At 42.8% G+C, this 72089-nt stretch overlaps 3 protein-coding genes across 3 annotated transcripts in view; 1 reads left to right on the top strand and 2 right to left on the bottom strand.

Moving 5' to 3' along the window:
• The window catches only part of LOC142198306 (cytochrome P450 2K1-like), a 13136-nt gene extending 4509 nt beyond the window's left edge, over positions 1 to 8627 (bottom strand). The window contains exons 1-6 of the mRNA XM_075269276.1: positions 8445 to 8627; positions 6991 to 7153; positions 5142 to 5291; positions 4410 to 4570; positions 2355 to 2531; positions 122 to 263 (exon numbers count right to left, since the gene is read on the bottom strand). Of these exons, the coding sequence (XP_075125377.1) occupies positions 122 to 263; positions 2355 to 2531; positions 4410 to 4570; positions 5142 to 5291; positions 6991 to 7153; positions 8445 to 8615 (964 nt within the window). The 5' untranslated portion in view covers positions 8616 to 8627. The remainder of the gene's footprint in view (positions 1 to 121; positions 264 to 2354; positions 2532 to 4409; positions 4571 to 5141; positions 5292 to 6990; positions 7154 to 8444) is intronic.
• A 10761-nt stretch (positions 8628 to 19388) lies between these two features.
• Positions 19389 to 44221, bottom strand: LOC142198305 (cytochrome P450 2K1-like). The gene is made up of 9 exons (XM_075269275.1): positions 44036 to 44221; positions 42053 to 42215; positions 28317 to 28466; positions 26292 to 26452; positions 24450 to 24626; positions 22331 to 22472; positions 21662 to 21846; positions 20672 to 20813; positions 19389 to 19567 (listed from the first exon to the last, which is right to left on the bottom strand). The coding sequence occupies exons 1-9, from the start codon at positions 44207 to 44209 to the stop codon at positions 19389 to 19391; spliced, it is 1473 nt and encodes a 490-aa protein (XP_075125376.1). The 5' UTR covers positions 44210 to 44221.
• Positions 44222 to 63646: 19425 nt separating this feature from the next.
• Positions 63647 to 72089, top strand: part of LOC142198292 (cytochrome P450 2K1-like) — a 17489-nt gene continuing 9046 nt past the window's right edge. Inside the window, exons 1-4 of the mRNA XM_075269263.1 lie at positions 63647 to 63762; positions 65298 to 65491; positions 67023 to 67185; positions 70177 to 70326. Coding sequence (XP_075125364.1) covers positions 65318 to 65491; positions 67023 to 67185; positions 70177 to 70326 — 487 coding nt within the window. The 5' untranslated portion in view covers positions 63647 to 63762; positions 65298 to 65317. The remainder of the gene's footprint in view (positions 63763 to 65297; positions 65492 to 67022; positions 67186 to 70176; positions 70327 to 72089) is intronic.

Here is a 72089-nt window from a genome sequence, read left to right as displayed (position 1 = left end):
GTACTAGTGTCTGTGGTGATAACTTGGACCCCAAATTCAGCACAAGTCCATCTGGCTTCATGGCTAGCTCTGGTAAGGTGTTTCGTTACCTGACTGGCTTTATAATTATAAATGGTCTCACTTTGTATTTTGGGGTATTTTATCATTAGCAGAAGACTCCATCTCAATGTGGTTGATAAGGTCACCATTCCAGCAACGCACATCTCTCCCATAAGCACCATCAGGTTCTCATTGTGGTAATACTGAGTGGATTCCTGTTTTTCCTATGAAAGATAGAAGTTATGTATAAATACATATACATATTCCTAATACACCCAGTAGGTCATCTTGATATGTAGTATACAGACTACAGTCACTTTCTTGCTGAATGTTGGTCCATTCCTCCCTTTGACTTAATTTTATATGTAATAGACATGGGATTCTATATTAGAGGAAAAAACTTGTGTTATGTTAATGTTATGTAGTGGGGGCGAAAAAGCAACACACATCAAAGACTCTATATGCAGTATAAACTACTTAATTCCATGGTGCTGTACATTATTATATTAATTCTATGGTGCTGTACATTATTATATTAATTCCATGGCGCTTCACATTTGGGGGTTTACATACAATACACAAAACATACAGGTAGATATAATACTAACAATGACCGACTGGCACAATGGGATAGAGGGTCCTGCCCGCAAGGGCTTACCGTCTATGAGGGAAGAGGGATAGAGACAGAAGGGTGAGGGTAGAGACTGTTCAGATTGCGGTGCGGTGATAGTGTTATTGGGGGTTGTAGACCTTCTTGAATAGGTGAGTCTTTAGGCCTTCTTGAAGCCTGTGATTGTGGGGGTCAGTCTTATGTGTCGTGGTAAGGAGTTCCAGAGTATGGGGGATGCACGGGAGAAATCTTGGAGACGGTTGTGTGAGGAGCAGATGAGAGCAGAGCGGAGTAGGAGGTCTTTGAAGGATCTGAGGTTACGTGTGGGCAGGTAGCGGGAGATTAGGTCAGAGATATATGGAGGGGACAGGTTGTGGATGGCTTTGTATGACAGCATTAGTACTTTGAACTCTATTCGCTGGGCCACGGGTAGCCAGTGAACTAGATGGCTAAGGGGAGCGGCCGGTGAAGAATGGGGGGAGAGGTCTATTAAGCGGACAGCACAGTTTAAGGTGGACTGGGAGGGGCAAGAGTATTCACTGGGAGGCCATGGAGAAGGGTGTTACAGTAAACTAAGCAGGAGATTATGAGGGCATGGATGAGCGTCTTTGTAGTTTCAGGGGTGAGGAAAAAGTGGATTTGATTGATTTGTTTGAGTTGGAGGCGGCAGGAGGTGTTGAGGGTTTGGAAGTGCAGCTTGAAAGATAGGTCAGAGTCCAAGGTTATCCCATGGGAGCAGACCCAAGGTTTCTTAAATATAGGTGTGATGGTAGCATGTTTGAAGGTGGAAGGAAAGAATCCTTTGGTTAGGGATAGGTTGAAGAGATGAGTTAGGGCAGGAGTAAAGACTTCAGTGAGTTTGGGAATGAGATGAGACTGGATCAGGTCCACATACAGGAGTTGATGTGGGATTTAGACATTTAGATGGAGCACTTTTCATTGGTGATGGTGGAGAAACAAGTTAAAGATGAAGAGCATCAAACAGTTGGGAAGAGGCAAAGTCGTCAGCTGTGATAAGTGATGTCAGAGGGGGCACAGGAAGATCTAGAAGGGATTTGAAGGTAGTAAATAGCTGTTTGGGGTTGCAGGATAGGGCAGATAGGAAGTGGTGAAATAGACCTGCTTAGCAGGAGTGAGTGCATTCTTGAAGGAGAGAATTGCCTGTTTATATCAGGTGAAGAACTCCTGGGAGTGTTTGAGGGGATCAGCCATGTTTCTGTCATCCCGAGAAATGAAAATTCCCAAGAATGAAGACGTCATGGATGTAGTCAAGTTTATTGTGTATAGAACAAGTGTTCCAAAGTGCACCAGAGAGGATCGGGGGTGGTGCCCTTGGGGGCAGGAACAAGGAAGATCGGCGTAAGATTTAGGGGGTTTAGTGTGCTGATGCCAGTAGGGTGGTAAGATCCGACAGTTGGGATGTTCTGAGGTGCTCCAGGATTGTTCTCCAGAAGTAAGGAGAAACAGGGAGAGGTATAGCAGGTGTAAATAGGAGAGAGTGTAATGAGGTTCACCCATCTCTACTCTGTGGTTGATGCCAGTTGCGCTTTCTTGTACAACAGTATTCACCATGTGAGCACCGATACATCGCCAGCTACTCATTGGTGTTTTCGTGCTATTTTGAGTTTCATGGAGACATTACAAGTTATTATGTTCTGTATTTTAAGTGTTTCGCTAATAACAAGCAATGCAACTTTAATCGTACCTCTTGTTGCTTAGCTATGAAGGCATCAATAATGTTTCTCTGATCATGTACATCCACTGCTTTCTTATATTCTGTGAATGACGCTCTGATAAAGTTTTGACACTCTCTAAGGTTTTCAAAAAATTTTCTGTGAGGTCCTGGGAACAGATCCATTAAGGTTGGAAAACTGATGTACAACTAAGGGGAAAAAAAAAATAAAATAAATATATGTATTGATAGTTTTAAAAATTGCAAAAAAATTCTAAAAATAAAATGCAAATATTCATGCAATACATCTTTCCTCCAGAACATAAAAGAATCAATTGTGCATACTTTTTCCCAGAGCTGGTTGCCCTACCCTGCCCTAACCTTCCTATTTGCTTGATGTCTGCAAGAAATATCGGTAATTTCTGAGATTAATGAAAAATGAAAACAAATGTAATCCATAGCTTCAATAACTAACAATAGCTATAAAGTATAATTAGTGCAAGAATTATGAATAGGGTTGAGCCGATCTTGAGATTTCAAAATCGGATTTCCGATCATTTTCCGGCCCATCCCGATTCTGATTGCGATTGTGAAATTTGCTGGATCGTCAATCGGGATCCGATCATTTCCGATCCCGATCGCTCAACCTTAATTATGAACAGCAGGCCAAATTTTAAACTGTATAGGTGCAGGGTCAGCTTGGCCCACTGGGATACTGGTGAATCCCCCGGTTGGCCCCGTGCCCACTACTTCTTTTATTAGGCAGTGGAGGTCTGGTAATAGCCCCTATTCACTTACCTCTCCTGCTCCTGGCCACCGCACATTATGTCATAGCAGGCCCAGGGTCCAGGCTGAAGCAGGAAGAGGAGAGGCCGCGAGCAGGAGAGGGGTGAGGTAAGTGATGCAGCAAGGTTCTCTCCAGTTTTAACAACCAGATCACAAAACCAGTGGTGTCACCAACCCAGTTCTGCTACTAGTAGAGCAAGAAGCCACTGGCTTCCTGCTCTACCACTCACAGCCTTGTAGGCCACGGGCCCTATTGAGTATGTGGCCTACAAGCTAACCTCACCTGCTATATAACTATGTATGTAGTGGTTGCCATTTTAGTTCATCAAAGACAAATCCCAAATTGTTTGGTTTAATTAAAAAATAAACAATTTGGAATATTTGGGTTAAATTTGGTTTCTTTGTGAAAAGATTCCCCCATCTCTAGTAGCAAAATTTGTCCTAAAACTATACATTGGTACAAGGACGTATACTCACCACTCCTGCTAGTACTGATGGAAGCACCTAATGGTTATCAGTGGGGCCGGGTAACCAGTTAGCCACCACTCTTGATTAAAGTCATCAATATCATTCAGGATAACAGTGGCTGTCCAGGGTCAGAAAGTTTTAACAGCAGAACTACCCCCTTTTGTAAGCCCTTGAGGCCATCAATTGTGTAACTCCATGTAACCCCTTTAATTCTTACATATAGAAAATAGAGATGAGCGAACAGTAAAATGTTCGATATTCGATATTCGTTTCGAGTAGCCCCTCATTTTCGACTACTCGAATCGATTATCGAATCCTATTATAGTCTATGGGGGGAAAATGCTCGTTTCAGGGGTAGGCAACGTTCGATCAAATTACACTTACCAAGTCCACGAGTGAGGGTTAGGCTGGATTCTCCGAGAAGTCTTCTCCGTGCAGCGCCCCCGAGGCATCTTCTGGCTCTGAATTCACTCTGCCAGGCATCGGGCCTGGGCAGAGCCGACTGCGCATGCCCGCACTACAAGACAAAGTAGTGCGGGCATGCATAGTGGGCTCTGCCCAGGCCCAATGCCTGGCAGAGTGAATGAAGAGCCGGAAGATGCTGCGGGGAAGCTGCACGGAGAAGACTTCTAAAGGTAGGAGAAGAACCAGCGTTGATTGGCCGACTGTATAGCATTCGGCCAATCAATGCTGGTTCTGCATCGAACTTTTCCATTCGAATAGCGAGTGGTACTCGATCAAGTACGAGTATTTCGAATACTGTAATATTCGATCGAACGCCTACTCGATCGAATACTACTCGCTCATCTCTAATAGAAAACAATTCTGACTTACCCTAGCCCATGGGCTTCCTTGGAGTCTTATGTTCTCCTTCAATAAACCGATAAGCCTCAGAATGGTCGGTTCTTCATAGTCATATCTTTTACTAAGCAGCATGGCCATAATTATATTGAGCGCAGCAGAATTTATACTGGTAAGGACATCAAAGGGCTTTCCTAAAAGAAAAAAATAAACAAAAATCGGTATGATTATGATTTATGGTAAAACACAGGTGCAAAGAGGTATCTGAGAACAAATTATTTTACAAAATTCGTAATGTAAAGTAAGAAACTGGAGAAGATCCAGCAATGAGAATCCATTTGGCCAGTTAAAACTTGGCTTTTATTACTAGATGTACAAAATCATACACCATATGCTGGATACCCTATATCGGAATGCAGCATGTAAGGTATCCAGCATATGGTGGATACCCCATATGGGTATGCAGCATATAGGGTACCCAGCATATGGTAGATACCCCATATGGGTATGCAGCATATAGGGTACCCAGCATATGGTGGATACCCCATATGGGTATGCAGCATATAGGGTACCTAGTATATGATGGATACCCTATATGGGTTAAATATCCAACCTGTGATATAGCACATACGATGATATTAATAGTATTACTCAACCTTTTACAATCCAAGTACCCCCTCGTGTCAAAAAGTTCCAAATATGGGCTATGCACATGACCATTATCATGCCAAAAAAAGTACAATGCAGAGACATCCCACCACTCACCTTTATAGGATTTGAACTTCTGTACTAAGCACTCGGCCTCCTCGATGATCTTGTTTTCTAAGGTTTTCTGCCCCATTCCATAATCTCGTAGTGCAGAGAGTGTAAATCTCTTCATCACTTTCCAGTTCTCTCCATTGGAAAACACAACACCTAGGGAGTAGAAGTATTACGTGTTATACAGAAATACATTGTAGGCTCTAGATTTCTGATCATGCGCTATATGTGATGAGATGCACATTATATTACCAAAAGCATAGGGATTTTTTTCTTCTTATTATTCTTCTTATGGTAGAGTTGGAAGGGACCTCAAGGGCCATCGGGTCCAACCCCCTGCGAGTGCAGGTTTTCCTAAATCATCCCAGCTATATGTTTATCCAGATTCCGCTTGAAGATTTCCATTGATGGAGCGCCCACCACCTCCCGTGGCAGCCTATTCCACTCTCTCACTACCCTCACTGTCAGAAAGTTTTTCCTAATGTCTAATCTGTATCTCTTTCCCTTTAGTTTCATCCCATTGCTTCTTGTACTTCCTTGTGCTAATGAGAATAGGGTAGATCCCTCTGCACTGTGACTACCTTTCAGATATTTGTAGACTGCTATTAAATCTCCCCTCAGCCTTCTCTTCTGCAAACTAAAAAATCCCAATTCTTTTAGCCGCTATTTTGGGTAAGCTTTGGGTAAGATTTGTCACGCAAATATTTGCAAGGTTTGACTTGTTTTGGTCTGAACTTCAGGCAAGCGACATGATGAGGTCACAACCATGTGATCGCTGAGACCCAATCACAGGTCTCAATGCTCCTCGCTGGTTGGTGACCTCATTCAGAAGGTCAGAAGAAGCGTTGGATACTATGACAGAGCCCAGGAGAGTTGAGTAAGACTGTTATGTTTACTCACCTCCCCTGTGCCTCCATCTATTATACTCTGGTGTCTGAAGAAACCCCAGAGTGTAATAGTGGTTTGTGGGAGGCAAACACAATGAAGACATCACGCAGTGGTTACATGATTCATTGACATGTCTACGTGTAGCCCAAGCTTTAAGCTGGTCATATGCATTAGATTTTAGACTGTTGAAGTGGCGGATTTTAGACTGCCTGCTGTTGGATGGTCGTACATAAACCTAAGAAAGTTTGCCCTATACAGTCAACCATCAATTAAAGTTGCCATTTTGGATTTTTTTTTGCCAACTGTGATCTGATGTGTATGGGTTAGACTGACAGACCTGTGGGAGATTTTTGTATTGTGAATATGTGTTTGTCCTGCTAAAACTGCCATCAGATGTCCATCAATTGCGGTTTTCAACACTTCATTAGCATTGAATGGTCCCTTCTGAAATCTGTTAATTTTCCAAGTGTCTGGGATCGTCAAACAATCATTGAAAGGTTTGTGGTTAGGGTTGAGCGATAGATCGGTTCCAGTTCGGTGATCGAGCAAATTTCACAATCGCTATCGGGATCAGAAATCGGATTTTGAAATCTCAAGATCGGCTCAACCCCAAAAGTGACTTTTCCCATAGAGAAGCATTGACTAGGGTTGAGCGATTGGGATGGGAAAAGATCGGATCCCAATCGGCGATCAAGCAAATTTCACGATCGGGATTGGCTGGAAAATGATCAGAAATCGTATTTTAAAATCAATCCTGAAATCTCAAGATCAGCTCAACCCTATTTGTGTTTTTTTCATGTGTTTGGGACAGTTGGATGTACGAGCAACCAGTAACCAGCTGTACTCTTTGCTCCCAGGTCCTCCAATACCAAAATGATGGTTTTAAACTTGTAACTGCCCTCGTGAATACCCCCCTGATGTAACTCCCCAAATATTTTCTGTTACAAGATGAATGTACAGTACTTACCATATTTCTTCATAAACTTAAAGAACAAAGGGTTTTGGGGTCTGTCGGAGAAAACCTCTGCATGGTTCATCAGGGCATCTTTGATGGTGTCGTAACCACATAAGATAACTATTTTGGTCATACCCATCTGGACACTGAAGATGGAACCGTACTCCTTATAGAGCTGTGAACCCCAAAATAGCAGAATCAATTTGAATTTCATTGTTTTAAACTTTATCCAGAATTACTACATTTTAATTGTAATACATTATATTTCTATAGCACCAATATATTCCGCAGCGCTGTACAATATGTGGGGTTCAAGTACAGAAAGAAAGATACATTACAAAGAAATAGTCACTTCACACAATGATACTGAGGTTCCTGCTCTCAAGAGCTTACAATCTATGAGGTAGAGGGGGTGACACAAGAGGTAGCAGGGGCGGCATTGCTTATACAGGGGTCAGACAATTTTGTAATAGAGGTGACTGTCATTACACAAACATAAAACTGTATGAGCCGTCACCAGTCGTGTCCTGTAACATGTGGATGGAGCTTGGACATATAAAGTTATCCTCATATGGCGTCATATCATGTGGGGTAATGTGGGAGTGGGGACAGAGGAGGGTTAAATTTTGGGGATTCTAGTTATAGTACGGAAGGGTTTACATTAGGACATGTGATAGGCTTGTCTGATAAGATGTGTCTTTAGTTTGCGCTTGAAGCTGTAGAAATTGGGAGTTAATCTGATTGTCCGGGGTAGAGCATTCCAGAGAAGTGGTGCAGCTCGGGAGAAGTCTTGTATACGAGCGTGGGAGGGTCTGGTAATAGAGGATATAAGTGTTAGGTCATTGAGTGAGCGGAGAGCACGGGTTGGGCGGTAGACAGAGATGAGGGAGGAAATATAGGGAGGTGCGGCATTATGGAGAGCTTTGTGGAGGAGGGGGGTAAGTTTATATTTTATTCTATAATGAATAGGCAGCCAGTGTAGTGACTGGCACAGACCGGAGGCATCGCTGTAGCGTCTAGCCTGATAGATGAGCCTGGTCGCTGCATTCAGAATGGATTGTAGAGGAGAGAGTTTAGTGAGGGGAAGACCGATAAGTAAGGAGTTACAGTAGTCAAGGCGAGAATGAATCAGAGAGACAATAAGTGTCTTTAGTGTATCTCTGGTAAGGAAAGGGCGTATTCTGGAGATTTTTTTGAGGTGGAAATGAACATGTTAGTTATTTGATTTGGGGGATGAACCCATCATTGTGCACAATGTCATGCAAACAGGCTAGTGGGCTTATGTCTTGTTCAAAATCTATACTAAGAACCTCATGTTCATGTTTGATGATTTGGCTGAAAATCATAGATCAATGTATAATACTTAGAAGTGTGGATCATGTATTTTTTTTTTCCTGAGATGTTGTAGTATTAGTAGAAGACTATGTGATTCTCTGAAGACATGAGGCTTTTGATATTTCCATTACCTGATAAAATGTTTTATGGGGTTTTGACAAGTCCAACTTCAGGATATTTCCCAGGATTGGTAAAGGCTTTGGCCCAGGGGGGAAATTTTTATATTTCCCTGGTTGTTGTCTGAAAACATTGACCAAGAAGAAGACGACAATGATGGACAGGAGCACTGTGACCAGCTCCATGGAGGACGTGAGCTCTGTATAACATAGGGGAGAAGACAAAACATAAGTGACCTCCTTTATACAAAAATGTATACATTGAAAGGGTATTTCTAATTTCACAACCATTTAGTTAACACTTTAATGCATCTAAATTGTTTTGAATCAGTTTCTTCCCATCCTCCCAACAGGAAATAAGGTTTGGGGTAAAATTACTTTCCATGAACTTGTCAGGAGATACGTTAAATTGTGTTCCCTCCCTGGGGACAATGAGATTTGATGTTTTAGTTATATTTCGTTAGGATTAGGCATAAAAGATAAAATGTATGAATCTCCGTTCATGGGATAATTTTAAGACTCCTCCCAATTTGTACAGGAAATAACTATTTGCGACACATTTGCATAAACTAAACTTTTTGAGATTTTTTCTGTTCTCCGGCTTTATAGTACAACATGACAATAGAGCATTAGATAGTGTGTAGAACAAGCACCGATATGCCAGTAGAGAAAGAAGTAGAGGAAAAAAAAAAACATTAGATACTTTAGACAATATAGAATTTTCTTATTTACACATGATTTTTGACAACCTGAAAATTACATTAATATTAGAGATGAGCGAGGAGTTAAATACTCGATATTCGTTTCGAGTAGCCCCTCAATATTCGATTACTCGAATCGAATATTGAATCCTATTATACTCTATGGGGGAAAAATGCTCGTTTCAGGGGTAGGCAACGTTCGATCAAATTGAACTTACCAATGGCCGCTTACAGTCAAAGCAGCCAATTTCTTGTAGCACGGGGATGCGCAGTCGGCTCTGCCCAGGCCCAATGCCTGGCAGAGTGAATTCAGAGCCGGAAGATGCCGCGGGGAAGCTGCGCGGAGAAGATCTCTAAAGCTAGGAGAAGAACCACCGTTGATTGGCCGACTGTATAGCATTCGGCCAATCAGCGCTGGTTCTGCATCGAATTTTTCCATTCGAATAGTGAGTAGTATTCGATCGAGTACGAGTATTTCGAATACCGTAGTATTCGATCAAATACCTAATACCAAATACTACTCGCTCTTCTCTAGTTAATATCCATTTTTGAAACCCAATCTGTTTCCAATCTGTTTTGCTTCCGACAAACAGATATTTTTCATTGTTATGTGAAAAATACCTAAACAGGAGACATGAAGATTACAATGTTTCACCTGAGATCCAGGAAGTTAGAAGCCATATTGATATTTCCATATGTTTAGGAATACGACACAAGAAACTGTATGATTCCCAATTCATGGAACAATCATAAGCCCCATCCTACCATGCCTAGGAAATGCCTACTTGGGGCACATTTGTAAAAAAAAATCTCTACTTCACCATATTTATCAAGTTATATATGTTATTAGGACCAGATAGCAATGAAACATCACATTATGTGTAGAGAAAGTTCTAATATTCAGATAAAAAACTGAAGAACAGTAGATAAAACCTGGAAAATACATAGGTACATGTATTTTTTTTAAATTCAACTCAATGTATCATGGACCTATTTTCAACTGTGGTACCTTGGACAATAGAAACTTGAGAAAACAAGATCAAGGCCATATAATCAAAATCAGCTGAGGAAAACCCTAAAATGCTGTAGTAAAGACCACCTTCATCTAGGTATAGAACCCTATTACTGCACCTCTTGGCCAAGTTTCTCTTGGGCTTTGTTAATGTCTCAGGACTAGAGATGAGCGAGTGGTACTCGATTGAGTAGGTATTCGATCGAATACTACGGTATTCTAAATACTCGTAATCGATCGAGTGCCACTCGCTATTCGAATGTATTAGTTCAATGCAGAACCAGCATTGATTGGCCGAATGCTATACAGTCGGCCAATCAACTCTGGTTCTTCTCCTACCTTTAGAAGTCTTCTCCGTGCAGCTTCCCCGCGGCGTCTTCCGGCTCTCAATTCACTCTGCCAGGCATCGGGCCTGGGCAGAGCCGACTGCGCATGTCCACTTGTAGTGCGGGCATGCACAGTCGGCTCTGCCCAGGCCCGATGCCTGGCAGAGTGAATTCAGAGCCGGAAGATGCCGCGGGGACGCTGCATGGAGAAGACTTCTCGGAGGATCCAGCCCGATCCTCACTCGTGGACTTGGTAAGTATAATTTGATCGAACGTTGCCTAGCCCTGAAACAAGCATTTTCCCCCATAGACTATAATAGGGTTTGATATTCGATTCGAGTAGTCGAATATTGAGGAGCTACTAAAAATGAATATCGAACCTCGAACATTTTACTGCTCGCTCATCTCTACTCCCTATTCCTTCTGTTTTTCTGGTGCAGGCGCACACTACACACTAACATCAGCGCATGTTTCAGAGAAGGAGCCTAAGATCATTGATTTCTACTCGGGACTAGTCCACTAATAAGCCAGTCAAACCCCTAAAGAGGGTCTTCTTATATGGCAGGAGTATTTGGCCCTACCACTTCCCGAGGAGATAATTCATTTGACGTCACTGAACCCATATTGTTGGACCTCAGCAGTATTATCACGTTCTACGAAAAAAATGAAGTCAATTCTTACTTGAGGTTCCTTAGCTTGTCGAGTATGCAACACGAATCTCTTCTCTTCGCTCCTCTTCTAACCCAAGTTTATCTTCAACCTACAAAGAGTTCTGCTCCGCCTCATAATTAATTCTTATGTATACTAGAGAATATATGCCAATGACTCGAGGCAATATTTCAGTCTGTGATATATTGTATCACCACGTGGTGGATGTGCGTGTTTTAGGGAAGAATGTTGTATTTTACACCTTGTATTTTACTGACTACATGGATTTTTTGGGGGGTTATCTTTGATGCAATACAAAAACACACAGCCAATAGTCAGTCGGAGAGTTGCCTTTTGTAGATCTCAGGAATAGAAATGGGCGAATGGATTTGTACTGAGCCAGGTTAGATCAGATTATTCCAAATTGTTTGGTTTCTAACAAATATAGAATAACTAGCTGGTACCCGCGACTTCGTCTGCGGTGATTGTAGCAGTGGGTATATACAGGCATGGGTAAGGTTTTCGTACTGTGTATAAGGGATGGGATATGAAATGTAACTTTGTATCTTGTTGTTTCTGTAATTCAGAGAATACGTGAGACTTTTGTGTTGAAGTTACTTTGTATTTGAGCTGCTATATATACGGTGTTGTGAGAAACTTTACATAGTGACTTTGGGACAGAAGTATTTGAAGTTAACCCCTTCCCGCCGATGGCATTTTTTGATTTTCGTTTTTGACTCCCCTCCTTCTAAACCCTATAAATTTTTTATTTCTCCGCTCCCAGAGCCATATGAGGTCTTAATTTTTCCTGGGACAAATTTTTCTTCATGATGCCGCCATTATTTATTCTGTATAATGTACTGGGAAGCAGGGAAAAAATTCAGAATGGGGTGGATTTGAAGAAAAAATGCATTTCTGCGACTTTCTTACGGGCTTTGGTTTTACGGCGTTCACTGTGCAACCAAAATGACATGTCCCCTGTATTCTGTGTTTCCTTACGATTCCGGGGATACCAAATTTATATGGTTTTATTTACATTTTGACCCCTTAAAAAAAATCCAAAACTGTGTTTAAAAATTTTTGTTTGAAAAGTCGCCATATTCCAACAGCCGTAACTTTTTTATACGTGCGTGTACGGGGATGCATAGGGCGTCTTTTTTTGCGGGACCGGGTGTACTTTGTAGTTCTACCATTTTCGGGAAATGTTTTTGCTTTGATCACTTTTTATTCAAATTTTTATCAGAATCAAAACAGTGAAAAAACAGCGGTTTGGCACTTTTGACCATTTTTCCCGCTACAGCGTTTACCAAACAGGAAAAATATTTGTATAGCTTTGTAGAGCGGGCGATTTTGGACGTGGGGATACCTAATATGTATGTGTTTCACAGTTTTTAAGTACTTTTATATGTGTTCTAGGGAAACGGGGTGATTTGAATTTTTAATCCTTTTAATTTATTTTTTTATATTTTTTTTTACTTTTTTTACTTTTTTTTTTTTGCATTTATTAGACCGCCTAGGGGTATTGACATGGGGGGGGGGGGGGTGTCGCGGATTGTCAGAGCGGTGGGGGTCGGCAAACATGGCTGCTCCGGAGCGTTAAAGAGCGCCTCCTGGAGAATCATTAAGGTGAGGGGCAAAGTGGTAAAGTATATGTATATGTGATTGTGTGGGGTGAGGCTGTTGAGGGCAATATGAACTTTGGGGCTTGCTATGGTCCAAAGTGTGTGAGATTGCAGAGATGGTGGTGTGAGTTTGGGTTTTGTGGGGGTCCTGGCACAAACGTATGTGCGCTATTGTGACGAAAAGTAGCCTATTGTTTAATCGAGTGTAATGACTATGTTTGTGGAAAATTTCAGCCAAATCGGTGGAGCGGTTTTTCCGTGATTGAGGAACAAACATCCGAACATGCAAACATCCAAACACACAAACCCACAAACTCACAAACTTTCACATTTATAATATTAATAGGATACTCTGCTCTTCTCGTTGTTCTATGGGTCTTCTTTCCCACATAGAATGTTAGAGTCCAGGCCGGAGCCTCTGTTACGATGCACGGTGGCTGCTGGCCCGCTCTGCTTCAGTCTCTGGCACGTCTGGTCCCTGGAGGGGGGAGACTGGAACCTCTGCCATTGTCTGCAGGGATTGCCGGTCTCTTCCTGGGACCAATAATGGCACTTTCGGGGTCAGGGGGTCAGTGGCGGGCTGGAGGCTATATAGGCCTCATTCTGGACCCAGCCTGCCACTGGTTATTCAGTTCTCCTGGTATCAGCTCCCCTGCACTCCTACTCCTGCCTTTACCTGCCTTCCTGTGTTGTTCCTGTTTGGCATCCGAATATGACCCTGCTTGCCTCCTAGACCACCTCTTCTTGACTTGTGATTCAGATACCTTGTGACCTCCAGTGTATGACCCCGGCTTGCCTGAAGACTATCTCTTCTTGACCTGTGACTTTGTGCCTCATGACCTGGCTTATCTGATTACTCTTCTGCTGTACCCACTGTTACCTAGTGACCTTTTGTGTACCAACCTAGCATGTTTGATTATGTCCTGACTATCCTTGGATACTGCTTGACCTCCTGTGTACTGACCCGGCGTGTACGACTACCCTGTGGTGCTTCCGCCATTCTCTGGTGATAATCCATTACTGTACTTAACTCTGCTGACCAGCTTCATCTGTTTCTTCGCCCACCTGGGTGAGTGTTTTCGGGTTTTCTGGTTCCACTGCAACTTGGGTTGTACTGTGCGTGTGACGTTCTCTAGGTGGCTGCGATTCTGGGTCCCAGAATTTATCTGTCCAACTCCACCATCAGTAGCTCTGCTGAAGACCTCTGGGGCCTGGTTCCGCTCTGGTTTAGAGAGCGTTGGACGCACAGTTCTATTTTGCCTCGGTGTGTGGGGGACTCTGGTTGCCCAGACTAACCGTCCATTGTATATCGCACTAGGTTCCTAACATACAAGCTCCTTATACTGTTTCTAGCTCCTTCCCCCTATAACTGTGCTATGTTACGACTAGACTCCCTCAATGCTAATAATATGCAGCACAAACAACACAGAAAAATAATGAAGCACAAATATTGGATAGCCTAGAGCAGTGATGGCGAACCTTTTTGAGACCGAGTGCCTAAACTGCAACCCAAAACCAAATAAATTATCACGGAGTGCCAACACGGCAATTTAACCTTAAAACTCTGTGGGTCCACAATTGCGGACCCACAAATTACAGTCATGTGACTGGGGCTTTACAGATCTTGTACTGAAAGGTAAAGGTCTCTGCATTCTGTACTTTTAAACAATTAATTTTCACTATTTACATCGCACAGGATCTGTTTTATAGTTACCGTGCAATGTTATTACATCCTGTACTAATTTCACGTCTGCTATAAAACAAATACTGTGTGATATACATAGTGAGGGGACCCCACACAGTACAATCTGCCCCTCAGTGGCCCCCCACACAGTACAATCTGCCCCTCAGTGGCCCCCCACAAAGTACAATCTGGCCCACAGTGGCCCCCACACAGGATTATACCTGTATACTCCACAGTAGCCCCCTCCCACACAGCATGAACTGGTCCACAGTAGCCCCCTCCCACACAGCATGAACTGGTCCACAGTAGCCCCCTCCCACACAACATGAACTGGTCCACAGTAGCCCCCTCCCACACAGCATGAAATGGTCCAGAGTAGCCCCCTCCCACACAACATGAACTGGTCCACAGTAGCCCCTTCCCACAGAGCATGAAAGATCCACAGTAGCAGCATAAAATGGTCCACAGTAGCCCCCTACCCGCACAGCATGAAAGTCTACAGTAGCCCCCTCCCACACAACATGAAAGGTCCACAGTAGCCCCCTCCCATACAGCATAAAATGGTCCACAGTAGCCCCCTACCCACACAGCATGAAAGTCTACAGTAGCCCCCTCCTACACAACATGAAATGTCTACCGTTGCCCCCCTCCCCTGACAGTGCAAACAAACACAATATAGTTACCTGAAGAGCTGCCGGGTGTTCTCTCTTCTGTTCACTGCGCGCGCTGATGACTTACGTCATCACGCCCGCGCTTGTTCAGAGGTCACACTCTGTAGTCAGTGTAGGCCGCTTAGTACGCGTGGCCTACACTGAGCTACACTGACAGCTTTCAGCTGGATGCGCATTTGCACAACCAGCTGAAGGCAGCGATCGCTCACTAACGGGGAATCCTGCATCGGATTCGCCGTTAGTGAGCGATCAGGGCGACAGCATGCGTGCCAGCAGAGGGGGCTCTGCGTGCCCTCTCTGGCACGCGTGCCATAGGTTCGCCATCACTGGCCTAGAGGAACAAAGCCCACAGTCTCTTTCAGACAGATAATAATACATAGACCAGATGATCTGTCATCTTTATTGATGTTATTCACAAGACCAACCTTTAGTATTTGGTGTGACATCTATTAACATTTCACATAATGTAAAGTCACTAAACACTCACTTTCTCAACTTTGTCACATATGACACACTGATCACAAGGCTCAAGTCAACAATAGAGTCAACACTCATACTGAGCTACTTTCAACTCAAATATTCCAAATGGAACAATCGAACAAATAGAGATTTGTCTCAGGTGAACCAAAATGGCTGCTTCATTATTACTATGGGGTATCGTCAGACCTGAGAGTATAATAGGTGGAGATACAGGGGAGGTGAAAAAAAAAAAAAGAAATACCATTCATACTCATATTCCCTCACCTCTTTTGGGCACCCCCTTGGCGCTCGGCATTCTCCTGGTGAAGTCAGGTTCCCAGACTCTCTGCTGAGGCCTGTGGTTGGACCATCAATGATTCCATGAGCATGCTACACAGCATGATTTCATGCCTAATTTTTCACACACACTGATAGAGTGCAAGGGGTTAATTAAAATATTATGTGCATAAAATGTTCAGGTTCATGTGGGATTCTAGGTACGATAAAACATATGCCCAAACTATTATGAAACCATTTTATTATGGACTTGGACAAGCCAATAGCGTGACTCAAAAAAAGTTTTAGCGTTGTCCCTTGACAAAGCCCTGGTCGGTCGAAACGTGCGTCGGGTCAGGATACGATATGGTGGTATAGGTAATGTTACTATGGGTCTTTACTTGCTAGGTACATGCCATTTCTTCTCATGTGTTGGATTGTTACTGGAACCCTCATGTGGTTTTTACTAAGTTGCATCTCTTTCACTTTGGTGTAGATCCTACTCATGTATGGCCATTTTCACTTTGGCAGCATCTGTGACCCTGCTAATATATCATTTGCATATCTATACCTATCCAGTCTTGTATCTTTCTGGGTGTATTTGTTCCCCTATATGTAATTTTTGTCATTCTTGTTGGTCTATATATGTATTTTTATTATAATAAAATTTATACTTTGTGATATATATATTTTTTGTCCTAGTTTTTTGGGGTTTTGTATTTTAGTATATACTAGGATATACAGTACATTTACCTTTTTGTATGATTATCAGGATTTTGAGGCTGTATCTGCCTCAAAATCCTGACCAAAAAGACGGCTCCCATTGAAATCAATGGGATGGGGTCAGGTCTTTTTTCCTGGAGCCATTTCTTATGGCTCCCAGAAAAAAAAAAGCAATATGCTCATTCTTCAGACCAATTCGCCTCGCGATTCAGCCTGAAGACACTCCCTCCTCCTGACAAGGCCCATTCATTGGGCCTATTCCGGAGCAGAGTGCGCAACTGGATGCCGGTGCAGTGAGTGACGGCTATCTGTATTTTGTTCCTGAATCTGAGGTGGCCTCCACTTCAGGTTTCAGACCAAAAAACCCAGTGTGAGCCCAACCTAATTGTTGCGCCACAACTTTTAGTCCAAATTGCTGCAGACTACTAAATTGTTGTGCAAGAACTTTAATACAAATTTGTACAAACAAAATTTTACCACTTGATCATGGCCCCAGTTTTTCATTTTTTCCATTATTAATTCTAACTGAAGACTGTCCTAAATTATTATTATTTTTTTTTAAAGTAGAGCCCTGGGGTTATCAAGTATTCACTAAGATGCAGCAAGGCAGAAGATCGTCCTAACAACAGATTAATATCTTGATTCCAAGGTCAATTACAAACTTTTTAATTGCTGCGCAGCAAGTTCATAATCGGTGCACATATATGTACCACAAATTTTGGAAAATTGAAATAGAAATTTAGTATTGTATTTAGTTTTTATCCTAATTTGTTCATCACAATTTATCCTAATTTGTCCACCAGCTTGATCCCAAGTTCAGTTACTAGTCCCCGGGGATATCTAGTATACACAAAAGTGAAGCAAGTCAGCACCTGGGACAGGCCATAGCTCTCCTCACGAACGACTTTGATCTCAAGGTCAATTACAAGCTTTCCATTGCTGAGCAGCATGCTTTATTCATAGTTGATACACTTTTATGTATCACAAATATAGCAAATTTGGTAACTATAACCAATATGGTATAGTAAGGCATGGTGCCTCTTCCCTTCTGAGCTTTGCTGAGTACATATTAGGGGTTAATGGCCAGAGGTGAGGTATTGCTGCATCTGGGAGAACATGCATGATCATTTACAGGGTGTATATGATAACACAGCTCAGGGTCAAAATGATGGGCACTGATAGGGCATAATTGTGGAAAAAATTTCATGATTGGCCTAAAATTATGGAAAACGTCTGTGGGCTCAAAATGGTATGGGGAAACAAATTTTTAAAAAGTATCAAAACATTTTAAAATACTATATAAATTTGGTATCGCCGTGTTCATACTGACCCACAGAATACAGGTAACGTCATTTTTACCACATGGTGAATGCTGTAAAAATTAAACAAAATAAAATTGGCTCAAATGTGTGTTTTTTTTCCAATTCCACCTCATTCAGAATAGTTTTCCAGCTTCCCAGTACATTGCACGGCATATTGAATGGCGCCATTACAAAGTATAATTTGTTTTGCAAACAATAAGCCATCCTATGACTCTGAACTGAAAAATTGAGAAATTACGGCTTTTGGAATGGGTGGAGAGAAAAACGGAAATTCAAAAACGAAAATTGACTGGAACATAAAAGGGTTAAACAATCTTTGGAAATCTCGTGGTGTCTTATGTGTGCTCTAAATTTACCCTCAAAGACATTGCAATGGGCAAAGTCTCCATACCTTTTTTTATTTCATTCTATTTTTCTCTAAAACTTTTTCGTAGTAACCTCACTTCTAAAAAAAAAAAAAAAAAAAAACATTCTTCTAAAAACAATGATTTTATTCACTGGGAGACTGAATTCTTTTCAAAAAAAAATTTATGACAGTTTTTATTCAAAATTCTAAACAATAAAAAAAAACAAGACAATAATTTTTATTTATTTTTTCACACAAACACAAACCATCAATAAAAAAAATAATTATTTTTAAATATTATCCGTCACTGTCATTACAGTCATACATGCTGATTGAATGATACTAGAATCATAGGACATTATTACCTCTACAAATACACAGCATCATTTTTTTTTACCTTTTTGGGTAAGATCATCCATTTGATCATCCATTTATCCAGTCATCCCTCCATCTGATCATCCTTCCATCCGATCATCCATCCCATCCATCCATGCGCTCGTCCATCCATGCGATCATCTATCTCATCCATCGATGCAATTATCCATCCATTAATCTGTCCGATCATCCATCCGATCACCCATCCAATCCATCTATCCATACGATCAGGGAAGAAGTATGACTGCAGTAATTCAACTCCCCTGGAGGTACACTTTAAGGTAGGTAGAGACAACATAACCTTAAAATCCACTTTGCATTCCATAGAGATGTTGCAGTGTTTAACAAAACCCTGATAATAAAAGTTAAACCACCATTTATATAACAGGATCTCCAAGAATTAAATGAAATTCAGGACAGATCGGGGTGGGTGCAAAACAAAAATTCATACTAACCTATCCACAATACTCCTTTGTATAGTCCCAACTCCCTTTCCTTCTAATTTCAGGACTCCCTGGGCCAGTAGTGGAGAAGCTCACATGACTGCAGAGACAAGTCCCTGGCCTCAGAGGTCACTGGAAAGGGACTGGTGACATCACTCATATGTCACCGGGAACCTTACCAGCAGCCACTGAGGGCTCTGATGGATCTCATGTGGTCATGCGAGCCCCTCTACCTCCAATCCAGCAAGTCCTGACATAGGAGAGAATAAGGGCTGGGACTGTATAACTGAGACAGGGCCTACTCTCTCCATTGCAGTCCAATCAAGTTATTGTACTTTTTATTTCCCGATCCTAGTGACGAGGGATGGCACAGACTTCAAAAGGTTTGGGGGAATTTGTAGACCCCATTGCAGGGGTAAGGTCCAGTTTTGCTCCTGGTGTGGCTTTGAATGTGAAATATTGTAGAAGTGATGTAAAAAACAGAAAGAGCTCCATTTTAGCCAAGGTCTTACCAACGCAAGTTCTTTTACCTAAAAAATAGTGAAAAACAGATAATACATATAAAGAAAAAAATGCAGAGAAAAACGCAATGAAAAATGTGGCAGAAAAAAGACATTTTATTTTTACATTTTTTTTTAGCTTCAATCAGTAAACAATATTAACCCCGTACATTGGTCTTTTTTCAGGATTCCTAATAGTTTTCATGTACACTATATGGACAAATTATTGGGACACTTTCAAGAGCTTTTATAACCTCTCATTCTAAATCATAGCTAGACATCAACATGGAGATGGCTCCATTTTGTAGCCAAAAATGGCTTCTGCTCTTCTTGAGTGACATTCATTGAAGGATACAAGCAATTGGAGTAGTTAGGGTGAGTTCACACTGAGTTTTTTGGTCAGGATTTTGAGGCTGTATCCGCCTCAAAACCCTGACCAAAAAGACGGCTCCCATTGAAATCAAAGGCCGGTCAGGCCTTTTTTCCGGAAGCCGTTTCTTAGCTCCCTGAAAAAAGAAATGAGATGTTAATTTTTCAGGCCAAGTCGCCTCACGATTCGGCCTGAAGACACTTCCTCCTCCGGACTAGGCCCATTCATTGTGTCTAATCCAGAGCAGAGTGCGCGGCTGGATGCTGGTGCAGTATACCGGCTTTTAGTCGCGGCTACCCGGTTTTTGAATCGGAACCTGAGGCAGCCTCCGCCTTAGGTTCCGATCCAAATAAACCCCATGTGAACTTACCCTTAGAGGGAGTGAAAGATCCTCTTTGCGGAGACACACATGAAGCTCTTCTTCTTTTGTTTTGTTTTTGTTTTATAGTACTCTCTATATAATATAATTAACCCATTTATGCTGGAGGTTGAAATTTTTGAGTTGTGTGCTATGAGGCTGCCGTTCCAATAATGGAACTCTAGGCATAAATGAGTTAATGTGGTTTCAAGTTTTAATGGCCAAAGAAAGATCATTTTATGTAAAAAAAATTTAACTTGAGGGACAACTATATACTGTGCATAAAACCCTATATACCCTGTATATAAGGATCCTGTATGGGCCTCCTTCTTAAATCTAAAAAAAAATCACTTCCCATTCATAACCTGATCCCTCCTACGATAGAGTTATTAGGTGTGAATATTACCTATTGAGAACGGTATGAAGACTTCCCTCTGTCTGAAATTTCCTTCCAAGTCAAGAAAGTGTTCTGGATAAAATTCTTCTGGTTTCTCAAAGTATTCCTTGTCTTTATGTATGGAATACAGCATCGGGATGATAGGAGTTCCCTGGGGGTGGGAAAAGGTATACATCATCATCAATAATAGACGTTATATAGCCATCCAACTGCATATCTGCAATAGGATTGACTGTAGCCAACATATACATCTGTAGCAGCTTGGTTCTGTGACCATCAGATGTCAAGGGTTTTGACATCAAACCCTTGACATCTAATTGTTGGAATCCACGCTGTGTAGTGATTTTTTTTAATCCTCTGGCTACTTAGTCCCCCCTGGTGTCCACTTACCTGCAGAGATGGCTGGTCCAATGCCCAGTGTCCTCGTTCTTCTTCGCCTCGCTGTCCCCTGCCTCCCAGGTTAGGAGAGTATGGGCGGGTACTGGGAGGGGAGACATCACGTCTCCCCGCCCTGTACCCACCCACACCCTCCTAAGCCACAATCCCCGCCTTGCCTTCTTCCTAGCTCTTTAACACTAACCTGGGAGGCGAGGGCAGCGAGGTGAAGAAGAACGAGAATACCGGGCACTGGAACAGCCATCTCTGCAGGTAAGTAGCTACTAGAGATGTTAGCTAGTCTCCCATTAGAATGAATGGATGCAGCCGGTGCGCAGGGGGTTAAGGATGTGTGCCGGCTGCTTCCATTCATTCCTATTAAGCCACAGCGGAGCCGTCACACTGAGTATACACTCCGCTCAGAATGAACGGCCTGAAGAATGAGCATCTTGCTTCTTTTTTCCAGGAGCCGGAAGAAATGGCTCCCGGAAAAAGACCTGAGTGGCTTCCATTGATTTCAATAGGAGCTGTCTTTTTGGTCAGGAATTTTGAGATGGATACGGCCACAAAATCCTGACCAAAAAACTCCCTGTGAAATTGGCCTTATGATGATGCTGTGCTCACCTTTGGTATAAAATAGCCATTGAATGTACCATCTTGAGATGCCGCATGTGGCACAGTAGTCGATACAATATCCCCAAATCGTTGAACTTCATGAATTACAGCGTCTGTATATGGCATTTGTTTCCTATGCTCCATTTGTGGTCGAGCCGATCCAATGACTTTATCAATTTCATTATGCACTTTTTCTGTCAGGACAGAGAAATTCAATCTTATTAATGAGCAAAACTTATGGCCTTGGGCACCATGTACACCTTAGAAGGTTTTTCTGAGATTGAGAGAAACTGGTGGCATTGTCTCCACAAGGAAAGAAAATTCTATGTGGGAAAGAGGCAAGAAAAGAGAGCAGAATCTTCATCCATTGGAGTAAAGGACTGACAAGCTTTTCTAAAAAGAGGAAGAGGGGTTCTTAGGTTCATTTTATACATTTGGATAGTGGTAGAGAAAGTCTAAGACCAAAACTAAAAGCCATGACTGGTCCTAGCATCCACTGTAGAGCTGACGACTTGACTGGTCAAATTATTGGCCAACCATATAAGAGATGCCTGGGACAGCGGTCCACCAGGATAGTTGAGTCTCTCTTCTATGCTCTAATTGAGTACATGGGCAGGGGCTGTCAACCTGGAACATTTCCTTTTATTTGGTTGGCCGTTTACTTATAAAGAGCCTTACCTTGTATTTCTGGATATTTTATCATTAGTAGAAAGCTCCATCTCAATGTGATTGAGGTGGTCTCCATTCCAGCCACAAACAGATCTCCCACAACCGTAGTCAGGTTCTCATTGTGGTAATACTGAGTGGATTCTGGCTTTCCCTGTGAAAGATAACACATTGGTAAAGTACAACTAGAAATACATACAGTACAAGAAAGTTTAGAAATCGTTCTGTTCTATGGAGTTCTCAACCTTCTGCATGTTTGATCTTAGACATCACTTGCTCCAATCTACAGCGGTATGTATGACTAAGCCCTCACTCTTGGAGCTCTTGGAGAGTACTCCACCACTGGCTGCCCCAGGCATTCCATCAAGACTCAGGCCAATAAACTTAGCCAACTATTTTAGTCACAGTGACCCTGGTCAATTATACATATTTAAGGAGAACATCATTACATGAGCTGGCTTGGAATGTGCCCTATACTACATAGCTATCCATCAGGAACTTCTTTTTTGTAAATGTATAACTACTTGGTCACTCTCTGGCCTACAGACTGAACAGAGTCTCTACACCTCCTGTAGAAAACCCAGAGAACCTACTGTACATGGCAATGAAACTACACTTTACTTATCGGGCATCACTACTCCATTAGTTGGCTAGCATCCAGTTGTCCATTGTTCACCATCTGTTTCCAGATCTGGTTAACTAATTACTTAACACAGGTCCCTCGTTTCTTAGGTCTCACAAACACAACCCCTTCTCACACAAAAAAGCTATGCTAAACAACCATAATTATGGCAATCAGGCACCCTCCCCATACAACCTGATGGTGCAATAGCCCCATCTACTAGGTGCAACTTAACAGTCAACCATAAACATTAGATAATAAACAGACCATTTGGAAATTGGTGGGTTGAGATGTTATTCTATCTTTTCTGTATGGGCATCCTTGACAGCAGATCCTTCTAGCAGCATCTTATCTCTCACATGGATGGATCAGGAATATTGTAATCCAGAACATCTTATCTAGAGATGAGCCAGTCTGTTCGGATCAACCAGATTAACACTAAATTATCGAAATGTTGTGGGCTAGCCCTGAACCTGAAACTTTGAGAGTTTGTTAATTGCAAACCAGTACTATACTCCAGGGTCTCTTTCTTTAGACACCAAAGTACAATAAGTGGAGATGCAGGGGAGGTACAAAAACATAAATAGTTATACTTTCCACACTTCTCATGGGCATCCTTGTGGTGTCTGGTGCTTTTTCAGGATCCTCTTCAGCCTCTTCTAGCCTCCTCGAAGTCAACTTCTGGCCTCAGGGTGCATAACACCATCCAGAAGGAGGACCCCAAGAGAGCACTGGATGCTACAGAGATGCCCAGGAATGGGGTTTGATGAGACCCCAGACTATAATAATACTGCCTACTGTTCCTGATTAGAGATGAGCGAGTAGTACTCGATCGAGTAGGTATTCGATCGAATACTACGGTATTCGAAATACTCGTACTCGATCGAGTACCACTCGCTATTCGAATGGAAAAGTTCGATGCAGAACCAGCATTAATTGGCCAAATGCTATACAGTCGGCCAATCATGCCTGGCAGAGTGAATTCAGAGCTGGAAGACGCCGCGGGGACGCTGCAAGGAGAAGACTTCTTGGAGGATCCAGCCCGACCCTCACTCGTGGACTTGATAAGTATAATTTGATCGAATGTTGCCTACCCCTGAAATTAGCATTTTTCCTCCATAGACTATAATAGGGTTCGATATTCAATTTGTGTAGTCGAATATTGAGGGGCTACTTGAAACGAATATCGAACCTCGGACATTTTACTGTTCGCTCATCTCTATTCCTGATGAATAGGTCGGCCTGAAACAAATCTTTGGACTGAACCACCTGTACTTGAAACGGAATGACTCTTCAGTGGTCCCCCATCTTGCATCTTATCAAACACCTTAGATAACAATTGTCTTATACATATGGACTCCTTTATTGGTGCCAATATGGTGTATTAAATTTGGTTTATCTAACTGAATATATTATTGGCAAATTTCAATCATTTCATGGAGACCCTGAAAGTTATAAGGTTACAGTATATATTTAGCTTTACAGAACTTGGTGAAAGGTTCATTGTACCTCTTGTTGCTTAGCTATGAAGGCATCCACAAGGTTTCTCTGGTCATTTACATCCACTTCTTTCTTATATTCTGTGAAGTTCACTCTGATAAGGTTTTTAAACTCTCGAAGTTTTTCAAGAATTGTTCTGTGAGGTCCTGGGAGCCAGTCCATCAGGGTCGGAAAAATGTTGTATAACTAAGAAATAAAAAAATAAAAAATATATATGTAATAATAAGTATTTTTTAATGTTGAATCTGAGAATTGTAAATTATATAATTTTTTCAAGAAATTAGAGAAAAAAAAATATGGAAAAAAGAACAATTAATTTGATAACTGATCATTTTTGAGAGTTTAAAAACTGCATAGATTTTCTAAAAATGGAACGTAAAGATTAGTACAACACAACAAAAAAAAACATATATAAAAATGACTCCTCCAAGCGGACCCCCAAATGGAAACCAGAACACAGATGTGACCCTATCCTGAGCAGGGTGGAGTGCTGTCTCTGAAAAAGTAGATGTGAATGGTACGTATACATATATACCTAAGGCAACCTAATGGCTTAGGTCAGTGATGGTGATCCTTTCAGAGACTGAGTGCCCAAAACCCACTAATTTATTGCAAGGTGCCAACTCAGCAATTTAACCTTCTGTCAGTTTAAGCTCATACAGCTGAAAGAAGAGCTCATTTGCAAATGGGAAATACTGTGCTGGACTTCCCATGAGGGTAAGTTCACACAGGGTTTTTTGGATTGGAACCTGAGGCGGAGGCCGCCTCAGGTTCCGATCCAAAAGCCGGCTAGCCGCGACTGAAAGCTGGTGCACTGATCGGCATCCAGTCGCACCCTCTGCTCTGGATTAGGCCTAATTAATGGGCCTAGTCCGGAGGAGGGTTTGTCTTCAGGCCGAATCGCAAGGTGACTTGGCCTGAAGAAGGAGCATCTTGCTTCTTTTTTCCAGGAGCCGGAACAAACGGCTCCCGGAAAAAAGACCTGTGTGGCTCCCATTGATTTCAAAACCCTCTACCCTGACCAAAAAACTCCATGTGAACTTACCCTTAGTGAACGATTCGGGACCCTGGATGGGGCAACAGTAGTTGTGCCAAAAGAGAGGGCTCTGAGTGACCCCTCTGGTAATGGTATAATGCCTGTATTAATTCTATTGTGTGTAAATTATGCCTGTTTCCATTCACTTCCATGGGGTGCATGTATTGGTGTCTCCTAAATATATTGCCCCCTTAGTGCCATCCATAGAATATAATGTCGGTCACATGTTATACTGTCCCCTTTAGTGCCCACACACACAGTATAAAGTTCACTTGTGCCACACTAAGTAAAATTCCACCTTTATATCCCCCATACACTATAACGCCCCTTTATGCCTTTACAGTATAATGCCCCTTTTACCCACAACACAGTACAATGCCCACCAGATCCGCACATTATAAGTCCTACAGCACGCCACACATTTTGATGTCTCCAGCTCAGTTTCCACACAATACTTGATCTTGGGAATCAGCAGTCAGTATCTTTTTCAGTAGTCACCACTCTTAGGACTCCCCATTCCTTCTGTTCTCCTGGCGCAGGCGCATACTACACACTAACATCAGCGCATGTTTCATGCTTCTAAGATCATTGAGTACTGAGAAGAAGACTTGCTGTATATGCCCTAGTGCTGGAAGTACTCGTTGAGTTTCAGTGGGACCCAATAACCAATGAGCCACCACTCTCTGGATCATCATCATTGATGAGAGTTATGGCCGATCAGGGTCAGCAAGGGTGCTGTGTTATCGTGTATGCCCCTGAAGCCATTAATGGCATAATCCTTTAATTATTACATAGACAATTCAGTTCTGACTTACCCTAGCCCATGGGCTTCCTAGGAGTCTTAAAATCTCATGAACTAAACCCACAAGTCTCAGTATGGTCGGGTTGTCATAATCAAATCTTTTACTGATCAATATGGCCACAATGACATTGAGTGCAGCAGCATTTATACTGGTGAAATTACCAAAGGGCTTTCCTAAAAAAACAAAACAAAACAAAACAAAAATTTGGTATATTTATGCAGCAACCTAGCAATGTGGAAATGCATGTCAGGAATAGGCTTAAGATGGCATGGTGGTTTTATAAGGTTAGAAAATTCATATATTCCTTTTTTTTTGCTGTCATATTGCAAAAACATTATAATCTTTGATAAGATGTATATATACTGCTTAAAAAACATGCTGTGAGGTTATATGATAAGATGGCGCCTGCATCTAGGATAGGTGTAAGAAGTTATGTGCTTGGCTTGCTGCTAGAAGACACCACGCAGGATCGGGCATAGTTGGCTATTAGAGATGAGCGAGTAGTACTCGATCGAGTAGGTATTCGATCAAATACTACAGTATTTGAAATACGCGTACTTGATCGAGTACCACTTGCTATTCCAGTGGAAAAATTCGATGTAGAACCACCGTTGATTGGCCGAATGCTATACAGTCAGCAAATCAACGCTGGTTCTTCTCCTACCTTTAGAAGTCTTCTCCATGCAGCTTCCCCGCAGCGTCTTCCAGCTCTGAATTCACTCTGCCAGGCATCGGGCCTGGGCAGAGCCAACTGCGCATGCCCGCGCTACAAGAAAATGGCCGCTTTGAAATTGACTGATGCCTGGCAGAGTGAATTCAGAGCCGGAAGATGCCGCGGGGACGCTGCAAGGAGAAGACTTCTCGGAGGATCCAGCCCGACCCTCACTCATGGACTTGGTAAGTTCAATTTGATCGAATGTTGCCTACCCCTGAAACGAACATTTTTCCCCCATAGAGTATAATAGGGTTCGATATTCGATTCGAGTAGTCGAATATTGAGGGGCTACTCGAAACGAATATCGAGTACTTAACTACTCGCTCATCTCTATTGGCTATATATGGAACTGCTTATGCTTCTCTTTTACATAATCAATATATACTACACCAATTGGGATTGAATATTGGGCCGAATGTTGCTGTTTTTATTTTTTCTGTGCTGGCTGTTATATTAACCCTGTGTTGCTTTAATAAAGGGTGTCAGTGTATTTCCTTCTCGGCTGAGAGAGGAACTAATACCAACATTGTGTGTCTGGTGTAATTTCCTACTGCTGGCACTCAGCCTAATTCATTTGGACGATGAAAGTTATCCAGGAATATTGGTGGATTTTGCTGCTAAATCCTCTTACAGGCCTCATATTGGCACAGGTGATGGTACTGGGTCCCCTTAGGCACTATCTGCTACTGGTTTCCCATGTGATAGTGTTTTGGGGAGGTTTTGATCAATGTTGAACTGGGAGGTCTAGGGCTAAGCAGTAGAATTGGTTCTAGGGGCCCATCCTATTACTACTACTGATGTACAAGCCATAAAAATCATAAAAATTCAGACCCCAAAGTCTGAATAGTCATACTCACCTCACTTCTTCTAGGGTTACTCCTGACATCCTTCATGGGCAACTTCGGGCTTCTTCCAGCTTCTTGGGTGATGTCAGCAGTGGGGTGCATCAACATCATGATACCTTGACACAGTCGCCATGACATTCATACTCCCCACATGAGTGATGAGATCCAATCATTGGCCTATGTGGTTCCTCGGGTGCTGTTGATGTCACCCAGGAAGCCAAAATAGTTCCGAATACGCTCTGGAAGGATCTCTGGGTACCACCTTGGAGCCCAGGAGAGTTGGGGTCATATAATAAGTGTTTATTATCTTTTCACATCTCCCCTAGGCCTCTGGGTATTATAATCTGGAATCTGAAGAGACCCCAGAATATTATAATGATTCATGGATGGTAAACCCCAAAATTTTGCATTCAGATGAAACTGATAGTTTGCTAAACTTTTTAACACATTTGTCACACATCTCCACTCTACACTCACCTTCATATGTCTTCAGCTTTTGTACTAAACACTCGGCCTCCTCGATGATCTTGTTTTCTATGGTTTTCTTGCCCATTCCACCATCTCGTAGTGCGGAGAGTGTAAATCTTCTCATCACTTTCCAGTTATCCCCACTGGCAAACATAATACCTAGGTAGTGGAAGTAGCACATGTTCTAGTGAAGTACAAATATACAGCACTGTAGACTTCTGATGATGAATTATATATGATTAAACCTACATTATATGACCTAAGGTATGGGAACATCGCTCATACATATAGAGTTCAGCCACATCCATTGCAAACTGTTGAATAAAAAAAAAAAAAAAAAAAAAAAACATGCTATTCCCCTAAGCAAGCACTGAGGAAAGTCATACCGAAGAGCTCGGTGATGTTAAACATGGAACTATTATATAGAAGGATGTACAAGTCACTGTGTGAAAGGATCTGAGAAACAAAGCTTTTAGAAAAGTGTAGTGCCAGCTTCAGCGCTGGCTCTGTTGCGCATATGCGTGCCATCAAGGAGGGAGGAGGAGTTGCTCTTTGGAGAAGCAAGCCTAGATAGGAAGAAGATGAATAAGTATGATGGAGTGGATGGGGGGTGGGGCATAATAGTAGCGACGATCCATTTTCAGAAATGGGGAAACGGATCGTCACTGGATAATTAGAAAATGTCTGGGGGCGGTCACATGACCGCCCCAGGGATATGGGGTAACTATAAATTTTTGATTAATTATGTAATTTAGAAAGTAGACAGGAAGGTGTTTAGATTAGTGTAGGGTTTTATCGTTATCCCGGACAACCCCTTTAAGCTTCCGAATAGAATACTCCAGCATCCAAATTCCTCTTGATTAACCGGTTAAGGACCGCCGTACGTAAAATTACGGCCTGCGGTCCAGGTACCTAAAGACCGGACTATTGTAAAAATACGTCCTGTCTTTAGGTACCTATTTCGCGGGGGGATGGGTGCGGGGAGGACGGGGGTTAGGTGTTACTAACACCTAACCCCTTCCTCAATAACGTCCAGTCGGAACTGAGTCCGACTGGACGTTTTAACCCTTTCGATCGCGCCGTGAAACATCACGGCGCGATCGAAAGGCATCCGCCGACAATTAAATCAGATCGGCACCCCCCGCGGCGAGATCGGAGGGTGCCGATAGCAGTAAAAGGTAGTCTGGGGTCTGGCCAGTGACCCCAGACTGCCCGAAGCCCCCACATACCTGGTGATCCTGCCAGGACCTTCTGATGTCAGGCTGTGCGTCTACACAGCCTGACATCCTGCTACGGAATGCCATGTGGGACACCTGCAAGCTGTGTCTCACATGGCATTCTATATCAGCAAAGTATTGCTGATTGAAGTGTCCTAAATGGACACATGAAAAAGTAAAAAAAAATGTAAAAAAAATAAAATGAAGTGTATGAAAAAAATTAATAAAGTTATAAAGCCCAAAAATCCCTTTTTCTCAATAGAAAATGAATTATATAAAAAAAGAACTAAAAAGTAATAAAAACAATGCATATTTGGTATTGTCGCGTCCGTAACAATCTGTACAATAAAACTGAAATAATATTTAATGTACACGGCGAACGCCGGAAAAAAAAAACGGAAAAAACTCGCCGGAAGTAATGATTTTTCGCCATCTCACCATACAAAATATGCTATAAAAAGTGATCAAAAAGTCATATGCATCCGACAACAGTACCAATAAAAAGCGCAGGTTGTCCCGCAAAAAATAAGCCCTCAACCAACTCTGTCAACCGAAAAATAAAAATGTTACGCCTCTTAGAAGATGCGATGCAAAAAACATTGATTTATGTCCCCAAATGTGTTTTTCCTCTGCAGAACTAGTAACACATAAAAAAATACTATAAATGAGGTATCGCCGTAACCGTACCGACCCGCAGAATAAAGGGAACATGTTACTTATACTGTACGCTGCATGGCGCAAAATTAAAAAAGTAAAACTCAATGCCAGGATTGATTTTTTTTTTTTAAATCCAGCAAAAAAGGGTTAATAAAATGTATTCAATAAGATGTAGACACCCAAAAATGGTGTCATTACGAAATGCATCTCGTCCTGCAAACAACAAGCCCTTATATGGCCGCGTCACCAGAAACATAAAGAAAATATAGCATCTCACAATGTGAAGACAAAAACCCTCAAAAATCGCCAAATTATTAGAACACAACTGGGTGCGTCATGTAGGGAATATATAAGCTGTGTGAGCGGATATCAGGGGACACCCCAGATTTACAGCTTATGAGGGAACAGACACCAGAAGTGACCCCTAAAGTGACCCCCAGAGTGACTCCCCCAATCATAGGAGCTACGGGGACATAGTAGGGAATTTGGTGTTTGCAATGTCCTCCGCACAGCTTATACATTCCCTCTTCGCCATCCGCTGTGCAGTCACGTCCAGGATACTAATACTCACTACACCCCCTGATAAATTCTTTGAGGGGTGCAGTTTTCAAAATGGGGTCACTCCTGGTACCCCATGGAATCCACTTTTCTGGTACCTTACAGGCTCTACAAACATGACATGGCGTCCAGATACCAAACATCTGAATCTGTGCTCCAAAAGCCGCATAGCGCTCCTTCCCTTCTGCACCCTGCTGTACGTCCAAACTGCAGTTTATGACACATGTATGACACATGTATGACACTGGTGTACCCCCGGATAACGGACATAATGTCATATGTGGGTATAAACTGATACTAGGGCACAGCCGGACACAGAAGGGAAGAAGGGTCATTTGGTTTTTGGAGCACAGACGGTTTGGTTTTTGGATGCCATGACACTTTTGTAGAGCTGAAACGCCAGTAATTTGGAATCCCCTGATAAATTACCTTATTTTGGAAACTACACCCCTGAAGGATTTATCCAGGGGTACCGACAGCATTTTTAACCCCCAAGTGTTGCTATAACTTTATATATATAACTATAACTGTAGTGGATTGTGAGAGGTGAAAATGACCATTTTTCCAGGAATACGTCCTTTCAGTGCCTAATATATTGCGCCCGACTTGTATCAGAGATGAACGCTCTAAAAGCTGTTGTGCCCGGGATACCCGTTTAACAGTTTTTGGAGTGTCTCTGCTGACATAAGTCGGGCACAACATGTTGCACACTGAAATGGCAAATCTGTAAAATTTTCATTTTTAACTTCTCTATCAGTTGCGATTTCATTTCTGGAAACTAAATAAATGCAACACTCAAGGGTTAAAAATTCTCGCTACACCACTTGATAAATCCCATCAGTGGGGTAGTGTCCAAAATAGGGTGACATGTCTGCGGATTCCACTTTATTGGCAATTCAGGGGCTTTGCAAAAGTGGCAAAAAAAACCAAACTGTGCTCCAAAAACCAAAATAGCGCTCCTTCCCTTCTGTCCCCGGTTGTGCCCAAACAGCCGATTCTACCCACATATGGCATTAAGTACGTTATCCGGGGTACACCAGTGTCATACATGTGGGCATACACTGCTATTTGGGTACCCAGCAGGGTGCAGATGTGAAGGAGCAATATGTGCTTTTGGAGTGCAGATTTAGATTCTTCGTTTTTGGACACCACGTCACATTTGCAGAGACCCTAAAATTGCCCCTACAAAATGGGGTCACTTCTTGGTGAATTCCAGTTTACTGGAACCTCCAGGGCTCTGCAAAAACATCATGGCGCCCAGAGGGTCCCTCTAAATCTGTATCCCAAAAGCTAAAACGCACAGTGGTCCTTCCCTTCTGAGCCCTGCTGTGTGCCCAAGCAGCAGTTTACACCCACATATATAATTTTTTGACCCCCGGGATGGCCCACTTAATAGTTTTAGGAGTGCAGGTCTCTGACAACACAAAGTGGGTGCAACGTATTGGGCACCGAAATGGCATATTTTTAAAAATTTCAATTTTCATTTTGTACATTAATTTTTGGGAAGTATTTTAGGCTCAAAATGATAATACCCCTTGATACATTCCTTGACAGGTGTAGTTTCTAAAATGGGGTCACTTTTGAGGGGTTTCCATTGTATTGATACTTTAGGGGCTCTGCAAATGCGACATGGCACCTGAAAACTATTCCAGCAACATCTGCCCTCCAAAATCCAAATAGCGCTCTTTCCATTCTGAGCCCCAGCATGTACCCATACAGCAGATTTTGGCCACATATGGGGTATTGCCGTGTTCAGAAGAAATTGTGTAACAAACTGTGGGGGGCTTTTAATTCTTAAACTATTTGCAAAATTAAAACTATGGCGCTAAATGGACAATTTATTGGGAAAAAAAGTAATTTTTCATTTTCACGTCCCAATGTTAATAAAATCTGTGAAACACCTGTGAGGCCAAAATACTCACTCTACCCCTAGACAAATTCTATGAGGGGTGTAGTTTCCAAAATGGGATCACTTATAGGGGGTTTCCACTGTATTGGTACTTTAGGGGCTCTGCAAATGCGACATGGGACCTGAAAAATATTCCAGCAAAATCTGCCCTCCAAAAGCCAAATAGCCCTCTTTCCATTCTGAGCCCCGCCATGTTCCCATACAGCAGATTATGACCACATATGGGGCATTTCTGTGTTCAGCAGAATTTGTGTAACAAACTTTATGGAGCTTTTTCTCCTTTATCCTCTTGTGAAAATTAAAAATTTGGGGCTAAATTGACAGTTTGTTGAAAAAAAAGTAATTTTTCATTTTCATGGCCCAATGTTAATAAAATCTGTGAAACAGCTGTAGGGTCAAAATGCTCACTCTACCCTTTAATATGTTCTGTGGGGGGTATAGTTTCCCAAATGGGGTCACTTTTAGGGGGTTTCCACTGTATTGGTTCTCTAGGGGCTCTGCTAATGCGACATGGCACCTAAAATTATTCCAGCAAAATCTGCCATCCAAAAGCCAAATAGCGCTCCTTCCATTCTGAGCCCCGCCATGTTCCCATACAGCAGATTATAGCCACATATGGGGTATTGCCGTGTTCAGGAGAAATTGTTTAACAAACTGTGGGGGGCTTTTACTCCTTTAACCCTTTGTGAAAATGAAAACTTTGGAGATAAAGTGACATTTTAGTAATTTTTCATTTACACATCCCAATGTTAGTAAAATCTGTGAAACAACTGTAGGGTCTAAATGCTGACTATACCCCTTGATGAATTCTGTGAGGGGTGTGGATTCTAAAATGGGGTCACTTTTGGGGGGTTTCCATTGTTTTGGTACTCTAGGGTCTCTGCAAATAAGGCATGGCGCTGAAAATTATTCCAGCAAAATCTGCTGTTCAAACACCCAGTGTCGCTCCTTCCCTTCCATGCACTGCCGTGTGCCCAAAAATCAGTTTACACCCACATGTGGGGTATTTCTGTGCACGGGAGAAATTGCACAATAAACTGTCAGATGCATTTTCTCCTTCAACCCTTTGTGAATGTGTTAATTTTGGGTCTAAATGAATGTATTAGTGAAAAAAAATGAAATGTCTAAATTTCACTGCCATATTATTTTTATTCTTATGAAATGCTTAAAGGGTTAACAAACATCCCAAATGCTGTTTTGAATAATTTGAGGGGTGCAGTTTTGAAAATGGGGTAATTTATGGGGGTTTCTATTATACAGGCCTTTATAATTACTTTCAGAACTGAAGTGTTCCCTAAAAAATTGGTTTGGAGAATTTTCTTGTAAATCTGGAAAATTGCTGTTACACTTGTAAGCCTTGTGACGTCCAAAATAAATTAAAATACAATCAAAAGATGATGCCAATATAAAGCAGAGATATGGGAGATAATATTTATTCATGTATTTGGATGGTATGACTATCCGCCTGAAAAGCAGAGAATTTCACATTTTGAAAATTGCAATTTTTTTCAAATTTCCATCAAATTTCCTAGTTTTTTTATAAATAAATGCAAAAATATTGATTAGTGTTTACCACTAACATGAAGTATAATGTGTTACGAGAAAACCATCTCAAATTCATTTGTGTAAGTTAAAGCGTCTCAAAGTTATTGCCATTTAAAGTGACACATGTCAGTTTTGAAAAAAGAGGCCTGGTCTTTAACATACTTTTGGGCCTGGTCCTTAACCGGTTAAAACTTAACCTTTATTGTGAAAGTTTTTCATGAACATGGAATGTTCAAATAAAATTGTATATCTCAACAAATATCCATAATGGCAGAGTTGAATGAGCAAAACGTCCGACTGACGCGTTTCGGGGCACCTATATTCGCCCCTTCCTCATAGTCTGACGCCATAGAAAGACTGACCATCTTATATAGCTCTAAGTGTCATTACTGCACCTGAGGTGCTAAGGTCAGAAACTCTACGTAATAACCAAAGGTCACAATGAAAAACAAAACAAACACACAAAATAAACAAAGTAAACTAATACACCTATACATGGGTTAATACAAACACTGTCACTTATTACATAATACAAAACAAACAGGGATAAAAAATAATTAAAAACTTACAAATTAACTTGTAAAAAAGAGAGATAGAAACGAGATGAACCATCTACCGCGTAACATGGGCTCCCGTTCTGCCCATAATGAAGATGTCCGACTTCTAACCTATGCGCATGCGTGTTCAATCCTCCCAGTCACATGGGTGGATAGACCAATCAAGGTAAGTATACGCCGCTACGCCAATGTATGGGGTAAGACGTTATGAACTCAGTTACCACACTGATACATTGTTCCTGAAATAAATGTATTGTGAAAACTATTGTAATTTAGCAAGTATAAACACTGCAAATCCACCCTAACTTATATTACTCTCTGGAATACAAATGACTATAAATATAACAGTTGTTGACAATCCCATGAATGCCACTATGTATATCTATATCCTTCAGTTTCCCAACCACTATTATATAACCGTTATTAATGTATCGTGCTGTAACCTGATAATATATACTCATGACCTATATGAATCATGAACATAAACCTAAATAAATGTAATTGACTACAAAAATGTCAACTATGGTTATGTGGTTCTCAGTATTTATATATGTAAGAAAGATCATTTTTATAATTCATTCCTTTAGGCACTCTTGTGTCCAATTTGAGCACCCAAAATGCTTCTCTAATTCTGACCATATGCTCCCAGTTACCTCCCCTAACTGGTTTGGCAATCCGTTCGATAGCCTTGAAGCTTAGGGATGATATATCCCCTCCATGTTTTTCCCGGAAGTGTCTAGTTACTCCTGTAATTTTCAAAGAATTTTTATTAACAATACTCTGTACATGTTCCGAAACTCTAAGTTTGAGAGACCTGATGGTACTTCCTATGTATTGTAAATTGCATGTTTTACACGTAACCATATAGACCACGTGATCCGTGGTACAATTCATGAATCCATTGATGTTATAGGTTGAAGTATAAGTAGAATTTTGAAATACAGATGTTTTCTCTACATATTTACATGTTTGACATCTGCTGTGACCACACTTGTAGAAACCCTTAATATGTAACCAGGTCTCTGATTTGATTCTACTTTCCTCCAAAAAAAGACTAGGGGATAAATAATTTGCCAATGTTTTCCCTCTTCTGGAGACAAATTTCACTCCATCAGTAAGTATGGTACACAACGTCTCATCCTGATATAATATACCCATATTTCTGCGTATTATATTCATTACTTCCTTGTAGTCTGTGCTGAATCTAGTAGAGAAATAAAGGTTAGAACCTTTTTGTGTGGTAGTTTTCGGTTTGTTTTTGTTCTTATTAGAGGATAGCAGCATTGCCCTATCAGTCCCCTCTACTATATTCCTCGCTCTGTTTAATGACCAGCTGGAATATCCTCTTTCCTTCAAACGTTTAAAAATCTGCTCAGACTGTGACTTGTATGTATCATCCCTGCTGCAAGCTCTTTTGAGTCTCATCATCTCCCCCACTGGTAATGCTCGAATAGTATGGGCTGGGTGAGAACTATCTGCATGCAACAATGTGTTACCTGATTGACTTTTGCGAAAAAGGCTAGTGTGAACTACACCCTCTTCAGCATTTCCCGAAAGGGTAACATCTAGAAAATCAATAGTGATCCTGTCAAATTTATATGTGAATTTGAGGTTGAATTGGTTCACATTTATGTAATCCACAAAATCAATAATTTCTCTATCCTCCCCCTTCCAAACAAGCAATAAATCATCAATGTATCTTCCATACCAGCTAATATTGTCCCGAAAGGGATTGCTGGCATGGAAGATACTCTGCCATTATGGATATTTGTTGAGATATACAATTTTATTTGAACATTCCATGTTCATGAAAAACTTTCACAATAAAGGTTAAGTTTTAATCAAGAGGAATTTGGATGCTGGAGTATTCTATTCGGAGGTTTTGCATTTGTGCCTCGGGCTGGGAGGCTGAATCTCCGTGCACCTTCCTTCTTTATCAGGATTTCCCACGGATATTGCATGTTATGGCACCCGCAGATTTTTTCATCAGAGAACACGTGAGTGAGCTGACACATTTGTGTTTATTTTTCTAAACCCCTTTAAGCTACCCAAGTCAAGTACTTACTAGTTAATCAAGACTGCGTAACTGGACACTACCTACAGTGGCAACATTCCTGTGACTCATGGAAAAATGTCTTGGCCAACTCAACTTCCAGACTGTCTTGGCTCTTGACCATGTGAAGCTAACACCAACTCATTCAGGCTATACATATGCCCTTACTGAAATTTCCCCAAGGTGGGACTATTAAAGGATTATCTTATCTTATCTTACCATGGTGGACCACTACTCCAATTGGGTTGTTGTTGTGCCAGTTACAGACCTCATCAAATGTACCACTGCCATTACGTTCTGAGCTGAGAACAGAATCAGATCTTCATCAACATGCTGAGAACAGCATCTGTCACCAAACAAGCAGAACGGCTTCAACTACTTGATGAATTAGTAGAGATCTACCATAACACTACCCACTGTTCTACAGGCTATTCACCATACTTCTTAATATTAGGAAGACATGGTCAACTTCCAAAAGATTGTGCTCTGGGAATTCAGGTACCAGATGTGATTAACCCTCTGCCAAAGACTGATTTGGTTTTAGAAGATCAGCGCAGAATGCAAGAAACGCAAGAGATAATTGACTGTCGCCGGAAGTAAGCTCACAGAAGACAAGACGAGAACTACAACCAAAGAGCTAACATTGGTGATAAAGTATGGTTAAGGAAGTACCACTGAACTGGAAAACTTGATTCTCTTTGGGAAACTGACCCATACACCATTACGGCAATGCCCTTTCCAGATTCTGATGTTTATGAAGTAAAGAAACCAGGCATGGCTCCACAGACAGTGGAACTGTGCACAAAAGAGGACCTACTTGTGATGTTATCACCCCTGCAAGAGGTTACACCTGTCTGTCAACGAGTTCTTGTGATGGAAACTCCTCAAAAACAGCCTTCTGTAGATGAGTCAATTTTCAGATCCCAATTTCTTATCCCAGGCTGTTACCAGTTCATTCCTGTTTCTATTCCTACCCATGTTCCTTCTCCAATTGCCGCTCCTGAACCAGCACAAGCTGAAATTCAAGATTCCAGTGTCCATGTGCAAGTAGAAGGCCAAGTACTGTGCAATCAGAGAGAAGAACCAGGAGAATACCTCCCACTCGCTACAGAGAATTCGCAACCATATCCTTTCATGTGTGGATTAATTTTATTCGGTGGCATCTTTGTTGATTTCTTCAAGAAGAGAATGCTATACCTGGGTTTTAGGAGCTATATACTCCAACTCCACTGTTCATAGTTAACGGTCAGTCAACCCAATGACCCATCACCCCAGATGGATGTGACCCTCGCCTAAAGCTTTCTGTGCCAAGTATGATTTCCCCACCATTTTTCTTTCCTCAAATTTTCTTTCCTCTCAACCACTTGTTATATTTTTGTTTTGGTCTAATACACAGTCCAGTCACATTAATGTGACCACCTGTCAAAATCCAGAATAACCACCTTTGGCAGAGCGAACCGCTGCGAGACGTGCAGGAAGAGAGGGGATGTTGTTATGATGATCACTGGGATGTTGTACCATGAACTCCAGTGCCGTGGCCAGCTGCACCATGTTACACGGTTGAGCATCCATGGCACAAACAACCTGAGCGATGTGGTCCCACAGTTTCTTGATTGGGTTCAAGTATGGGAGTACGGTAAACTCATCCTGGTGCTCCTCGAACCACGCACGTACACTGCGGGCTTTATGACACATCGCATTGTCCTGCTGGTAGATGCCATCATCCTGAGGAAAAACATTTCGCATGTAGGGTGAACATGGTCTTCAAGGATAGTTGCATACTTGTGTTGATCCATCGTGCCTTCCACAATGATGAATCCGCCCAGATGGCTGATGACACCTGCCTTCTGCGATCGGTTATTTAACGTTGACGTCAAAAGTAGGCGGTGGTCACATTAATATGACTGGCCTGTGTACATTTCTCTTCAGTCTATAGACCACTAAGGACTATATCTTGCGTCTATTCTGAGCTTTTCCATGGACAATTCCCTATGGCTAAAAGAGACTCTACCCACCTATTGGCAAGATATTTCTACTGTTTACTATGTTTTGCTTTTGCATATGTTCACAGGGTATTATTCTTTTACATATGTCATGTTATATTGTCGTTTGCCATGATTCTCTGCATATTGTCCGTACTACATGTGCTTATTCCATCTCCCTATATTCCTCCACATCAGTTAGTCGCCGAGGACATCTCATTTCTTAGTGGGGGTGTATATAATGTCCCGGTACTGCTCATCCGTTCCCTTTAGGGTAAGTTCACACGGTGTTTTTTGGTCAGGGTTTTGAGGCCGTATTTGCCTCAACATCCTGACCAAAAAGACGGTTCCCATTGAAATCAATGGGATCCGCTCAGGAGTTTTTTTCCCGGGAGCTGGCTTGTGCTCATTTTTTAGGCTATTTCGCCTCACGATTCGGCCTGAAGACATACCCTCCCCCAGACTAGGCCCATTCATTGGGCCTAATCCGGAGCGGAGTGCGCTAAATTTCCTCGGACAGGTGCCCTACCTACCTAGCACATCGCTAACTGCTACTGCAATAAATAGGTGGATGACTATATAATATATGTTCGTATAAGAACTGGCTGTAACTAAGAAATAATTTACACATTAGCATTTTGTACTTATATGTATTAACCTTTGCTGTCGTCATGACCTCCACCTCTCATAAATTTTAATTATTTTAATAATAGTGTGTTCAAGTTGTTCAATAAATAAAATTAATTACTTGAGATCATGTGTGAGTTCTTGTATTTTGACCCGTAATTATACCCGAGTAGACATTTGCTTTACTGAGAGTAATACAGAGAATAGATTTTTTGTTTTAGTACATTTTTGGGATTTGTAGGTTAAATTAGTTAAAGGTATAAATAAGGTTCAGCAGGGATTTTTTTTATTTTTTTATATTAAAAACAAGAGGACACAATTGGAATTTAGATGGGGTGGAGAGATCAGAAGCAACGCCAGGAAATATTATTTCACTGAAAGGGTAGTTGAGGCTTGAAACAAACTTCCAAAAGATGTGGTTGGAAAATCTTCAGTAAGTGAATGTAAGTATGGCTGGAATGAACACATCTATCCTAAGATAAAATGGTAATAATATAAGGGCAGACCAGAAGGACCAGGGGGTCTTTCTCTGTCCGTATGTGTTTCTATTAGTAGTGATGGCAAATTGGACTGTATGTATATTTTAAAAAAAGGCATTTGGCACTCAAAGGGTGACTTGACCCGTCAAACTGTATGTAGGAGCATTAATGGCAGGTCTAGCATTGTGCCTTAACAAAAAACCTCTCTACTAAAACATGTTTAACAAAACGAGTAGGGTTGAGCGATAGGGATCGGGAAAGATAGGATCCCGTTCGGCAATCGAGCAAATTTCACAATCAGGATCGAGCTGGAAAATGATCAGAAATCAGATTTTGAAATCTCAAGATCGACTCAACCCTACTGTACATATAATATACAATTAGGGTTGAGCAATCGGGATCGGGAAAGATCGGATTCCAATCGGTGATCAAGCAAATTTCATGATCGAGATCGGCTGGAAAATGATCGCTTGAATCCCCAGACAAACGCCAATAGCAAACACACACCAATTTTACAAACAATTCAGATCCTGACAATGTCTCAACCACACAACCATGAATTTCTCAACCCTTGGCAACAAACGTGAGCACACGCCTAAGTGAAGATTGTGCCTAATTAGTCATTTTCCCTGCCTGGGGTTATGTGACTGGTTAGTGTTCCAAGATCTCTGGTATGAATGGGGAAGCAGATGTCTTACATTAGGTGTTATTGCTCTCACGCTATCTCATACTGGTCAATACCAATACCTTACAGTGGTTTAACAAAAGAGGTTCCACTCTTAACATACCTCAACAAGGTAGACCAAGTTGAGCGCCCATGCACAGCATCATATCCAGAGGTCGTCTTTGCACAATGAATGTATGAGTGATGGCAGCATTGCTGCAGAGGTTAAAGGGGCGTGGGTTCAGCCTGTCAGTGCTCAGACCATACATTGCTGCTCATTGGATCAAATTGGTTTGCATGACTGTCATCCCAGAAGGAAGTCTCTTCTAAAGATGACGCTCAAGGAAGCCTGTGAACAATTAGTTTGCTGAAGACAAGCAGGTGAGGAGTAGAAAGCCAAGTGTGTGCTGCCTACAGTCAGGCATGGTGGTGGGAGTGTCATGGTTTGGGGCTGCATGAGTGCTGGAGAGCTACATTGATGGAACCGTAAATTCCAACATGTGCAGTAACATACTGAAGAAGAGCACGATCCCTCTCTTCAGAAACTTGGCCATAGGGCATTATTTCAAAAATAATAAGGACCCCAAACACACTTCCAAGATGACCACTGCCTTGCTAAAGAAACTGGGAGTGAAGATGCTGGAATGGCCAAGCTTGTCTCCAGATATAAACTCTATTGAGTCTCCCTGAAATAGAAGATGGAGGGGCACAAGGTCTCTAACATCCACCAGCTCTGCGATGTTGTCACAGAGTAGTGGAAGAAGATTCCAGTGGCAAGTTGTGGTGCTTTAGTGAGCTCCATGACCAAGAGGGTTAAGGCCTCGTTCACACAGGGCACGAGACCGCATATTTTGGTCCTGATTCTGATGTCTGGAGGTTGCTGTCGCGAGGTGGACGTTGGGGCTGGCTCAGCCACGGAATCCACTTGAAGAAAGGGCAGCTCGCTTCTTTTTACCATGAGCAAGAACATACCGCTCAAGGTAAAAAGGAAGCTAGCGGTCTACGTAGACCTCTATTGTGAAGGGGCGGATTCTGAGGTGGATTCGGTGTCAGAATCCGCCCCCTCTTGCCCCGTGTGAATTAGCCCCAAGACAGTGATGGAAAATAATGGTGGCCACATGAAATATTGACACTTGGGACACAATGTATCCATTTTTATTTAGGGATTTAGAAAGTAATGGCTTCGTGTTGAGTGATTTTGATGGCACACCAGACTTATACTGTTATACAAGCTGGACACTGACTACTTTACATTGCATCTTCAGTGTAATATAAAATGAAATAAGGGGTAAGGGGTGTATTCAGTTTTGGGAGCTACTGTATAAGAATTCATACTTTCCTGAAAAGGCCACAAGGGGGTCTATGAAAAGCTTAATCAATAAACCGAGGGATTCCAATGCCATGGGGTGGTTGTAAAAGTGTAACTGCCTTGTTAATCTGCCCCTGTTCTAGTCCACCAATAAAGTTTTCAATGCCAAATAAAAATTTCGCCCTTACCATGATCCTTGATTGACTTAGAGAACAACGGATTAACGGGCCTGGCGGAGAAAACTTCTGCATGGTTGATAAGAGCATCCTTTATGGCGTCGTAACCGCAGAGAATAACTATTTTCTTCATGCCCACCTGGACACTGAAAACTGACCCGTATTTCTTATAAAGCTGTGAAAACAAAATAGTGGAATAAATTTCAAAATTTTTAGTTTAGACACAACCTTAGATCACTATAATGATTAGAAGAATAGTGACTTTCTTCCAAAAATTTTCCCATATTTGTCCAGATGTTTTGTGCAAGGGTACAGGTACCAGATGTCCAGATGGGCACAAACTAGAGAACAAGTCAGTTGAGTTGAAACACATTAAAATTGCTTGGAATTACCCCAAAACTTTTTGATTCTGGTGAATTCAAATTTTTTGGATTTTCCATGAATCCAGCAAAATGAAGGTTAGACAATTGTCATTTTGCTTTCCTTTTTCTGGTCTTGGAAGTGGGGGAAGGGGGGGCTTAAGATAAAAACGATACCATTATTCACTTGCCGGAGGCCCTGAAGAGGCAGCCATTAGTTTTCTAGCCTTCTTCTAGGTTCAGTCTGCCATCTTGGTGATGCCACTTGACCCCACATCGCAACTGAACATTATTCTGGGAATAAGGGGACACATCATTGTGTTCAATCACTACAGATGTGCGTTGTTCAACACATGGCCGCCATTCTTAGGTCTCAGAATTGACATGGGGGGGTCAACTGGCATCAAAATGGAGGAAAAAACTCAGAAGACTGTTGGATGCTGGGGCAGGGCCTGGAACAAGTGAGTAATGGATTATTTTTTAACACCCTTCCCTGCTCTCTGTTTTTTTATCATTTGGGGCCAGTAGAAACCTAGAGTATAATAGACAACTTTTTAGGGCACATCCAGTTCAGGACAAATTTATTCTGTCTTGAACAAATTTTCTACCCAAATGAATCTTCATCAAACAAATCTCACAGGATTTGCTTATCTCTAGCACAAACAATGAACACAGAAAACATTTGCAAGGTTAGTAGAAGAATATCAATATATATTTTTTTAAATCACACCCTGATATTATACACTGGTCAATGTGAAATCTACAAAAATGAACATAAGGTTCTTACAGCGCCGCATCTCCCACGAGGCGACCTGAAGCGACCGCTTAGACGGCGCTATGCCAGGGCCACGAGGAGGGCGGCATTTTTGCTGACCTAAGCCAGTCCAGGACAAGCTGTCATGGACTGGCTTAGGATCACCGTCACTGAGCTATGGATTGGGGAGGCCGCTGGAGCAGCGCTGCTCCAGCGGCCGCCCCTCACACTCAGGCAGAGAGCAGGTCCTCTCCCTGCCTGCTCTCTGCCTGCTAAAGATGCTCGCTCCGCTCGGTCCCGTCCCCTCCGTGTGGCCCCACCCCTTCCTTGTGGCTCCGCTCCCTCCTGGGGGGGGGCTTTCTAACGTCCGCCTCAGGCGGCAGAAAGCCATGGTTCACCCCTGGGTTCTTAGTATACATTTTGATCACGGTGTACAAGTCCAGTAGCCTCTTCACAGTGACCTCTGTATAGTGGGTCCCTACTTTATTGGGTATGGTGCAACGTGGACAAAGCACCAATAGGGGAAGCAACCCAGTAGCTCAGCAGTTGCCTGCAGCCAGGCAAGGCCCCCAGGCTCTAGACCACCCCAACCCACAGGCATTGCACCACAGCAAAGGCAGATACCACTCAGCATCACACCATGTGAACAGATTTCTTGACTGAATGGAAGTGGTGTGAAGTGGCTAGTGGGGTTTATACACTTTGATCAAAATGTATGCTAAGAACCTCATGTTAGTTTTGCAGATTTTGCTGAGAAGTAGAGAACAATGTACCGTACAATACTGGAATGTGCAGTTCTTGTCTTTTTTCTAAAATGTTGTAGTATTAGTAGAAGACCATGTAATTTTTCTGAAGACATGAGGCTTTTGATAATTCCATTACCTGATAAAATGTTTTATGGGGGTTTGACAAGTCCAACATAAGGATATTTCCCAGGATTGGTAAAGGCTTTGGCCCAGGAGGGAAATTTTTGTATTTCCCTTGTTTTTGACTGCTGAAAACATTGATCAAGAAGAAGATGACAATGATGGACAGGAGAACTGTGACCAGCTCCATGGAAGAGGAGAACTCTGTATCATATAGGGGAAAAAGAAAAAATATAAGTGACCTCCTGTATACAAAAATGGATATATTTATAGGGCATGGAAACTTTTACAAGCATAATTCTATATAGATGCATTGGTGTACTGTTGGTTTTGGTTTTGAGTTGGCATCTTCCCATCTTCCCATCCTTCTGTTCTACCCATAACAACACACAGTTTGGACAAAATTACTTTACATGAAAAAGAGAGGGAAAAAAAAAATCATTTTTCCCCCTTTGGGGCCAATAGGTCAGATACCATAGTTTCCATATGTTTAGGTAGACTACAATATGGGACAATTTTCAGCCCCATCCCACAAAGTTTATGAAATGCCCATTCAACTAAATGTAACATGAACCAGTTTTGGACTGTGGTATTTTGGACCCACCAGGAGCTGGAGAGAACAAGACCAAGTCCATATCATAAAATCAAGTGATTTAAGGGAAAGAAAAATACTGTATAAAAGACCACCTTCATCTAGCTATAGAAACATGATGAGACTATTGCTGCACCCCATGGGCCAAGCTTCTGTTGGCTATGTCAATCGGTCAGAAGTAGTCCACTGGTGGGCCAGTTGAACTCCTTCAGATGGACCACTCATATGGTAGAGGCCCCATTAGGCTCCATATTGATGGACCTCAGTTGTTTTTAAAATAGTTGGGACAACATCAAGTTTTCTAAAAAATGAAATTTTTTGTTCTTACCTGAGTTTCCTTAGCTTGGTGAGCAGAGAGGATACAACTCCTTGGTACAGTCTTCTCTCTTCTCTCGCTCCTTGTACAATGAGTTGTCCTCTTTTGACGTAAGTCAAGTATATGACATTACAAAGCGTTCTACCCAACCCATCAATTAACCCGTAAATAAATGTCAATGACTTAAGGCAATATTTCATTGTTTGATATTATGCAACATCAAAGAAGGGAAATTAATATTTTTGTGACGCACAAATCTTATTCCAGTTTAGTGGCTAGTTGTTTATTCTAGTGTACCTTTGACATAGCACGGGGTGACCAAATTTTTTGGTAAGAGGGCCAGATTTGCTGAGGTGAGAATGTGTAGGGGACCCACAATTCAGCGCTTTTTGGTAGATGTAATATATTTCCATGCAGTGACAGGTTCATCCGTCACATAATAATTAATTTGATAGGGACAACACGGTGGCTCAGTGGTTAGCACTGCAGCCTTGTATCGCCGGAGTCCTAGGTTCAAATCCCGCCAGGAACAACATTTGCAAGGAGTTTGTGTGGATTTTCTTCCATTCTACAAATAGGAAAAAAAAAAAAAATGTACATTGTGATCCCTATATGGGGCTCACAATCTAGATACAAAAATAATAATAATAGTAATTAATTTGATATATGTGCTGCTAATCTTTGATGACATTTTCCTATAGATATATTAGTATATGAACTGGATTTATCTGGGCAACTAAGAAACAATTTGCATATTAGCACCTTCTGCACTATATATTTATGTGTACCTTGGGTGTCGCCATGACCTCCACCTCTCATGAATTTTAATTATTATTTAACCATAGCGTGCTTAAGTTATTTAATAAATAATTTTAATTATTTCATATTACATGAATGGGTTTTTAAAGGCTATTCAGGCATATGCGGGGCTCTATCGGCATGATTTTGCTGATAGAGCCCCTTTAAGGATCCTTTGGTATATTTTTGGACTAGTCCAACATTGTTGGTTTATTAGAAGCTGGATATTATTATTATTATTATTATTATTATTATTATTATTATTATTAATCAATAATAATAATAATAATTAATAATAATTTATATCAATCTAGTATAATTTAATTTTGCATCAATGCTTCATCTTTATTGATGAAAGTGAATTCTCAAATCACTTTATTAAAAATAAAACTCCGCTCTCCTCCCCGTACTATGGGTCTTCCCTCCCGTAAAATCTCATAACTGGTGCTAGCGTATTCCTTCTCTAACTTTACTAATACGCAGAACAAACAATACAGAACATAAATATTGAAGCACAAATATTGGATAGCCTAAAGGAACAAAAACCCGTCGGTGACTTTCATGCAGTTAACCTTAAGCCAAGGTAAACTACATGAGCTGCCGCAAAAACCTTACACAAGACCCTTGGCCTCATGCACTCAAGTACTTTTGATTCACAATTGTTGATCACAGTATGGACTCGTGCTTTTCAATGGGCCCAGACAGCCATAGTTTTTGCGATTGTGTGTCTGGGCCTTTGTAGGTTAATAGATAAGTATTGGTGGCCTGTGGCCTACAAGTTGGGGAGTACAATCAGCAGCAGAACTAAGTCAGCGGCACCACTTCTCCCCCAGCTCTGCCAATCCGGTTTTAACAAATGGATCACCAGAACTGGTGAGAACCTGGCTGTACTTACTTACAGATCTCCTGGACTCCTATGCCTTCAATGGGCCCTGTTTGTCGCACATCAAGTCACAATGACATAATGTGCATTGCATGGGGCACCCCGGAGGCCAAAGAAGGAAGAGGAGGCCACGAGCAGTAACAGGGAGTGGGATAAGTTAATAAAGGCTGTTACCAGACTTCCACTGCCTGTTAAAAAAGCAGTGGGGGTTCTGTAGGACCCTCTAAAGGCATTGGGTCCTCCAGGAGATTTATTGGCCAAGTCCAAGCTGACTGTGGTCAACAGTCCTGGTGGGCTGATGGAAATTTTAACATAGACCGTAGTTGGCTCACATACAGTAGCACACAAAAGGCACAAAACGACTATTCAGTCAGAGAGCTGTCTTTTATAGACCTCAGGAATAGACGTCAAACTCATCAGGATACTCTTAAGGATCCTTTGGTATATTTTCGGGCTAGTCCAACACTGTTGGTTTATTAGAAGCTCGATATTATTATTATTATTATTTATCCTGTTTGTGTGTTTGGATGTTTGTTCCTCAATCACGCTAAAACGGCTGGACGGATTTCCCTAAAATTTTCCAGAAACATAGTTATTCCTTGAAAACCTAGGCTACTATTCATGCCGCTAAACAACATGGCTCCTTAGCAGGACAGTCCCAAAAGTAGGACTCCTAGCCCCACACACACACTTCCTTGCATTTCCGGCCCCAAAATACCTCCACACTCCATATTGTTGCCTCTACGGTACCCCTAACCCCACTCCATCACATTTACATGTATTTCCACACCTTACACACTCACATAACCCCGCCAATTAAAAATAACCTGTATAAAGTATAGCCAGTATATACAGTATGACCTGTATACAGTATGGCCAGTATATACAGTATGACCTGTATACAGTATAGCCAGTATATACAGGATGACCTGTGTACAGCCCTGAGAAATTACATAGAAATGATCAACTTTAACTTATCCCCAGCATGGTCAGTATTAGCAGAGCTGGAGGCCTATACAGGGAGTATCAGTGCGGCCTCCATCACCCTCACCACACTGTACCAGGCTGTCCCTCTCTCACCACAGGACCTCCATTACATGTGTCCTCTCAGCTCCACCATAGAGACACCCTCAGTCCCCAGGAACAGTCTGTATTATATAGTAGTATTTATGAGATATCAACTATGTCTGCTGTGTGAGGTAAATACATGAGAGGACTCTGTGACTGAATATAACCTGAGGTAATACTGCAGTATATATGATATATCAGCCATGTCTACTTTGTGTGGTAAATACATGAGGGGACTCTGTGACTGTATATAACCTGAGGTAATACTGCAGTATATATGATATATCAGCCATGTGTGAGGTAAATACATGAGGGGACTCTGTGACTGTATATAAACTGAGGTAATACTGCAGTATATATTGTAAGGGGTTCAGCTCACACAGTTGGGAACGGCAATGACACCATGCAGACAGGTAGTAGAATAAACAAAGTCCAGTGTTTTATTTGGGCATTCGGCATAAAACACTGTGCCAGCAAAGAAACAAAACAACAAACAAAACCTAAGCCTTGTCCGGCTCTAGCTATACAGTAGATGCAGGAGAATGACCGATGGATATGAAGAAAACCGCGCTACTCTCTTGGGATAAACCAATACACGCACTTTATTCCACTTTCTTAAAAACACGACGCTACAACACAGCGTTTCGGGGATTCCCCTTTTTCAAGTGTCACAAAACACACAATATACCCTAATAAAAATAACAAATGGCATAATAAATAAATGCAACAGAAGGCAAAATAAATAAAAATACACATATGCATATAAATATATAAATATATAAACATATAAAAATAGGTAGAATGGCAGGTCTTAAATATGAATGTTCCATTACACAAGTATTTATCGTTGTTTGTCATTAATCCAGCAAAGTCAAACAAAGTTGCTACCCCAGCTATTGGTGATAGTTGTAGCTACATAAAGTGACCAACTGTAGTATAATGCAGGTCAGCAAATGTTCTAATAATAAAAGAGTAGGGTAACCAAGTATTTCATAGGCATGGCTTAGACAATAATGAAATATATAAATAAATAAATAAATTACTGTACCAGACAAGGAGTTAGGAGCATGAATCAGGAGCAGGAGCTTCCTTGTACGAGTAGAATGTGATGCACAGCGTGGAGTGTATGGGCTGCGTGTGTAACGCGGGCTTATTACACCTGGGCGGGCTGGAGGGGAGGGTCACGTGCCAGGTGTTGCTAAGAACTCCCCGTTACTTACTTAGAACTCAAGCCTGAAGGTCATATATTATACAATCCACATAATGACTGTGGATTGTAGAGACATCCAGCTTATTTGAATAAAATTGGATCGCTACTCCGAGATGCTCGTGTCTAGGGAGAGCGGTCGGGCCCGCTCGTGTGTTTAACCTAGTGCGCATGCGTATTGCACGGCACTAGGTTACGGGAAAAGCCGAGCCGAGTCGACGAACGACCGCTCGTGTGTCGGGTTTAATACGCATGCGCGTACTCGTCCGGCCGCATAACCGGCACTAGCAGTACACTGGCATGTCCTGCCTATTGGATTCTAACGGCAGTTAGTTTAGACGGATGTCAATTAGTGTGAACCGCATACTGACATGTCTTGCCTATTAGATTCTTACAGCAGTTGTTTAGATTGATGTCAATTAATATAAGTAAAATACTAAGGGCCATTTAAGCCTCTATGGAGTTAATATTTAAGCAAACCATAACATGGAAGCAGCGGACCCTGATGCTGCTTTACAAAAAATATCTATGGTTTGTAAAGCAGCATCAGGGTCCGCTGCTTCCATGTTATGGTTTGCTTAAATATTAACTCCATAGAGGCTTAAATGGCCCTTAGTATTTTACTTATATTAATTGACATCAATCTAAACAACTGCTGTAAGAATCTAATAGGCAAGACATGTCAGTATGCGGTTCACACTAATTGACATCCGTCTAAACTAACTGCCGTTAGAATCCAATAGGCAGGACATGCCAGTGTACTGCTAGTGCCGGTTATGCGGCCGGACGAGTACGCGCATGCGTATTAAACCCGACACACGAGCGGTCGTTCGTCGACTCGGCTCGGCTTTTCCCGTAACCTAGTGCCGTGCAATACGCATGCGCACTAGGTTAAACACACGAGCGGGCCCGACCGCTCTCCCTAGACACGAGCATCTCGGAGTAGCGATCCAATTTTATTCAAATAAGCTGGATGTCTCTACAATCCACAGTCATTATGTGGATTGTATAATATATGACCTTCAGGCTTGAGTTCTAAGTAAGTAACGGGGAGTTCTTAGCAACACCTGGCACGTGACCCTCCCCTCCAGCCCGCCCAGGTGTAATAAGCCCGCGTTACACACGTAGCCCATACACTCCACGCTGTGCATCACATTCTACTCATACAAGGAAGCTCCTGCTCCTGATTCATGCTCCTAACTCCTTGTCTGGTACAGTAATTTATTTATTTATTTATTTATATATTTCATTATTGTCTAAGCCATGCCTATGAAATACTTGGTTACCCTACTCTTTTATTATTAGAACATTTGCTGACCTGCATTATACTACAGTTGGTCACTTTATGTAGCTACAACTATCACCAATAGCTGGGGTAGCAACTTTGTTTGACTTTGCTGGATTAATGACAAACAACGATAAATACTTGTGTAATGGAACATTCATATTTAAGACCTGCCATTCTACCTATTTTTATATGTTTATATATTTATATATTTATATGCATATTTTTATTTATTTTGCCTTCTGTTGCATTTATTTATTATGCCATTTGTTATTTTTATTAGGGTATATTGTGTGTTTTGTGACACTTGAAAAAGGGGAATCCCCGAAACGCTGTGTTGTAGCGTCGTGTTTTTAAGAAAGTGGAATAAAGTGCGTGTATTGGTTTATCCCAAGAGAGTAGCGCGGTTTTCTTCATATCCATCGGTCATTCTCCTGCATCTTCTGTTCCCTAAGGGGTTCTGGATTGAATTACTGCTGCTGCCAATCTTCCTTGTATTGTATTAACAATCTATTCCTGTGGTTGCTCGGTATTATCATTTGTTCCTCATAGCTATACAGTAGGTTACCTCTCTGACCTACAGCAGGTTGAGTCACCATATAAGCAGGTCCAAGTCCACAAGGTACCTGTTTTTCCTCAGGAGTGTTTTCCTCACACACTCCTTGTGTGTATCAGACACCTAACTGAGCTTCCTTCCCCAGTAAAATAGCCCTAAGGAAGCTCACCTGTGACTGCCCCGGACTCGGGGCAAAACCCGTGGTGGAGTAAGGGTGTGGCCTGGAAGGCTCCCACTACCAACCTGCCCTCCAGTCCAGAAAAGCCAGCCCATAATAAGGAACAAGTGTTCCAGCAGACTATGCTCTGCGAGAACATGATTGCTCTGGCTTTCCTTTATCTCGCCTGGCTGAGGAAACCAGGAGAGATATACACTCCCTCCACCACCTTACCGTACACTTTACCACATATCCCCCCCCCTCTTCTCTAGACCAGAGGTCTGGGCATTTCTACTGAACAGACAGCAGACCCTGGACAATGCATCCGCATTTCCTTGTAATTTGCCTGGTCTATGTTCAAGTTTAAAACAGAAATTTTGTAAAGAGAGAAACCATCTGGTCACCCTGGCATTTCTCTCCTTATTTTGCTTCATCCAGGCCAGTGGAGCGTGATCGGTCACCAACACAAACTTTCTACCCAGCAGATAATATTTTAGGGACTCTAGGGCCCACTTGATGGCCAGACACTCTCTCTCGACTATGGCATAATTTTTCTCTGCTGGGGTCAGTTTCCTACTCAGGTACATCACTGGGTGTTCTTCCCCATTTACTACCTGTGACAGCACGGCTTCCAACCCTGTATCCGATGCCTCCGTCTGAACCAGAAACTGTTTTCTGAAATCTGGGGAGATTAGCACTGGTTGTTCACACAGAGCGGACTTTAGACTCTGAAAAGCCTTCTCAGCCTCTGGGGTCCATTTTACCATGACTGACTTACCGCCCTTTGTTAAGTCCGTCAATGGTGATGCAATGGAGGCAAAATTGGGCACAAACTGGCGGTAGTATCCGGTAATGCCCAGGAAGGCCTTGACCTGTTTTTTTGTTAGCGGTCTGGGCCAATTCTGTATCACTTCAATTTTATTTATCTGGGGTTTCACCAATCCCTTACCAATAATGTAGCCCAGGTATTTTGCTTCCTCCAGACCCACTGCACACTTCTCAGGGTTTATGGTCAGGCCTGCATCACTGATGGAGTCTAGGACGGCCTGTACCTTACAGAGGTGACTTTTCCAGTCGGGCGAGAAAATGACCACATCGTCCAGGTAGGCAGCGGCATAATCACAATGTGGTCTCAAGATCAGATCCATCAGCCTCTGAAATGTCGCAGGGGCCCCATGTAACCCAAATGGCATCACTACATATTGGAACAGGCCTTCAGGAGTGGAGAATGCCGTCTTTTTTTTTGCCGCATCAGATAATGGTATCTGCCAATAACCCTTTGTAAGGTCAAGTGTTGTGATGTACCTGGCACTCCCCAGCCTCTCTATCAGTTCATCCACTCGGGGCATGGGGTATGCATCAAATTTTGAAACCTCATTTAATTTCCTGAAGTCATTACAGAACCTCCATGTCCCATTGGGCTTTGGGATTAGTACAATGGGGCTTGACCATTCGCTGCTTGACTCCTCAATGACTCCCAGTTCAAGCATGCGCTTGACCTCAGAGGATACCGCCACTCTGCGGGCTTCTGGTATCCTGTACGGCTTCAGGCTCACTTTAGTATTGGGCTCAGTTTTAATATGATGTTTTATCAGGTGCGTTCAGCCGGGTAGGTCAGAAAACTTGCCCCTGTTGCGCTGTAGGAACTCCTTTACCTCCTGTTCTGGTGTCCTGACAGGGCCTCTCCTATTCTTACTGGGGGAATGGGCTGTAACCCTTCTTTAACCACAGTCGGGGCGGCTACCAAAGCCTCTCTATCCTTCCATGGCTTGATGAGGTTTATGTGGTAAATCTGGAAGGGTTTTCTCCTGCCTGGCTGATGCACCTTATAATTCACCTCACTCACCTTTTCTACAATCTCATAGGGACCCTGCCACCTTGCCAGAAACTTACTCTCAACGGTGGGAACTAGAACTAAGACCCGGTCCCCTGGATTAAAGGTCCTCACCCGGGCAGACCTGTTGTAAATTCTGCTCTGGGCCTCCTGAGCTTGTTGCATATGCTCCCTGACAATGGGCATCACGGTCTCTATTCGGTCCTGCATCTGGGCCACATGTTCAACAACACTTTTATATGGGGTGGCCTCAGTCTCCCAGGTCTCTTTGGCAATATCTAGCAAACCCCTTGGATGCCGGCCATAAACTAACTCAAAGGGGGAAAACCCTGTAGATGCTTGGGGTACCTCCCTGATGGAGAACATAAGATACGGTAACAGACAGTCCCAGTCCCGGCCATCCCTTTCCACTACCTTTTTCAACATGTGTTTGAGAGTTTTATTGAACCTCTCCACTAATCCATCAGTTTGGGGGTGGTACACTGAGGTACGGATATGCGCGATTTTAAACAATTTGCATAGTTCTTTCATAACGTTTGACATAAAGGGGGTACCCTGGTCCGTAAGTATTTCTTTGGGAATTCCTGTGCGAGAGAACATGTAAAACAACTCCCGAGCTATATTTTTGGAGGCCATGTTTCTTAAGGGAACTGCCTCCGGGTACCTGGTGGCATAGTCTAACACAACCAGAATGTATTGATGTCCCCTAGCGGATTTGTCTAGAGGCCCCACCAGGTCCATTGCAATTCTTTCAAATGGTACCTCAATGATAGGAAGTGGCACCAACGGGCTACGGTAGTGGGGTGTGGGGGCACTTAATTGGCACGTGGGGCATGACTCACAGTACCTCCTCACCTCTTCATATACCCCAGGCCAAAAAAAACGTTGGAGGACTCTCTCTTGTGTTTTACTAGTCCCCAAATGACCCCCCAACACATGATTATGAGCCATATCTAACACCATGCGACGGTACAGTTTTGGCACCAAAAGCTGTTCCACAATTTCATTGTTACACTTGGTGACTCGATACACCAGGTCCCTATTCATAGAAAAGTGTGGAAATTTGTGGTCAGCTTCGGGATCCTGTGGTACACCATTTATTACCGTGACATTGGCACGTGCAGTACTCAAAGTGGGGTCTCTTGCTTGCTCAGTCCCAAAGTTACCCCGAGACACTCCTAAATCTAGCACCTGCTGCCCTGGTGGGGAAGTTTCTTCTTCTTCCCCGGCTAACACTTGCAGGGGGAACCATTCATCCTTGCACACCTCAGGTTCATTCACATTTTTCCCCAAATTAGTTTTACTATTTCCCGGGGTCCCTGCACATGAACCATTATTTCCAGAGAAAGGAACAGATTCTGCTGGAGTTACTTCACTGGCAGCAGGAGCGTTACCTTTCTTCCATAATTCCCAAAACAATGGGAAATTACGGCCCAAAATTACCTAATACATGAGCCGTTTTACCACACTGACCTCATAGGTCACTGTCCCAGAGGGAGTTGCCAGTTTAACTGAGGCCACAGGGTAAGCTATAATATCCCCATGGATGCATAACACTTTCACCTGCTTGCCTTTTATATAGTCCCCAGTCACAAGGCTGGCTTTAACCAAAGTCACTGAGCTACCAGAGTCCAGCAGGGCTGTTGCCGAGCGGTCATTAACCCTTAACATGCATGCATGTGGCTCAGTCCCTGGCATGGCTGCACACACCGGTACAGCAAATAGCGACTGCCGCCTATTAGCGTCACACTCCATGAGCTCTGAAGTAAGAGGGCAATGGGCGGCCACATGTCCCCACTCATAACACCTCCAGCACTGGAGGGACCCAGGCCTTTTCAACAGGGAGTCATTTCTAGGACCTGTGGGCCCCTTAGGTTCAAGTTCAGTCTTTTGCCCTCTCCCGAGGTCCAGAGCCCTGTTCCCTCTTGCACTTTTCCACACTCCTCCCACTGTACCCTTCTTACCCACCAATGTCACGGGACGGGCAGTCCTGAAAGGAGTTGGTGCTGTGGAAACATCATGGAGGAAGTCCTCGGTCGCTATGTACCTTTCGACCAGGTTGACCAGTTGATCAGCAGTCTTGGGGTCCCCGTGTCCAACCCAGCGTTGTAGCTCTGCTGGCAGCGCCCTGAAGAAGTGATCGACGACCACCTTTTCCACAATTTGGGCGGGTGTGCAGGTCTCTGGTTCCAGCCATTTGCGTACCAGATGGATTAGGTCATACATCTGGGACCTGGTGGGTTTGTCAACGGTGTAGGTCCAACTGTGCACTCTCCTAGCGCGAACTACTGGTGTGACACCCAGGCGAGCAAGGATCTCAAACTTTAGTTTGGTATAGTCCCGGACATCCTGCTCCCTGAGGTCATAGTAGGCCTTTTGGGGTTCACCGGAGAGGAAGGGCGCAATCACATCTGCCCACTCGGCAGACCCTCTCTCTCTGCCACTCTCTCAAACACCGTGAGGTAGGCCTCGGCGTCATCATCAGATGTCATTTTCTGCAACACCTGCTGTACAGCCCTCTTTACCTTGGCAGTCTCAGGCAGGATTACCTCCATTCGTCGGGCTTGAGTCGTGCCAGACTCTCGGAGTGCAGCCATCTGCTCTATTAACAGGCGGTTTGTTTCCTGTTGCAGCGCCAGGGCCTGTTGTTGTTGCACCTGGACCTGTATCAGCTGCTTTAATACCTCTTCCATGGTATTGGACTGTCCTTGCAAAGTTGCAGCAGCTTTCACCCAGGACATATACTTCTGGCTCTTTTAATGTCTGCCACACACAGTTGTCCAGACTTCGGTTATGCCGTTGTGCCCCGCGTCCTCCACCAATTGTAAGGGGTTCAGCTCACACAGTTGGGAACGGCAATGACACCATGCAGACAGGTAGTAGAATAAACAAAGTCCAGTGTTTTATTTGGGCATTCGGCATAAAACACTGTGCCAGCAAAGAAACAAAACAACAAACAAAACCTAAGCCTTGTCCGGCTCTAGCTATACAGTAGGTTACCTCTCTGACCTACAGCAGGTTGAGTCACCATATAAGCAGGTCCAAGTCCACAAGGTACCTGTTTTTCCTCAGGAGTGTTTTCCTCACACACTCCTTGTGTGTATCAGACACCTAACTGAGCTTCCTTCCCCAGTATATAGCCCTAAGGAAGCTCACCTGTGACTGCGCCGGACTCGGGGCAAAACCCGTGGTGGAGTAAGGGTGTGGCCTGGAAGGCTCCCACTACCAACCTGCCCTCCAGTCTAGAAAAACCAGCCCATAATAAGGAACAAGAGTTCCAGCAGACTATGCTCTGCTAGAACATGATTGCTCTGTCTTTCCTTTATCTCGCCTGGCTGAGGAAACCAGGAGAGATATACACTCCCTCCACCACCTTACCGTACACTTTACCACAATATGATATATCAGGCATGCCTGCTTTGTGTGGTAAATACATGAGGGGACTCAGCCATGTCTGCAGTGTCTATGGCAAATACAGGAGAGGACTCTGTAGCTGTATATATCCTGAGGTAATATTGCAGTATATATATATATATATATATATATATATATATATATATATATCAGCAGTGTGAAGTAAATACATGAGGGGACTCTGTGGCTGTATATATATTGAGGTAATATTGATATATATATATATATATATATATATATATATATATATATATATATATATATATATATACTACAATATTACCTCAGGATAACAGTGGTTATGCGAAAGAGCAGTGCTATCACCGAAAAATGACTCTGTCAATAAAATTAACCACAAGATATTACAACAGTTACTCGGTGACTCAAAAGTATACAAATCAATAGACACAGTCATGGCCACTGACGAAAGCACAAATTACCCTGTCAAATTCCTTAACACCTTGGAATTACCAGGCGTGCCTTCCCACACACTCGAGCTAAAGCTTGGCATCCCAATTGCTTTTCTGCAATAAAGCTTGGCATCCGCAATCTTGATGCACCCAGATTATGCAATGGCACAAGGCTACGTGTCACACAGCTGGGGAAAAGTGTCATTAAAGCCACTATACTTACAGGAGCAGCTAAAGGTGAAAGCGTCTTGATCCCCCGAATACCAATTATACCATCTAATTTGCCATTTCAATTTAAAAGACTCCAATTTCCACTCAAGTTGGCATTTACAATGACTATTAATAAGTCCCAAGGACAAACACTAAAACTGGCAGGAATACATTTAGCCACACCGTGCTTCTCTCATGGTCAGCTTTATGTCGCTTGCTCCCGCGTATCCAGCCCTGAAAACTTACATGTCTTGGCAGAAAATAACAAATCCTACAATGTGGTATATAGAAGTATATTAACTTGAAAATCCACGCTCACGAATACAGTATGTACATTTCAAGTTTACCATCTACCACCTAACCTAAAAAAAATATATATATATCCAAAAATACAAAGATTTCTATAGCAAGATTTCTAAATGCTCTGACAGTTTCACACGTCTGTCTCCACCCAATTCTCCAAACACTTCAGACGAAGTCGCGGGTAAAAGCTAGTCAATAATAATTATTAATAGAGATGAGCGAGTAGTACTCGATCCAGTAGGTATTCGATCGAATACTATGGTATTCGAAATACTCGTACTTGATCGAGTACCACTCGCTGTTCGAATGTAAAAGTTTGATGCAGAACCAGCATTGATTGGCCGAATGCTATACAGTCGGCCAATCAACGCTGGTTCTTCTCCTACCTTTAGAAGTCTTCTCCGTACAGCTTCCCCGTGGCGTCTTCCGGCTCTGAAGTCACTCTGCCAGGCATCGGGCCTGGGCAGAGCCGACTGCGCATGTCCGCTTGTAGTGCAGGCCAGGCCCAATGCCTGGCAGAGTGAATGAAGAGCCGGAAGACGCTGCAGGGAAGCTGCACGGAGAAGACTTCTCGGAGGATCCAGCTCGACCCTCAATCGTTGACTTGGTAAGTATAATTTGATCGAACGTTGCCTACTCTGAAACGAGCATTTTCCCCCCATAGACTATAATAGGGTTCGATATTCGATTCGGGGCTACTCGAAACATTTTACTGTTCGCTCATCTCTAATAATTAATAATAATTTATATCAATCTAGTATAATTTAATTTTGCATCGATGCTTCATCTTTATTGATGAAAGTGAATTCTCAAATCACCTTATTAAAAATAAAACTCCGCTCTCCTCCCTGTACTATGGGTCTTCCCTCCCGTAAAATCTCATATAACTGGTTCTAGCGTATTCCTTCTCTAACTTTATTAATACGTAGAACAAACAATACAGAACATAAATATTGGATAGCCTAAAGGAACAAAAACCCGTCGGTGACTTTCATGCAGTTAACCTTAAGCCAAGGTAAACTACGTGAGCTGCCACAAAAACCTTACATTAGACCCTTGGCCTCATGCACTCAAGTACTTTTGATTCACAATTGTTGATCACAGTATGGACTCGTGCTTTTCAATGGGCCCAGACAACCATAGTTTTTGCGATTGTGTGTCTGGGCCAACTGATGGAGAAGGTCCTATACTTATAGCCATGTAATTGTGGCTCTGTCAATTCATTTGGACTGTATGGGTCAATAAAAACCATGAATGACACATGGATACCAATCCGTGTGTCGTCTGTGCCATTTTCACTGACCTGGAGACTGCACAATGGTCTAATCTCCACCCAAAGCAAAAGTAATTTAAATAGCCAGTCACCAGACGGGCAACCAAAATGATTAGGGGAATGAGTGGACTGGAGTACAACGATAGATTAACAAACTTGGGGTTATTCAGTTTAGAGAAAAGACGTCTACGGGGAGATCTAATAACAATGTACAAATACATGAAGGGACAATACAGAGAACTTTCTAAGGATCTATTTACTCCTAGGCCAGTGACAGTGACAAGAGGACATCCTCTACACCTAGACCGGTGACAGTGACAAGAGGACATCCTCTACGTCTGGAGGAGAGAAGGTTTCACCAGAAACATAGAAGGGGATTCTTCACAGTAAGAACAGCGAGGCTCTGGAACTCTCTGCCCCAGGAAGTGGTGATGGCGGATTCACTGAACAAGTTCAAAGAGGGCTTGGATGCCTTTCTTGAAGAGAAAAATATAATGGGTTATGGTCTCTAGATTTTAAGGACACGTTGATCCAGGGTTTTATACTGACTGCCAGATTTGGAGTCGGGAAGGAATTTTTTCCCTGAAATGGGGCAATTGGCACGAGCCTCATGGGGTTTTTTGCCTTCCCCTGGATCAACACTGTAGGGGATTGTAGGGTTATAGGTTGGACTTGATGGACTAATGTCTTTATCCAACCTCATCTACTATGTAACTATGTAACTCCACTTTATTCCATATGACACACTGACCACAAGGTCCAAGACTCCACTGTATTGCAAGCCAAGACCCCCTTCCCTTAAAAAAAAATGGCTTCTGGGGCAGGTCGTTGCAAGCTAGCTCCTTCATGGTGAGATCATAGAAGCCGACCTGTTCTTCTGACAGCCGGGAGCCTTCTGAAGTCTTTCAGACTTGTCATAGGAATATAACTATTGCTGCTTCCTTAATAAGGTCTGTAGACCAGTAAGAGAAAAAAGCACAATATCCGGCACCCAAAAAAGTGAAGAAAATTAAAACAGCTTTTCATTGTCCATGGTAAATATCCAATCCATATTCTTCAGGGTGAGAACAAAACTTTGTGATAAACAATGACCTTCTTACATGTTTCAGAACTATATGTTCTGTAAGAAAATGACAGGAAAAGTCCTGGAAGGACGGTATATCTCCCCCAGAGCCACACGTATAGGTTCAGTTCCTTTGTGTAGTTAGTCGCCTAGCCGGGCAGGTATTTGTGTTGCCTATTTTGCCTGAAGGAAAAGCCTGTTTATTTTGTTTGCCTACACCTTTAAATTATTTTGTTGCAAAATAAACACACAGGGCTAAACCCTGTTGAACTTGATTTTTGGTGTCTGTCTCTGACTGTCTGGGTCAACTGCTCCTACCGCTGAGCCTACCTCCCCCACAATTCCTTAGTCATGGCATGAAACTCGCTGAATGTGTGTTGCTTAAATGTGCTTGAGTCAGTGGGTGAACACTAGTGTAAAGGAATTTATGTAATCTACGCTGTTCTATCAGGGCGTGCACCGAATCACAGAAACAACTCTCAGATAATAACAATCAAAACAGCAAAGCAAATAAATCACCATCTAATTAATAGGAAAATGCTTGTTCTCGTAACGTGTTAGCCAGTGGGTAGGAAATATATAAAAAAAAACAAAAAAAAAAAACTTAATAGTCTTCAGTAATTGATACCTTTTTAATGGCTAACTAATAGGGTTGAGCGATCGTGTTCAGAAAAAAATCGGATTCCGATCGCCGATCGAGAAAATTTCACGATCGTGATCGGAATTCCGAACACGATCGTTTTAGGTGGGATCGAGATCGATAGTATTTCCCACAATGCCTTCACACTGAGTATATACCGTATACTCAGTGTGAAGGCTCCGCTGCGGTTCCATAGGAATGAATGGAAGCAGCCGGCACACAGCCTTAACCCCCCTGCGCGCCGGCTGCCTCCATTCATTCTATGGGAGACTAAAGTAGCATCTCTAGCAGCTACTTACCTCCAGAGATGGCTGCTCCGGTGTCCTTCGCCTCGCTGCCGCTCCAGCTGCAGTCTTCTTCGCCTCGCTGCCCCCTCCCTGCCAGGTTAGGAGAGTGTGGGCGGGTTAGGAAAGTGTGGCGGGTACAGGGCGGGGAGACGTGACGTACACTCTCCTAACCCGCCCACACTCTCCTAACCTGGCAGGGAGGGGCAGCGAAGGGAGAAGAAGACTGCAGCTGGAGTGGCAGCGAGGTGAAGAACAGCGGACCAGCCATCTCTGGAGGTAAGTGGACACCAGGGGGGACTAAGTAGCCAGAGGAGTAAAAAAAAATCCTCTGGCTACTTAGTGATTCACTACACAGCATGGATTCTAACAATTGTTAGATTCCATGCTGTATAGTGAATAGGATTGCTTTTAAAATCTGATCTCCGATTAATAAAAAAAATCCCATTGACTTGCATTGGGATCGGAATTGGGATCGAGATCGGTTTCGAATGAAAAATGATCAGAAATCGGATTTTAAAATCGATCCTGAAAAGTCAAGATCGGCCTACTAACTAGTAATGATGACAGATTACAACGTTTCAGAACTCTGTTCCTTTCTCAAGTACCGGTAAATTTAAAAAAAAACATTTCTGAAGGATGCATATTTATGTACAAAAGGACACATAGGGATAGAATTCTAGGAGGAAGGGGGGTAGAGGATTATTAGTTATTGGTAGAAACAATGTAAACAATTCCAGGTTCTTATCAGTTCTCAACCTTTCTGCAATGAGGATCTTAATATCACCAATCACATGAAAATTTTGGTTTTAAGAGGGACTTTTAAATCAAGGAAAGAGCGACGGATTTATGAGTATAAACTTATGACCCTGCTACAAACACTGGAGAAGGGGTTAAATCTGTCACATGGGTTTATGGCATCTTACAGAAATCACTGACCTGAGACCCTGAGAACTGATAAGAACCTGGAATTGTTTACATTGTTTCTACCAATTACTAATAACCCTCTACCCCCCCCCCCCCCCCTTCCACCTAGAATTCTATCCCTATTAGAGATGAGCGAGTAGTGTTCGATCGGGTAGATGTTCGATCGAATACTACGGTAGTTGAAATACTCGTACTCGATCAAACACTACTAGCTGTTCGAAGTTTAAGGTTCGATGCAGAACCAGCGTTGATTGGCAGAATGCTATATATTCTGCCAATCAACGCTGGTTCTTCTCTTACCTTTAGAAGTCTTCTACGTGCAGCGCCCCCGCGGCGTCTTCCGGCTGGAATTCACTCTGCCTAGGCATCCGGCTTAGGCAGAGCCGACTGTGCATGCGCGGGCATGCCCTCGCATGCGCAGTCGGCTCTGCTCAGGTGTCGGGCCGGGCAGAGCCAACTGCGCATGCACAGTCGGCTCTGCCTAGGCCCCGATGCCTAGGCAGAGTGAATTCCAGCCGGAAGAAGACGCGGGGACCCTGCGCCGGGAGAAGACTTCAAGGAGAATCAAGCCCGACCATCACTTGTGGACTTGGTAAGTATAATTTTATTGAATTTTGCCTACCCCTGAAACGAGCATTTCCCCCCATAGACTATAATGGGGTTCAAACAGTCGAACAGTGTGCGGCTGTTCGAATCGGATTTCGAACCTCGGACATTTTAGTGTTCGCTCATCTCTATTATTGACTTGTTAGCAGGAGAACGTTTTCACAGGAAGCTCTGATGTGGCCATGTAAGTTAGTTAGTCTCCAAGTATCGGTGAAAGGCAGAGATTCTGGCTTAGAATCTGTCGCCATCTGCACTAGACACTTTTCTGCCAGCACCGAGAGTAGCACATTTTGTCAACAGAGACGACCTCTTCTACACTCCTCACCTTACACGGGAGAAAATCATGCAGGAGAGCGCTATTGGGGAGCGACAAAAGCCAGGCCTTGTGAGGAGCCGCATCGGGAATGTGTTACACTCCAGCTCGCAGTGGAGGAGATTCTGCATCAACAAAAACTATTTCAGCCAGAAAGGTCCAAAGCCTGGGTCGGTAAGCCTAGGTTCAGGTCTGCTGCACAGCGGTCTCTGCAACGTGCATACAACAATATCTAGCTTTGGCGCCAAAGTAAATGGGGTAAATGGGGCAGCCATCCTAGAAGGGCCCGTCGATAGGCAAACTATACTGAGGTATTTTGGACATATAGAACCTAGCAGGTTATGCAGCACAGGGGTCTCAGGTATCCAGTCGAGTGTGTGTGAAATTCTGTGTGGTTCTTTTCCTGGGGTCTTCGTAAAATAAGTTTTTAGCTGAACTGGTATTGGGTCATCCTTCTCGTCTGTGACTTCACTGTATTCTGGGGAGCCCACCCCTGTCACGACTTAAAAGAACTCATTGAGCACTGTGTACACATCGATTAGGAAGGCAGGGACGGTAATAAACCACGCCTTCCTGCTCTAGGGGAGCTGTGGATGTAGTTCCAGCCGGCTCCTCATTTCAGCAGCTGGTACGTCCTTATAGAACAGGAGGGGGCCCACCCTAATGTATATAGTCTATGGGCGGTAGGGAAGAGGTTATAGGGTTTCTCCAGGCAAAATTGGACTACCCCTTTAACATTTAAATCCGCCAGGGGCAGAGAAAAAAAAAGCTGTGTCCCGGTTCTTCTGCTCGGCAGCTTCTCCCGGTTCTCTCCCGGAGTTCTGCTAAAGCCGCTAATTGACCTCAGCAGTCACTTGAATATAGTCTTACAGAGCTCACAACATTTACCAGGTCTTCTGCAACTACTAAGAAAATCCACTGGCCTGGATTTACTATTGTTGTTAGGACTAGACACTGGCGTAAATTCATCACTTTGTCTTGAGTGCCTCTTGGTTTAACCTGGCATTTCTGCTTTGGGCTAAAAAAATTCTGAATTAATAGACTTATGGGTGTATTTTCAAAGAAAGAGGACATGTCTTAGTCAAAATCTGTCCAAAATGGTCCTGAAATTTTTTGAAAAATTCTGGCTCAATGCAATCCAACTAAAAGGTGGTATAAACATAGACTACATAGTCCAAAGATTCTCCCGATTTATCATCCAGCATCAGTTGCTGTGAGAAATCTGGCATTTTGCGCTGTCTATCTAGAAGTATCAGTGACTGTGTATAAAAGTGTATTTCTCATTGTATAATTCCAATTGAACTCAAAAATAAATCTATAGGCTCTGAGTGCCCCCTCGCGGCAGCTGAAATGTAATCCCTTTTTTGACTGCTTTAGGAGGAAGTGTCCACATAGTTGGAAATCAATGAAAATTGTTGTAACCTGGACAGCGGGCGGCTATGACTAGTTCTAGACTAAGGCGGCTCTTTGTGATTTATGGACTCAAAGTCAAAGTTTCGTAACTACATGAGTTTCACATTGTGCTGGAGTTTACAAGCACACAACTCAGAGACCAGGACGCTTGCTCAGCTCTTCTACCTTCTTCACCTTCGAGAATACTTCACGTGAGGACTATTCTTACATATTATCGACATACATAGAATGTACTTTGATGTGATACGATACAATGTACTAAGTTTCAATGTATCAGTAACATCCTGCATAATGGAGATTAGAATCCTCTTAGAATGTAGGTCTCCTCGATGGTTATTACCTGCGTATCGGAAAGAGCTCTCAATGTTTAAGTTCTAGTGTTCCAGTGTTACTGTCACATCTTCTAAACGTTCATTGGAGCAGATATAGATTATGATACTACAATGTGTTAGCAATGTTCTTCTACAGAATTGTATGTGGCCATGGTATGTTACTATATTATGTAGATTTAGAGTTCATCCACATAGACCTTACCCATAATGGATTTCCCAACATAGACTTGTGTGTTGTAATCCCCAGTAGAGGATAAGATTTGAAAGGGTTGACTAGGAATTTTTATTGATGTCCTATCCTAAGGATTAGTGCCAGATTAAGGTTCCTTGGGCCCACCAGATAAAATGATTCTGGGGACCCACTCTCCAATAGTCTTCTTCCAATTCTTCTTCCACTGGAGCATTATTGTGTTAGACCCTGGGCCCATGGAAGCATCCTCTGGTACTCTGGTGGGACAGTCTAGCACAGCTTAGGAAAGGCTCCTATCTAATCATAGGGGCCAACAGGTGCCCCCTGCATGGATCAGCTGTATGGGGCCACTTCCGATTTTCAAACCGTACCCAAAAGCTGTTGTCTCTATGTTTAGTATAATGGCCACGCTAGGTCACTGCAGATCCACCATCGAAGCCATCGGGAGCTACAGAAGTACACCTGTACAACTACTTCCAACTACATGCATTATATAGTAGGGGTGTCAGAATTGGCCACATACAGCTTATCTGGGCATGGGCACCTGTTGGAGTTGGGAATACCCCTTTAAGACCATAAATACAAAAAATTCTGGCCACTCCATTAAAATCTTTTTCACATGTGCTACAAAAAACACAGCACGTTCTGACCTGCCTTGGAGATATTCTGTGTGTCTTTTAGCGTTTTCAATGCAGTGGATGAAAGCAGTGTCATACCTTTACCAAATACCCAATTCATTTTACCAAAAAAGCTGCTACATTTAATCAGCAGAACTCAGGAACATCTATGGGCCCCTTCACACGGCGTATGCGCTCGGCTCATTCCGAGCCGTACACGCGAGCGCTTCTAAACACTTCCCATTCACTTCAATGGGAGCACGCGTAAAGCCGACTTTACGACCACTCCCATTGAAGTGAATGGGTTGTGTAGAGACGCGTTCGCGTGTACGGCTCGGAATGAGCCGAGCGCATACGCCGTGTGAAGGGGCCCTATGGCTGATTTCTCACAATGGAAAATCAACAGTCGCCATTTCACATGGCTGTAGCCTAAGAAAGAGTCACTGTTCACACTTAGCACCACATCAGGAATATAAATAATGAGGCCACAATTTACATCTCTGTATAATTACTAAATTATAGGATATATTCTCGACCTCATTGCAACCCATGGCTATTCTTGATCTTCAAAACCTTTCCTTCTTCAGATCTTCTGAAGACTTTCGCCATGGACCCCGTCACAATTCTTCTGTCTGTCCTTTGCATCTTGTTCCTGGTTGTTGTTTTTAAGAATCGGAATGAAAGAAATTACGACAATTTCCCACCTGGACCGACACCCTTACCCATCCTTGGAAATATCCTCAGTATTAACATGTCAGCACCTTACAAGACGTTTATGGAGGTAATGTGTAACCAATGGTGGAATCTGAACAATGTACTTGTCTGTTTCATCATATCAGGGCTGGCTGTCAGGAAAACAGACACTTTCTGGACTTTGTCACTTATACATACATACATAAGATTGTGTGTGACAATGTAGCTCATCCCTATTCACTGCAATTGAACTGAGCTGCAATACCAGACAAAGCCAATGGATAGGTGTGGCACTTTTCTGGGAGAAAGCAGGCTTGTTTACTAACCCTAAAAAGCACCATTAGGCTAAGTTCACACGGCGGATTTTGGTCCTGTGGTGGGATGCCGCCTCAGAATCTGGATCAAAAAATGGCTATCCGCGACTGGATGCCAGTGTACCAGCATTTAGTCACGGAATTCCGCTTCGGATTAGGCCCAAATGAATGGGCCTAGTTTGGAAGGAATGACGTGGTGCGGTCTCCAGCGGCTGATTCCGCTGCGGAAGATAGGGCACATCGCTTCTTTTTTGTGCTAGTGGAAAAAAATCCGCTCATGAAAAACAAAATGTGCCTGGCTTCAAGGGGCTGTTCAGGAATTAAAGGAATGTCAGGGACAGCTAGGTTGAGTGTAAAACAAAAAGAAATTACTCGCTTATTCCTTCTGCTCTATTGTACAGTCGTGTCCCCTTTATCCCTCCTGTGTCAGGACTAGAGATGAGCGAGTAGTACTCGATCGAGTAGGTATTCGATCGAGTACTACGGTATTCGAAATACTCGTACTCGATCGAGTACCACTCGCTGTTCGAAGTTAAGATTTGATGCAGAACGCTATACAGTCGGCCAATCAACGCTGGTTCTTCTCCTACCTTTAGAAGTCTTCTCCCTGCGCAGCGTCCCCGCGGCGTCTTCCGGCCTTGAATTCACTCTGCTAGGCATCGGGCCTGGGCAGAGCCGACTGCGCATGTCTGCTTGTAGTGCGGGCATTCGCAGTCAGTTCTGCCCAGGCCCGATGCCTAGCAGAGTGAATTCAAGGCAGGAAGAGGACGCGGGGACGCTGCGCAGGGAGAAGAATCCAGCCCGACCCTCACTCATGGACTTGGTAAGTAGAATTTGATCGAATGTTGCCTACCCCTGAAACGAGCATTTCCCCCATAGACTATAATGGGGTTCGAAACCCGTTCGAACAGTCGAACAGTGTGCAGCTGTTCGAATCAGATTTCGAACCCCGAACATTTTAGTGTTCGCTCATCTCTAGTCAGGACACATCTGGCCAGAAGCAGAGAGGCTCCCAAGACCATTGAGACCAATCATTGGCTCCAGTGGTCGCTGGTAAGGAACTGGTGATGTTTCTGAGTGACACCACACACCACTCTCCAGCGACTGCTAAGGTCAATGATTGGTCTTGATGGTCATATGAGCCTCTCTGCTTAGGGCTCAACGAGTCCCAGTGCAGGAGGGAACAGAGGGCTGAGGATCTGTAAATTTGTATTGGTGGAACTGGGTTGACATGCTAGGGTCTGATGACAAACTCACTTTAAGTTTTTACTAATTTCTTCATTTCCTTCATTTTTATATTCACAGTTATCTAAAACATACGGCACAGTCTTCAGCGTTCAAATAGCCTTGAGAAAAATACTTGTCCTATGTGGTTACGATACCATTAAAGACGCCCTCATCAACCATGGAGATAAGTTTGTGGATAGGCCTATAGCAAAATTGTTCGCTAAAACCACAAAGGATCATGGTGGGTAGTATGAAGAAATTGTAACTTATACAGGAGTTCTGTATAGAGGACCCTTTGAGAACAAACAGTTTGGGATGTCTATGTAGAAACTTTTGCAAACTCATGAATTGTACGTTATACCAGTCTCTTGTTCCTCTATTCCAATGTTTCCCCAGTCCCCCAACAATCTCTGTTCTTCCTGTTCCAGTGATGACTTGTCGAGAAGACATGTGACCACTGCAGACAATTGATGGCCATAGTGGTTTTCACAAGTCAATACTAGAGATAGCGAATTGGCTGAAGAAGTCACTTGCTGTGTGAACACATAACTACTGGAGCAGGTTGAACAAAGACCATTGGGGGCCAAGGAAATATCTGCACAGGAGTAGAAGGGGATTTTTTTTCCCTTCTTCTAATGTAGATTGTGAGCCCCACATAGAGATACATTTTTCCCTATCAGTATGTCTTTGGAATATAGGATGGAAATCCATGCAAATACGGGAAGAACATACAAACTCCTTGCAGATGTTCTTTTTTTTTGCCCTTGGCCGGATTTGAACACCAGGACTCCAGCGCTGAGCCACCATGTGGCCCCCGAGTAGAAGGGGATTTGACAAGGTGACTCTTATGTTATTTTAGTGGTTGGACACTTTAGTATCTTCTTACAGATTTATCACATATCATCTTTGACATACTAATGAATTTTTGGCATAGGTATCGGGAACTTTTTTTTGGTTACTACATGAGAATTGGATAGCTTGTTCACTATCTTTATAAATATATAAAAATGTTTTTCAAGGTTCTCTTTGCTGGGATTGAGCTAATCTTGAGATTTCAGGATCAATTTTAAAATCAGATTTCCTTTTTTTTTTTTTTTTAAATGTAGATTGTGAGCCCCACGTAGAGCTCACAATGTACATTTTTCCCCTATCAGTATGTCTTTTGTAATATGGGATGGAAATCCATGCAAACACTGGGAGAACATACAAACTCCTTGCAGATGGTTTTTTTTTGCCCTTGGTGGGATTTGAACACCAGGCCCCAGCGCTGCAAGGCTACAGTGCTAACCACTGAGCCACCGTGTGGCCCCTGATTTCCAATAATTTTCCAGCCGATCCCGATCGTGATCATGAAATTTTCTCGATCGCTGATCGGGATCCAATCTGTCCCAATCCCGATTGCTAAATCCTATCAATGATATATACATGAATAGGGTTGAGCTGATCTTGAGATAACCTCTGACCTTGATCCCACCAGAAAAGATCAGGATCGGAGTTCCGATCGTGAAATTTACTGAATCGCCGATTGGAATCCGATCTTTTCCGATCCCGATCATTCAACCCTACTCTTTTCACCTCTTTCAGCCAAACACCCATACATAACACGAACACACAAAATGCAGTCGAATTTTACAACCATCTTCATCTTTATATATTTCCAAGTCTGACTGGATTATATACATCATGGGGCAGTTAATTCTATTGTTGTATTGTGTTTGGGTGTTGTATTGGAATTCAGAAATACTTTATGTAAAGATATGTAAATTTAACCAACAATTTCTTGTGACCTTTGCCCTTGGCCTTCCATCCCTTTTTCTTGGTACTTGCAGACAGTTTCTGAATGAACTCAGTAGGGAGGTTGTTCCCGCCATCTTGGAACACTAAGCACAGATGTTCTGTGGATGTAGGCTTGCTCCAATCCTTCTGTCTCTTCATGCCATCCCAGACAGACTGGGTGTTGTTGAAATCAAGACTTTTTAGGGGCTGTATCATCACTTTGATTCTAATATGTGGCCTTACTATGTTCCTTTCAAGAATGTTCACCTATGGTCTATTTATTTAGAATCTCCTTTCCCTACCATCTTCGCTGAGACTTGTTTTAGAACTTCCAGGCCTGATACAGATATTAGCTAGCAATGCCTTGAAGATAGGCATACCTTTGTTTATTACTCCTTAGAATTACCTGTCACATGTATAATTATACTAATTCCTCTATAAAAGCAATGTTTATTGTAAGGAGACACTGTGACAGGTTGTGATAAGAAATGTGTCTTAATGTTTTAGGACAATGACCAGACTTTCTTTGGTCAATCGGTAGGTCTCCATGGCCACACCTGTCTCAATACGTCTGTAACCTTTAAAGGGATTCTACCATTAAAACCCCTTTTTTTCTGTTTATAAGATGTTGGAATAGCCTTTAGAAAGGCTATTTGTCTCTTACCTTTAGATGTGATCTCCGCTGCGCCGTTCCTTAGAAATACCGTTTTTTACCGGTATGCAAATTAGTTCTCTGGCAGCGATGGGGGTGGGCCCCAGCACTGAAAATGTGATGGGGGCATCCCCACTGCTGCTCGAGAACACAATCCTGTGACGCCTCTATCTTCGGCTGGATCCTCCCCTTCTCTGTCGTCTTCCTCCTGCGTCACCTCCGACGCTTGCGCAGTTGGCTCTGCCAGTGAGACACTAGTAGAGCCGACTGCACATGCCGGCCGGCGGCCATTTTTGGGAGGCCGCTCTTGCTCTCATAGTTCAATGTAGGAGCGGCTTCCCAAAAATGGCCGCCGGCCGTCATTCACACTCGGCTTTGCTGGTGTCTCACTGGCAGAACCAACTGCGCAGGCGTTGGAGGTGACGCAGGAGGAAGACGACAGAGAAGGGGAGGATCCAGCCGAAGATAGAGGTGTCGCAAGATCGTGTTCTCGAGCAGCAGTGGGGACGCCCCCATTGCATTTTCAGCGGTGGGGCCCGCTTCCACAGAACTAATTTGCATACCGGTAAAAAACGGTATTTCTAAGGAACGGCGTGGCGGAGATCACATCTAAAGGTAAGAGACGAATAGCCTTTCTAAAGGCTATTCCGACGTCTTATCCACAAAAAAAGAGGTTTTAATGGTAGAATCCCTTTAAGTAAACGTTCACCTACTTTTATCTACCTGTGAGACAGTGTATTCTATTACAGTATCATGTCATTTGTTACAATGTAAGTAATGTAACCCATCATTCGTTTCATTCAGGTATTGTCCTTGCTAATGGAGAGAACTGGAAAGTGATGAGAAGATTTACTCTGTCAACATTACGAGATTATGGAATGGGGAAAAAGGGTATAGAAGAAAAGATCATTGAAGAGGCCGAGTCTCTGGTACAGAAATTTAGAAGTTATAATGGTAAGTGAATAAGTCAGAATTTGCATAAACGAGTGAAGAGTTATCCAGAGAGGAGACTGACTGTCGGCTTACTGAAAGATCAGATTACAGCTGCCCATATAAGTCTGTGGGAGAAGGGTAATGTCCAGTTGTCAATAAATGTGTGAATAGTGAAGAGTAGAGATGAGCGAACAGTAAAATGTTCAAGATTCGATATTTGTTTCGAGTAGCCCCTCAATGTTCGACTACTCGAATCGAATATCGAATCCTATTATACTCTATGGGGGAAAAATGCTCATTTCAGGGGTAGGCAACATTCGATCAAATTGAACTTACCAAGTCCACGAGTGAGGGTCGGGCTGGATCCTCCGAGAAGTCTTCTCCGTGCAGCGTCCCTGCGGCGTCTTCCGGCTCTTCATTCACTCTGCCAGGCATCGGGCCTGGGCAGAGCTGACTGCGCATGCCCGCACTACAAGAAAATGGCCGCTTACAGTTAAAGCAGCCATTTTCTTGTAGTGCGGGCATGCGCAGTCGGCTCTGCCCAGGTCCGATGCCTGGCAGAGTGAATTCAGAGCCGGAAGACGCCGCAGGGACACTGCACGGAGAAGACTTCTAAAGGTAGGAGAAGAACCAGCGTTGATTGGCCAACTGTATAGCATTCAGCCAATCAATGCTGGTTCTGTAACAAATTTTTCCATTCGAATAGCGAGTGGTACTCAATCAAGTACGAGTATTTTGAATACCGTAGTACTCGATCGAATACTACTTGCTCATCTCTAGTGAAGAGGAATAGTAGTGGAATGACACAGTGCTGAGCTAGATCATTGTTATAACATGAGAAATACAAGTACTTAATAAACCAGATTTGCTAGAATTTGTGGCATGTCCTATTCAATTTATGTCTAGCAATTTTCCTGTAACTTAATCTTTTTTTTCTGCCTTTGATACAATAAATTTTGGCTTTGTAATATAAGTTGTACATGTAAAACAGAGACATGTTAGGTCTTCTAGAGAGGTAGTTGCTCTGGTTTGACAATCAATAAGAGTCCTGAATGGGAAGCCCATTTGTCAAACAGTTTCAGTTAAAAATGGTATTTTAGCAAACTACTTGTTCACTGTCCTTTGATGGACTAGGAAAGAAAGACGACCACCCTGGGATCTTTGGACAACCATATGGTGAACCAGGATATCCTGATGCATGACACAGCAACAGTCTAATTTTGGTGTCAATAAAGTTCCAAGTTTGTCAATGATTTGGTGATCTCTGGGTCATGCATCAGGATATCTTGGTTCACTGTATGTTTGTCCAAGAGTCCCAGGGTGCCATTGGTTGTCATTGTTTCCAGTGGTGACGTTGCGTATTAGACAGAGACAAGACAAACAACAACAAAGGGAGGTCAGCAAGCCAAGGGTTCGGTAACATTCGAGCAATGCAGTGCCAAATACGATATCTAAATGAGTAGTCAATAGGGAAAGCCAGAGGTCAAGAATCAGAATACAGAGAGAAAAGCCAGCACGCACAAGGCAATAGCAAGCACCAATGTGAATGAGAGCCAAGAATAAATAGGGAGGAAGAACCTGCTCTGGAGTTGATAGGTGGATAAGCTGTCAATCACACAGCAAGACTAGAATTAACCACTTCATGAACAGAGGAAAACAAGGGCAGAAGACAGATATGGTGGAAATTCAATTACAGAACTAGAGCCATGTTCACCCAGTGCAACCAAAAACTCTAAGCAAGGACCCGAACTGCACACAACTCGTGCACCACAACACGCAAGCAG

The sequence above is a fragment of the Leptodactylus fuscus genome, chromosome 3, assembly GCF_031893055.1.
Source record: "Leptodactylus fuscus isolate aLepFus1 chromosome 3, aLepFus1.hap2, whole genome shotgun sequence".
Classification (NCBI taxonomy): domain Eukaryota; kingdom Metazoa; phylum Chordata; class Amphibia; order Anura; family Leptodactylidae; genus Leptodactylus; species Leptodactylus fuscus.
The sequence above is the reverse complement of the archived record's forward strand: the minus strand, read 5'-3'. Positions and strand labels throughout refer to the sequence as shown.

Bases quoted from the DNA above. Each gene is read 5' to 3' on its own strand.
- LOC142198305 (XM_075269275.1), bottom strand. From the start codon at position 44,209: ATGGAGCTGGTCACAGTTCTCCTGTCCATCATTGTCATCTTCTTCTTG. The intron at 21,847-22,330 runs GTAAGGCTCTTT...CTGTCCTGACAG, and splicing joins AAAATATCCAGAAATACAAG to AAAAAGTGCATAATGAAATT. The intron at 20,814-21,661 runs GTGAGCACAGCA...TCCCACCCCCAG, and splicing joins ATGGCTATTTTATACCAAAG to GGAACTCCTATCATCCCGAT.